Source organism: Neopsephotus bourkii, unplaced genomic scaffold, assembly GCF_033783945.1.
Source record: "Neopsephotus bourkii isolate Nb327-2 ecotype Australia unplaced genomic scaffold, CSIRO-AGI_Nbou_v1 NB_1446, whole genome shotgun sequence".
NCBI classification, from domain to species: Eukaryota; Metazoa; Chordata; class Aves; order Psittaciformes; family Psittacidae; genus Neopsephotus; species Neopsephotus bourkii.
The window spans coordinates 555,028-626,089 of NW_026901923.1; the positions used below are offsets into that span (position 1 = coordinate 555,028).

General features: G+C 44.4%; 2 protein-coding genes across 6 annotated transcripts in view; both read left to right on the forward strand.

The window, feature by feature from the left end:
• The first annotated feature begins 320 nt into the window (after positions 1 to 320).
• LOC133220563 (prostaglandin F2 receptor negative regulator-like) lies at positions 321 to 38,472 on the forward strand. The gene is made up of 4 exons (XM_061368766.1): positions 321 to 563; positions 33,710 to 34,075; positions 34,924 to 35,343; positions 38,081 to 38,472. Exons 1-4 carry the CDS (start codon positions 503 to 505, stop codon positions 38,470 to 38,472), a joined length of 1,239 nt encoding a protein of 412 aa, XP_061224750.1. The 5' UTR covers positions 321 to 502.
• A 22,449-nt stretch (positions 38,473 to 60,921) lies between these two features.
• Positions 60,922 to 71,062, forward strand: part of LOC133220579 (zinc finger SWIM domain-containing protein 6-like) — an 11,677-nt gene continuing 1,536 nt past the window's right edge. For 2 of the 5 annotated variants that reach the window (XR_009727758.1, XM_061368802.1), the window contains exon 1: positions 60,922 to 61,943. Coding sequence is in view for 2 of the 5 variants with exons in the window: in XM_061368802.1 (XP_061224786.1) it covers positions 61,105 to 61,943 (839 nt within the window). In the remaining 3 variants the exon portion in view is untranslated. Of the gene's footprint in view, positions 61,944 to 62,641; positions 62,735 to 66,049; positions 66,507 to 71,062 lie in introns of those variants that run through there. The other 3 variants (XR_009727759.1, XM_061368803.1, XR_009727760.1) reach the window with 3 other exon arrangements.

Below are 71,062 nucleotides of genomic sequence, written 5' to 3' on the forward strand. Positions count from 1 at the left end.
CGGCGGAAGAGTGCAGCAGGGCAGGAGCGGCGCCGTGGAGTCCCCGCGAGCTAGCAGGGCCCAACGGCTGGTCCCCAGCGCCGGCAGCGAGGAGCCCAGCTCCAAGACCTCTCCCCTCCCCCGCGCCCGGGGGCTGTCCCGGGCCACGTGTGCGTCGTAGCCCCAGGAGGCCGGGAGACGCGGAGCCGCTAGGTGAGGAGCTCCCCGCACCGCGGAGCCTGCTCCGCTCCGCTCCGCTCCCATCCCTTCCCATTCCTTCCCCTCTCTGGGTGTGTGGGCCAAGCCGGACCGGACCCCCGCGCCTCCCCCGGTACCTGCAGGAGGGGGCGGGCGCTGGAGAAAGTTTGTCTCTGTGGTTGGCTGCGCCGCGCGGCGCGGCCAGTCGGGGCGGGCGGGCGGCTCCGTGTGCTCGCAGGGCGGCGGGACGCGAGCTGTTGGCCGAAGAGCACGCTGCCGGCGGTCCTGCTCGCGCAGGAAGAGGCACCCGCGTAATCCTGCCAGCATGGGTCACCGCGGGCTCAAGGCGTCCTGCCTGCTTCTCTTCGTTCTCCTGCTGCTGCTCGGTGAGCCCGCAGGCTGCGCGACCGGGGCGGCGGGGGGGAGGGGCGGGTTGTGCTCGGACACCTTACCCTCAGGTAGTGGGGGAGACCCATGCCCGCGGACACGGGCCCCTTGGCGCGGGGCGGGGGATCGCCCGCCGTGCTGTGCCTGCCTGGGGCGCGGCGGAGCGCAGCCAGGCGCTGCCTTCCGAGGGGTGGCGAGGCCGGGCGAGGCCGTGCCCAGCCCCGCTGGCCGGGCCGCCGCCTTCGCCCTCTCTTGACTCCCCGGTGGCATTAACGGCCGGTGCAGCCCTAACGGCTCCGCATTCCCTCGGCTCCCGGTGCTCCTTCCAAGGCCGGGGCGCGGACTGCTGCCGCGTATTCCAGGAACTTCAAGGGGGATGGGGCGCGGGGCATGCTGCTTGCCGCTTTTCCCCGGTGAGAGGGGTTGCCACAGGCGGCCGGGGTGACGTGACGGTGTGGCCGTAGCGAGCAGCACGCGACCCGGTGCATGGGCTGTGGTGGCTGCAAGGTAAGGGCAGTGAAATTTCACCTCGCAGGGCGTGAAGTGACCGGTTTCAGGGCCGAGGGGGAGATCCTTTTCCTGTCTTTCTCCCGGCCTCGAGGGAAGCTGCAGGATGGGCCCCCACAGGTGGCAACGGGAGCCCGGGTTCTTGGGGCACCCCGGTGTTGAGGGGGGAAGAGATACTTGTGCACCCTCTCCTCCTGGCTCTTGGGGTTTGCTGCCTCTGCTGTGAAGTTCTGCGAAGAGATAGTGAGTAATTGTGTAGGTGATGCTTTATGGCGTGTTCACATAATTGTGTAGCTGTCGTTAGTTTAATGTGGTGTTATTCCTTACTGGTGTTAATGCCAGGCAGGCGGTGTGCAGAAATAAAGACACTATAGCAAGAACGACACAAAAGGGTGAATGGTGGGTTTTGTCTTTTAGCTCTTCCCCCTCCTCACACACGTACTACCCCCCTTTTTCTAACATTGACTTGTAGCATTGTTGTTAACAGTGTTACTGAAGTAGCAGTATGTTTAACTAGAGAACCAGAAGGTTGTTCAGCTAAGATAGTTATGTGTAGTACTTCAGTGGTTCCGTGTGGTCGGGAGTACTTTAGGTGCTGGTGAGCAAGCATGCCCCACAAATTACTACATGCAGTTCTCGATTCAGCACTTGCAGGTAGTAAGTGGGAGCCTTTTCCAGATTTAGGGTGAAATGGGTAACAGTGCCCCAGCCCCATGCTGCAATGCTTTTCAAAAAAAACCTGTATTTACTGACTTAGTTTCTGCTTATATAACTAATTTTTGTTTTAAAGCCTGCCAGAGCACTTTCCTCATGGTTTGGCTGTTGAGTCTTTCATAGCCAGGTCTGCAAAGCAGATAGTTACAGTTGAAAAGTCAGTTTCCTAAAGCTAGCTTACCCTAGTCTCTTTGCTGAGGCTGCTTGCAGGCATTGAGGCAATTGGGGCAGATGGGTGTCTATCTACAAGTCAAGATTCTACCACACGAAGGTGTCCCCTGTGCTTTCCTTTACTTGCAGCTACCAGTCATCTAATGTATCTGTACAATACAGGCATTTTGCCAGCTGGGGAAACAGTGAAGAACTGTAGAGAGCACCTTTAGTGTTTCTGTTCAGAAACAGAAAAGGAATACGTTTTTTTTCAAGAGAATAGTTTAGTAGGACAAGCGGAAAATCAGGGCTCTCAGGTACTCAAGGTCATGCAGCAAAAAAGTAAGAACTGTTAAAGGATGATGTACAGCAGGAAAGTTGTTACCTTGTTAATTCCAGGTAAAATAATTAGAAGAATTTAAACTGTGCATGCACAGGTATCTGAACACTGTTCATGATATGGTTTGTCTGGGTGTTCTGAGTTGCCTTTTGGAGATATATGAAACCTGTGCTGTTAAAATTGAAAATGCTTTTGTGTGCAGGAGAAAAGAAAAACAACCTAAACTTTTCAGTCTTACTTGTGGTGAGGCTATCTTTTATGATTACCATTACTTGGTAGCTTCTGTGAGGTGTTCAAAGTGTAAGAGGTTGAGAAAATAGTGTTCCTCTCACTTTGGATGTGAAAAGTATTCTTCTGTGAACATGTGTTTTCAAGGAGCTTTTTAATAGAGAGCCATGTTGGAGCTTTTTGTTAACTAATGTGCTGCAAGTGTTGAATTCTTGTATAAAGGGTGGTGGAGGGAAGGAGTTGAAGCATACAAGAGTTAGTCGCTTGTGTATACTTAAGACTTGATTGTTTTGTTCAGGTCTTTATGAAATATCCCAGCAAAAGGATGCAGATGGCTGAAGTATCTGACTGTGACAAATAAGAATATTTTCTCATCCTTTTTCCTGGATCCAGTACAGTTATAATCTGCTTGGTAAGGAGATTATGTATCCTGAGATTAAGTCTTGATCTAGACTCTTTTTTTCCCTCTGGTGTGGTTAGATCCTGAGAAGAAAGGGCAGCATCAGATCATTTGTACTGCTGTTGCTTGTTTATTATGATTTCATTCTGCAGTCAATGTATCTTATCTTGTGAAATGCTCTGGAAACCAAAACAACCCTTCTAGGACAAAACATCCAAAACCAAACAGGTATCTGGTGATTACCAAGTCTCAGGCTCTAAAGTAAAGAGTAAGCCCTACAGCTACTTGATTATCCCCCCCCCCCCCCCCCCTCTCCCGCGGTTGAAGTAAGAATTTCAGTGTATCTGAAAAAAAGCTTTTTTTGTTTAAGTGCTGTGGGGCTTGAGGAGAGCAGGCACTCAATAGATCCTGGTGGAAAACCATTGAATATGAGTTTCCCAGAGATGGCCTTTTTCTTGCTACTATTTAGACCTGTGTGACACTTGCTGTCCACTGTGATGAAAGTCAGTTCCAGCATGCCAGATCCCCAGGAGTCTTGTGTTTACATGAATAGAGTTGTTTCCTACAACTCATATCTGAAATTCTTTGTTGTTTTTGTGTTTTCTCTTTTTTTCTTGTCCCCAGAAGCTTCAACATTTAGGCCTTTGAATCAAGGTTTAATTCAGGCTCTAACATAGAGAGCTTTCAGTAATTAACATAAGTTATTGTGATCAGGAACTTCAAGGAAAAGTGTGCTTTAGTCTTTCCCTGCATTTGCAGCTGAAGTGAAAGCATTAGAGAATAGGAGATCCTCAAGGTTTAGGGCAAGGGGCTGGTAGCCCAAGGTGTGTTAGAGGGGAATCTTTTTCCTGTTCCCTTGCTGATGCTTGCTCCCTTGCCCATGAATCCAGGACTGGTGCTGGTGGCCTATGCCTTCTGTTGGAAGAAGGCAGGCTCAGTTCCACATTGGTACTCAGAGGAAAAGCTGTCAGCTAGGCCTGCCTATCTCTGTTGTAGCTTTAAAAGTGGTTGAAAAGGCTCCCAAAGGCGAAATACCAGCAAGCCTGTCCTGTTTTTAACAGCTGTGGACTGCTAAGGCACTAAAAGCATATATTGAGTGTTGGAACTGGGTTGGTGAGGCATTGAAGGGCAGGTGGTGTTGCTGAGGAGCAAGCGCTTTCCATGTTGTTTTGCTGTACTGATATATTTCTTAGCATGTTGTCTGTGGGAAGATGTGGGAACCAAAGGGAGAGCAGTGTTGGGACCTATTTTTTCCTTGCATCCTGTGTTCTTTTGGGTTGGCAAATGATAGCTTAGTCACCTTTTTAGGCTCTCTTGCGCATTTGTAGGTTCTTTTTCAAGGCTCCTTTTTAGGGAGTCCGAGTGCTTTTCCTGAAAGCCTTCTACCTCTTCTCCAGGTTTCTCAGTTCTTATGTTTCAGCACAGCAACAGCTTGCTCTCTTTAGGTAGCCTCTGTTATATTTGGCTGTAATCCCTGAACTGTGGTACAAACCTGCCTGAACAAGATCTGAAGTAAGCGGTAGGGGTCATTTAAAAATGCAGCCATATGCTTGATTGGAGGGGAATGTACTTAAGGAATAATATATGTCCATCCACCTAGCTATATAAACAAACATTCAGGGACATTTGAGGTTTCAGCTTTCACATCTAATAAGTTCATGAGTTGATTTGCTTTTGTGCAGTTTTTTTATTTGTTGTTGGGTTGTTTTTTCCAGTCTGCATAATCTTTGTCAAACACTTCCCTGCAAAACAGACCTCTATATTTAATAGGGAAAAGGTTACATATCTCAATAAGATAATTCTAGAATGTGAATATTTAAATTGTCTGGTTTTAGATGCCTTTCACTGATACATATTTTTGTGTGTGCTTCTAGATCTGTCTTTTAAAAGTAAGGAAAATGGACACATTATCTGCACATGGAAATTCTTTTTGGTTATGTATATATATATACATAGATATCAGTCACTTGAAAGTTAAGTTAGAAAGATCTTCAGGAAGACATTACTGATATGAGCTGGGTCAAAGCAGGGGTTAAGTCAGTGTCTACCAAAGTTTCTAGTAGTTTGAAAAGAAAAATATTAGGTGGTGTGTAAAGTAAGTACCTATATCATAACGCAAAGAAAAAATATTTTTAATACTTTGCTTTTGACATTTATAGGAGATGTTTAAGTTAATTGCCAGGCCCCTGCTCAACATCCTGCTTTCTTAGAAGTACTGCAGTAGTAAGCAGTAAGTTTCAGACCAAACTGCTTTTGGGATAGGATGATATGAAAAGTAGCTGCTCGAATGCCGGAAGACTTGAATAATGCCTTTCCAGAACATTGGCATTTCTGGAATAAGAATCAAGATGGAAGGTATGGAACTTTAAGAAGTTTCTTCATATTTTGAGTTTCGTATCAGAAACTGGCTTATTCATTTACATTAAAGTTTTCATAATTCTAAAACATAACTAAATTCTTCTAGCTGAGACAGAAAAAATTGATGGTCTTTTTTTTTAACTCTGGAGTTGGAAGACGTTTCAAAGCTGGGTTTCCAGTGGAAATCATTATCACTTAAACTTGGTCAGAATGCTCAGTTAAAAGTGAGCTAGATAGAAGGTAGAACCAGCATTGCTAAATACCTTTGCTGAGTCTTGTGAAGTTGTAAAGGAGTATGGTAATACCAGTAGACTTGAGTAGATATAATTGACATGGGGACTGCTTGAAACTTGTGGTAGAGTGTTGCAGTTGGTGCTCTTTTTCATTACACTATATGAGGCAAGTTGCAGGGAAAGTCTTATGTGACAGGGTCTGAAGAAACAGCCTGAAGAATAGTATATTTTGTATGTACCAAGGCAAAATACTGCTGCAGAAATACAGAGAATAGTTGAAGCAAGGTAGAGAATTTGACTGGTGTTAATCTCTGTGGGCAGCTGGAATTTGTAGGGATGTTCTACAGGACCTGAACTGTTAGCTGAGCTACAGGAAGAATAGGTAAGTAAGACACTTGAGTCCTGGATAGGATTTCCTTTAAAAAAGGATCTAAGGATGGTTTTTGGCATTAATTGACTTACGAACTTCAGGAATGAGAGCTAATTAAAGACTGGAGCTGCCAGGCAAGCTGTTGCAGCTGCTGATAGGCAGGACTGCCAGCAATGCCTGGAGTCTGTCTGCTTGATGCTCTCTGTTAGGAGGGACGTTTCTTGAATTGTTTGTTATTCAGCAAGACTTTAGGCATTCATGCTGAAATTTTCTGGGCTGTGTATCTACCACAGGTTGATTTATTTTTTTTCTCTGCCCTGAGAAGCTCCAGTATTTCCAACTGTTACACTTGGGGAAAAGCAGGAAGGTTTTTGTTTCTTCTTCTTTTTAATTATCACGTGTTCTGGCCAATTTTCCATCCTCACTCTTGAACAAATAATCATCTCAGCTGCCAAGCTGCGAAGGTCTATCGCCTCCATGCTTTAGAGAAAGAGCTGGAAATTTGACTGGAGTTAACTGTGCATCCGAAATGTGGCTTTTGCTGTTCTTATGGAAAATGTCCAAATTTGGCCACATTGTAAAACTTGGAAAAGCATTGTTTTTTAAGTGCTGGGTAGGGAATTAGTCTTGAGTGCCTAGAGGAAGCACTCTGTCATTGCTTTTAAGGTGTCAAAGGATTACAGCTGGAATTGGGGGCAGAGAAGTGGAAGCCTCCTTTTTAGTCCAGTTTCAGATTTCTGTAAATGTGAAGTCGTGCCCCACCCCACCTCCCCCCCCCCACTCCTCCCTTTATTTTTTGTTTGTTTGTTTGTTTGTTTTTTTTATTTTTTTAACCCTCGCTCGCCCTTCTGCCAAATTGGCCAGTAGTGGAGTAGCATGCTTGTCTTTTGTAGGTCACTGATCATATCTGCTGTGGGAGGCTGCTGCTTGTAGCACACGAAGTATATGTATCACCCTTTTTATATGTGGATTTAAAAGAAAAAAAAAAATCAATGTAAGTTTTATGTGTGTTTTTTAACTTGTTCTCTGGCTTCAGCTCTTCTCTGAAGCTTTTTCCCAGGTGCCCCCCATTGTCCTTTACTTCATGCTGGCTGTAAAACAACTCCTGCTGCTGTAGTTGTTGCTCACTCTCTCAAAAAAACCCAACTTATGCCACTCTTTCTGTTTAACAGGCTTGATTAGTCTGGACTTGCCTTTCTGCCGGCTTTCCTAAAGATGTGGTTTAGCTATGCTGCTTAGTGCTGGCTTAACGACTGCAATTTGCATGCTTTCATACTTTTAGAGTCACTCTTTTCTTGCCGTATCAGTAGCCATTCTAAAGAGTTTGGTGGAACCATTACTGGCCAGGGCCCAGTTCTGACAAAAGCTAGCTCTGCTTAGGTTTGCCAGTCTTAAAAAGAGTAATTATCAATGTAAAGGACTTCTTTTCCATGCAGGTTCCGCTGTTAGCGCCAACTGCGGAGATTTAGATTCATGTTGCAGCCGGTCTTCGATGCAATGTGGCTGTGGGGAATCTTTGAGAAGGCTGTAACTGCATTGTTCTCCTACAGGCATTAAAATGATTGTTGCAAGAGGCATCCACGGGGACCAATGCCAGCTTCTTATCGATGTGTTCGGTTTCATCTATTGACACACTACCCTTCATTATTACACAGTGAATCCTGTGGCAGTGGAATTTGCTATTAAATCTGCTGTGCAAAAGGGAATTGGCAGAAGCTGCTTTAAAAGCAGTGTGACCACTGTGTTTGCAAAGAATAGCTTCTAAATATGAAACAGATGCTGAGCTAATAGAGGACACTTCCTAAATTTTCAGGCACCAAACGTAATAATTTTGAGGAAAAAAAATCGGAATTCATCTCATTTGTGGATAATCATTCAAGTTTTAATGCCCTTTTCCCCAGAAACATGTGTATGCCTAATCAGTACATGTATCTATTTGTGCTTGAATACAGCAAGTAACACTAAGGTGAAGACAGGCCATTATTTGTTAATGGATACTGTTAGAATAAGGGACAAGGTGTTAGCCTTTCCATCTGTGCTCTGATCCTCTTCCCAGTGCTGGAGGGTGGGAGAGGTGGTGCATCTTCCTTTGCTTTCTGATACTGCCACAGACTATTTTGTGCTTTCAGAGCACGACCTATAATAATTACCCAGATGTTAACAACCTCCACCATCTCCCAAAAGAAGCATTGTGTCCTTTAGAAGCCCAGTGACATACTGTGTACTGGGAGGTGGTGTCAGTGGGTAGAATTTATGTCTATGCAAAGAGCTTTCATGTTGTATGTAGAGTGGGCTTGTTCATATTCGGTTCATGTGGAGATTTAAATTAATGCATAGTAGTAAGTCTGTTGCATCAGTCTTGTTCCCTTTGATCTCTGGGTTTGGCTCTAGACAAGGCATGCTGTACCTTTTGGCTTAGAAAGCTTAAGTGCTTGAAGCAGGCTTCATTAGCGAGAAAATAAAAGAGCATAACAGCATCACTCTATGTTTGTCTGGGGGTGGAATGTAGCAAGTTAGGGCTGGGTCTTTCATGTCTATCACAAAGCAGGGTTGAATGGACACTAAAGCTATTGACTAAGCCCTGGTTGCTGACAACTGTATTGATAGGCAGCTGTCAATAGCTGTAAAGCTGATGGCATCCGTAGGTTTGTGGGTTTGTTTATTAAAAATAAATAAATTGAGAAAATAACATATATAGCCTGGGGTCAATGAGCACAGAAGTGTGGCTGTTGCTAGAGGTGGGGGAAGGAGGGTGAAGAGAGAGCACTGGAGCAAGACACAATTCCCAGAGAGAAAGGGAAGTGGGTGAATAGCTTGTTTAGAATGGAAAAATGAGTGTCTGCATGAGATGGTGGTGTTGGGGCAGTTATCACCACAGATCAGCCGTGGTAAAAACCGCAAGTTACTCAAAGCTCTGCAAACAAATCTTGAAATACCCTAATTTTTCAAGCAGAGTTTTTTGCTTACCACTGGCAGATAAGTAGAATATCTAATTGAGGATCCCTGCAAGAGTTTAAAGCAAGGGCTGAAGTGAGCAAAGCAGCAGCAGGTACTGGCTGGCATCCTAGTCAACAAGATTGCTGTCTGATCTAGGCTGAGTGACTTCGGTAATCAGTTTCCCATACAAAACAGCCAGATGTGTGTTAGTTGTGGCTGACACACACATGTGGAGGCTGTTGAAGGGACAGCCCTCTTTGCTCAACCACACAAGTAAGACAGTCAAGAATTTTGGCATTCAAAGTTATTTGAGTACTTCTCAGTAATATTTAGCATCACCAGCTCCCCATCAATTGCTGGTTTTACACACATTATAAATCTGAAAGGCTTGTGAACTGATGATTGCTTTAAGTACATACAGCCAAGGAGATTTTTAACTTGGAATTAATGCTCTGCCTTTCAACCTAGGACTACAAGGAGATCTTATGCCACCAGATTATGATAGGAAATATCCTGTTGATTGCTCCTCTCTGTTTACTAAGACTCCTAAATTACTCACAGGCAATTGCGTGTACCCGCTTTCTTGTAATTTGGTCTAAAATTTGCTCCTGATTGTTACATTTATCTTGTTTAAAACAGCTCTCTAGTACTTCCTCAGAGGCAGTAATGTGTATGGCTAAGTCATGCTGGGTTTGAGCACTTATTTCTAAAGATGTGTGAAATGGAGCAAGTGTGGCTGTGCTCTTGTTTTGCTGTGTCATTCTTTGGGGATGGCAGGTTCGTACACTGAGCGTAGCTTGGGCAGTTTCTGGGAGCTTGCAGAGACCTGTGGCTCTGCTTCAGTAGTCTCTGCTGCAGGAGCCTGAGACTGTCTCCTAGCTAATCTGCCTGTACTGAGGTGGCTTTCTGAAAGGGCAGTGAATACCTGCTTGGAAATTCGAAAAGCACTCATTTAGACAGAGTTCTGCCTACCTGGTGGTATATATTGTTGGCGTTCCTAGGAGAATGGAATCTTTCTTGCCCTCTTTCAGAACATCTGTTTCTGTGTATGTAGTAATCTTTTGCGTGTCTTTTCATCCATTTGAATCCACTTCTACCTAAACAGCCTTCTCTGTATTATCAGAAGTATGAATGCTAGCAAGGGTTTTGTCAGGTCATCTCTGGTATTTTTTTTTCTGCAGGGAAATCACTATAGGTAGAAGCACGGGAGTGTATACTTCTGATAGGGCAGAATTGTGAGAGGTCATGGGACTTGAACTCAGCTGAATGTGAGTTCATTGATCAAGAATGATAGCAATGGTATAAGTGTGCATGTGAAACTTTACAGAGGTTCCTCACTGCATCTGTCTTGGAAGAAGGACCCTTATGCCATTTCTTCTGACTATCAGCTGGTCTAATGAAAGATCTCTTAAGAATATTTCCTTAGATCACGGTGGTTACGTGAATACAGCTATTAGATTATGCAGTTATTCTGTGACTTGAAGTTGTAATTCTTACAGTGATTTCTGTCACAGGCATGCTGAATTATGCGTTGCATGGAAGCTCCTGTCGCAGGTCCCAAGTAATAATAAAACTGGAATTTAAAACCAACTGAGTCAAAAAATGAAAGGTTGCAGAACATTCTTTGAATTTATGGTGACAGTCATATAGAAATTCCACTGTCCATTTCTGGATCTCCTCTCACCATCATATGACTCAGATTTTTATGCAAGGTTTTATCTTTTTTTTTAATTTTATGTTGAGATAGAAACTAATTGGAATGAGTTAAGTGTTTTCTTTCTCTGCTCTTTGACATTTCTGGCATTTAAAGAGGAAATAGGGACAAACATTTAACAGAGTGACATCCAGGCCTAGCAGGAGCTTACAAAATGAAGCTGAGGAAGTCTCTCCTTTTTAATTCCCTTTTACAGACAGAAGTTAAGGAGCTTCATTTTGAGATTTTCCTGCAGCGTGTTCTTCCAGTGCTATCTCATGGCGTTAGGCTGGCTTTGAGATCTGCAGTTCAACATTCAACTGTTGTGCATTTCCACAAAAATATATAAATTGCTGAAACAGTCCACAATAGTGATGTTAGGTATGTTGACGTTCAATGACACAGCTTTTACTTCTGTTGTTTCAGGCTCTCCGCAGATAATTTATAGCTTGGCTTGCAGTATATCTGTTTGGGTTGGTTCCACTCAAAGTCTGGGCTAAACACTGTATATAAATATGTGTCATTCCTTTGGAAAATAGAGTTCTCTCTGATTATGGTCTCAGATGAGTTCTGCTTAACAGATGATCATTTCAGATAACTGGTTGACTGACCATGCCTGTAACTTTTCCCTAACAGTCACCTATGTAACATACCCTGTCTTCAAGTGTTTATCAGCCAAGAATAAGAAGTGCTTTTGATTACAGCACCATGCCTGAGAGCTTTCTTTTTCCACAGATTTTGTAATCTAAATAATGTGATGCGATTACAGCTGTATTAGAATTGTAAACTCTCACAATGATTAGAAAGGAAGAATACACTCACCAGCAGGATTAATGAAGATGGTTCTTTTCATCAGAGAGCCGTTTTTCCATATGATCTCAGAATTCTGGGAGATCTTACTGATTGTGCTGAGCAACTGTAGGTGATGGACAGGTTGTGACTTTCTGACATTGAACTGCTAGTAGATAGAAGTGCAGTAGTGTGAATGGGGCAGGCAAAATTACAAATACCTTAAAACTTAATGCCCATGGAAGATAATTACTCAAGTGTTAAACTGGTTGTTTTCTTAAAACCAGTTTTCTCTGGTAGAGGATCTCCTTTCACAATAAATGCAAAAGAGTGCTTCTTTTGAATTTAGGGACAGGCTGTTCTTTAAGACTTCGTAGCAATGCCTTGCCCAATGCTTGCTTATTCCTTGTGAAGGGGCCAAAGGTCTTGAAAAAATCTGTTTTTCTGAGGAAAGGTAAAATCTGATCTAGCTGTATGCTTTGAACCCTGCATTTGGAGTCTTGGTAGGTTTAGGTTATAAAATTGCAAACAGTGGAGGCACTTGTAGGCTGCTCTTGCATTGCATTACTGTGGGTGCTTTTCTGCTTGAATTCTTTGAAATGTCTTAATGTTTGGATTTTAACTGATTTAAGCTCCTGGGAAATGCTCCTCACAACATTCATCTCTAAAAAACTGTTCTTATTTCTGAAAAATTAAGTGGGGAAGCAGGGGCTGAAGTAATTAGAGCTCTGTAAATGCTTCTGAACCTTCTCTTTAGGTCTTTCCTAGCACCAGGAGTGCCTTCTAGGTACTTTGCTACTTTCTGGTTCAGCAGTAGCAGTCATTTTTCTCCTTCTTAGTAGCTGGTGCAGTGCTGTGTTTTTGACTTTCACCCTGGGAACAGCGCTGATAACACCGATGTTTTTAGTTGTTGCTCAGTAATGTTTACTCTGACCAAGGACTTTCTGAGCCTCATGCTCTGCCAGAGAGGAGGGGAAGCCAGGAGGAAGTAGAGACAGGACACCTGACCCAAACTAACCAAAGGGGTATTCCATACCACAGCATGTCATGCCCAGTATGTAGAACTGGGGGGATTTACCCAGAAGGGCTAGATTTCTGCTCAGGTTGGGCTGGGTATTGGTCAGTAGGTGATGAGCGGTTGTATGCTCTTCCCTTGTTTTTTCCCTCATCATTATTATTATTGGTGGTAGCAGTAGTGGTTTGTGTTATACCTTAGTTACTGGACTGTTCTTATTTCAACCCGTGGGAGTTGCATTATTTGAATTCTCCTCCCCATCTTTCCGGGAGTAGGGGAAAGAAGAAGAAGAGTGAGCGAGTGGCTGCATGGTTCTGAGTTACCAGCTGGTCTTAAACCACTATAGTTCTTTGTGGTGCTCAGTGTGGGGCACGAAGGGTTGAGATAATGACAGATCTGCCCGGAGTGTGTCTAATCATGTTAATGAAAAGCATTCGTTATTTCAGATTAATAGTCACTCATCACATGCTGATTTAATGGCTCTCAAAGTTGTTGCTCTTGATCTCGGAGTTTCAGCATGTTGTACCTCACTTACAGCCGGTATTTGCTGTTTTAATGTTTATCATCGGGGGCTTGGGCTAAGGCTCTTCTTTCACTGTGATTTATGGTAATGACATGTAATACAATAGACTCATTGATCATGAAAACGATCTGGCTTGTGCGCCCAGTGTGGTCATCACCTCTATACTTTGGGAGGTATATAATGGAAGTGTTTAGCAATTACACATCTTTTTTTCCCTCCTCGGGTGGTCAATCTATGAAGGAGACATTCTCTTATGCTCCCACCTCCCCCACCAGGCTATTTACAGCATCATTTGAGAGCTCTGAAGGTTTTGAATGGCCTTTATGTACACTTGAGACCTGTCTGCTGACTGTGATGGGGATCACCATGTTGGTGTTTTACCCACAACCATTTTGTCTGATCTGGAAAGTTAAGCAGAGTCAGGTTTGAGTCTTGACTAGGATTAGACGATGATATAGGAGGACCAAGAAATTTTCCCCAAGGCTGGACAGTCATGAGTGGCATGGGGTGTGGGATAGTATGGGCAAGTATGTAGGCCAGTGGGCACCTCCAGTGCTTTGGAACTTCACCACTGAACAAGTGCAAAATTCGGGAAAAATTAGTAAAACACTTAAATGAGGTGTGTTGTCATCCTGGTCATACCAGAGAGGGACAAATCATGGCAATGTGCTCGGGCTTGGCCTATGCTTACAGAGCCCTGTTCAACACTATCCAGCACCTTCAAAGGGAAAAAGATGTCTCTGGATCTGATGGCAAAGCAACAGACAACATAGCTCCAAATACAGCAGCTACACCAACCCTAATGACAAGTACAGCAGCTACTCCAACTCTGACTACAAGAGATAACACAGCTACTCCAAGCACAGCAGCTACACCAACCCCAGTGACAAATACAGTAGATACTCAAACCCCAACAGCAAAATACAGCTCCTGTCTGTTTCCAAAGAGGAAAATAATCCAAATCCTACTGAAAGCCGGTTTTGCTATAAAATGGAGTAAGGTCAAGGGACCTGCACAGGAGATTCAGTTTTGGGGAATAAAATGGCAAGAAGGATGTCACCAGATCCCCACAGATGTGATCAACAAGATAACAGCAATGTCTCCACCAACTAATGAGAAAGAAACACAGCCTTTCTTGGGTGTTGTGGGGTTCTGGAGAATGCACATCCCAAATTACAGTTTGACTGTAAGCCCTCTCTATCATGTGATCCAGAACAAAAGTGATTTTAAATGGGGCCTTCACCAACAACAAGCCTTTGAACAAATTAAACAAGAGGCAGTTCATGCAGTGGCACTTGGACCAGCCTAGACTGGGCCAGATGTAAAAAACGAACTGTCAGCCGGGGAAAATGTTCCTACCTGGAGCCTCTGGCAGAAAGCTCCAGGGGAAACTCAAGATAGACCCCTTGGCTTTTGGAGTCGGGGATACAAAGGATCTGAGGCCAGCTATACCCCAGCTAAAAACGAGGTATCAGCAGCCTATGAACGGGTTCGAGCTGCTTCAGAAGTGATTGGCACTGAAGCACAGCTCCTTCTGGCACCCCAGCTGCCTGTGCTGTGCTGGATGTTCAAAGGCAGGGTCTCCTCTACACATCATGCAACCGATGCTACATGGAGTAAGTGGGCTGCACTAATTACACAATGAGCTCAAATAGGAAATCCCAGTCATCCAGGAATTCTAGAAGTCACCATGGACTGGCCAGAGGGCAAAGATCTTGGAATGTCACCAGAGGAGGAGGTGATGCTTGCTGAAGAGGCCCCAGCATATAATAAACTGTCAGAAAGTGAAAAGCAGTATGCCTTGTTTACTGATGGGTCCTGCTGTATTGTGGGAAAGCATAGGAGATGGAAGGCAGCTGTATGGAGTCCCCAACAACAAGTTGCAGAAACTGCTGAAGGTGAGGGTGCATGGAGTCAGTTTGCTGAGGTGAAAGCCATCCAGCTGGCCCTGGACATTGCCGAATGAGAAAAGTGGCCAGTACTTTATACTGACTCGTGGATGGTGGCAAATGCCCTGTGTTGGTGTTTACAGCAATGGAAGCAGAGCAACTGGCAACGTAGAGGTAAACCCATCTGGGCTGCTGCACTGTGGCAAGATGTCACTGCCTGGGTGCAAAACCTGGTGATGAAGGTATGCCATGTAGATAGATACTCACGTACCCAAGAGTCAGGCCACTGAGGACCACCAGGACAACCAACAAGTGGATAAAGCAGCTAAGATTGAAGTGGCTCAGATATTTGATTAGCAGCATAAGGGTGAATTATTTTTGGCCCGCTGGGCCCATGACACTTCAGGCCGTCAGGGCAGAGGGGCAACATACAGATGGGCTCGTGATCGAGGGGTGGACTTAACACTGAACACTATTGGCCATGTTATTTATGACTGTGAAACATGTGCTGCAATTAAGCAAGCCAAGCGGTTAAAGCCTCTTTGGTATGGAGGATGGTGGCTGAAGTACAAATGCAGGGAGGCCTGGCAGATTGATTATATCACACTGCTACCAACCCTTCAAGGCAAGCGCCATGTGCTTACTATGGTGGAAGCAACCACTGAATGGCTGGAAACATACACTGTGCCCCACGCCACTGCCCGGAACACTATCCTAGGCCTTGAGAAACAGATTTTGTGGTGACACTGCACCCCAGAGAGAACTGAGTCAGACAATGGGACTCAATTCTGTAACAAATTTATAGATATTTGGGCCAAAGTGCATGGCATTGAGTGGTATATCACATCCCCTACCATGCACCCGTCTCTGGGAAAATTGAATGGTACAATGGGATGTTAAAAACTACACTGAGAGCAATGGGTGGTGGGACTTTCAAACATTGGGATACACATTTACCAAAAGCCAGCTGGTTGGTCAACACCAGAGGCTCTGCCAACAGGGCTGGTCCAGCCCAGTCAGAGCTTTTGCATAATGTAGAAGGGGATAAAGATTCTGTGATGCACATAAAGAATTTGCTGGGGAAGACAGTCTCGGTTATTCCTGCTTCAGGTAAATGCAAACCCACTCGTGGGATTGCTTTTGCTCAGGGACCTGGATGTGCTTGATGGGTAATGTGGGAAGATGGGGAAGTCCAATGTGTACCTTAAGGGGATTTGATTTTAGGGGAAAACAGCCAATGAACTCAATTATATGGTGTTGCCTGCTATGTAGCACTTCAGTAGCCTACCAACTAGATGTCTTCAGGTCACCAGCGACTGGCTCTGACCCCTCTGACCATCATTCCAAGAAAGAATGAATTTTGACAAAACCAGATGAGCTCAGCAGTGACCAGATGAGTTCCGCAGTGTCATCAGCAGGCAACAATCCAACACTGCACACAGCCTCTCCTGCTCTGAAAGACTGTTACAAGAGATGGAGCCCAACATCATGGATTGAATGAACTCAGCTTTACAGGGATTGTTCCATGCAGTAAGGAATGATATCTGTGTGTGTGTGTTTGTATATGTGTGTGTATATATGTATATGTATGTGTATATATATGTGTGTGTATTTATATATGAGAGTGATAGTATATTGAAAAATGTGGGATCTGACCATGACATGAATAGTAAGGAATAAGGGGTGGATACTGTGCTGGGTTCATCAGTAGCAGTCATTTTTCTCCTTCTTAGTAGCTGGTGCAGTGCTGTATTTTTGATTTTCAGCCTGGGAACACAGCTGATAACACAGATGGTTTTAGTTGTTGCTAAACAGTGTTTGATCTGACCAAGGACTTTCTCAGTCTTATGCTCTGCCAGGGAGGAGGGAAGCTGGGAGGAAGCAGAGACAGTACACCTGACCCAAACTAGCCAAAGGGGTATTCCATACCACAGCATGTCATGCCCAGTGTTTAAACTGGGGGCAGTTACCCAGAAGGGCTAGATCTCTTCTCGGGTCAGGGTGGGTGTTGGTGGACAGGTGGTGAGTGGTTATATTCTCTTCCCTTGTTATTTCCCTCCTCATTATTGTTGGTGGCAGCAGCAGTGGTTTGTGTTACACGTTAGTTACTGGACTGTTCTTATCTCAACCCGTGGGAGTTACATTCTTTCCATTCTCCTCCTCATCCCTCATGGAGCTCTGGGAGGAAGAAGGAGGGAGGAGTGAGCAAGCGGCTGCATGGTTCTGAGCTACCTGCTGGGCTTAAACCACCACACTTTCTTACAACACTTACAATACTGATTCCTCTCTGCAGAACTTATTGTTATAGGATAGTGGTGTTAACACGATTTGACTGCCATACCAACAAGTGAACTAAGCCCAGGGGATTTAGTGATGCACTAAAATGAGAAGTGAATAGGGAGTTTAAATAGTACTTTGGAGCTTCAAAGTATGAATTTACAAACAATGAAGAAATTAAAAGAAGAATGAAGAGTTTTGATACATTTATGTATGAAGGGCTTGTCAGTCTTTGTTGTGGTTCTTAAATTCTAGTGTATTGCTGACACTGGGCATGGCTACATGCAGAGCTGGGAGGAGGATCCTTTATATTTAAACCATCCATTGACAATTCTGGCTACATGCACACAACATCTTTTTCTGAGTATTAATAAGGGCATGACTCTTCTTCTTCTGCCCACTGGGGCTTAGATATAACACTGACTTTTTCAAGTAATTTTATCTTCAAATATTATCATGAAGCATAAGAGCAAGGGGAATTTCCTGCTATTGCACAGCATTTAGGGCCTTTCTTGCTTATTGCTTTTTTTGTTAATGTCTGAGTTTGGATTTTTTGTAGCCCGAGTTCAAGGCATAAGTGCCAAATGAGCATCTCTTGGGTATAGGTTGATATGGTACAAGGGTATTTCGCATTTCTGTTGTTTTTCTTCTGTTTTCTTACATATGGGTACGTGGTTTGTGTCTGCATTCTGAAGGATATGTCAGTTCATATAATCTCTAGTGCTAAGGCTGGATGAACAGGACATGGCTTCCAGGATATTTTCTGGTAAAGAAAGTGAGGCTTGCTCTGGACACTTGACAGCAATGTTTAGGCCCAGAAAAATGGACCATGAATCAGAAGTACCTTTGGGGAATATTGGATCTCCTTGTGCACCAAGTATGTCACCTTTGTAACCCAAGGGCTGTTTGCCCTCAAGCAAAGAGGGCAGTTCAGGGAGACACCTGTTAGCTGGAAATCTTAAAGGTACTTAAAATGTACTACTAAGAATATTCTCTCATAGTTTAAAGGTATGGACTGCTAATCCTCGTGTCCGTGGCCAAGTCCATCTACAGCTTTCCAGGGGAGTTTTAACACCCTCGACTTTCTAACTTGGTGGTGTACTTTCCACTTCTATTCTTATGCTGCTTTATATTGTTACGTTGTTAGCTGCTGTCTTTGCAGCCAGCCATAATATATTTTCAGTTGATGTGAACACTGTTTTTCTGTGTTAATGCAGTGACTGGTAGAGACTTTGTTTGCAGTGCACTGTTGCCATTGCAGTGGGTATTTGCAACTTGCAATGTTGTCTTTAGTTCTTATGCTGCATGCATGTACCCATTCAGAATCCAGAAAATGGCTGGCATGCTCTGTTGGGATGAAGTTTGGCTGTTGAACAATGTACGATAGGACATAACTGTTCTTAGCATACCAAATGTGAGGATGCCTAGGGTGAATGCAATCTGCTGTCTGTAACAGTGTAAGTTAATTATAAGTGATAGTGAATAATTTCAGGATCACAGAATCATAGAATAGTTAGGGTTGGAAAGGACCTTAAGATCATCAAGTTCCAAACCCCCTGCCATGGGCAGGGACACCTCACACTAACCCATACCACCCAAGGCTTTGTCCAGCCTGGTCTTGAACACTGCCAGGGATGGAGCATTCACAACCTCCTTGGACAACCTATTCCAGTGCCCCACCACCCTTACAGAGGAAAGAATATCCTCCTTATACCCAATCTAAACTTCCCCTGTTTAAGTTTTAACCCTTTACCCCTTGTCCTATCACTAGGAGAGTCCCTCCCCAGCATCCCTATAGGCCCCCTTCAGATACTGGAAGACTGCTATGAGGTCTCCACGCAGCCTTCTCTTCTCCAGGCTGAACAGCCCCAACTTTCTCAGCCTATCTTCATACGGGAGGTGCTCCAGTCCCCTGATCATCCTTGTGGCCTCCTCTGGACTTGTTCCAGCAGTTCCATGTCCTTTTTCTGTTGAGGACACCAGAGCTGCACACAATACTCCAGGTGAGGTGTCACAAGAGCAGAGGGGCAGCATCACTTCCTTCGACCTGCTGGTCATGCTTCTTTCGATGCAGCCCAGGATATGGCCACCAAATTGGTCAGGCAGGATTTCCCCTTAGTGAAGCTATGCTGACTGTCACCAAGCACCTTGTTGTTTTTCATGTGCCTTAGCATGCCTTCCAGGAGAATCTGCTCTAAGATTTTGCCAGGCACAGAGGTGAGACTGACTGGTCTGTAATTCCCCGGGTCATCCATTTTCCCCTTCTTGAAAGGGGAAATATTGCCCTTTTTCCAGTTGTCGGGAACTTCACCTGACTGCCATGATTTCTCAAATATGATGGCCAGTGGCTTAGCAACTTCATTCACCAGCTCCTTCAGGACCCGCGGATGGATTTCATCAGGACCCATGGACTTGTGCACGTTCAGATTTTTAAGATGGTCTCGAACCAGATCCTCTCCTACAGTGAGCCCAAGGCCTTCATTCTCATGGTCCCTGATTCTGCCTTCCAAGACTTGGGTGGTGCGGTCAGAGCCTTTGCCAGTGAAGTTCATACAAATATTACAGCTACTTATTTTGTACATAGGTTGTCTTATTAAATAGTGTAACCTAGGGCAACTCTGCAAGGAGACAAGCAGAAAAGAAGCAGTTAAGTGTTTTCCCTCTGGGTATCTTTCAAAAACAGTTTTCTCCTCCTCCTGGTGTTTTAATGTCCTGTTGGTTCTCTACCCACCTTTCTCTTGTTTCATGCTCAAAAGGATTCCCTCTCTTCCAATTTTTAAGAGTTACTTGAAAATTCTGTGTTCTTTTATTCTTTTTTTTTGTCTCCTCACTGCTGGGCACCATGTGGTCACCAGCCTTGGTGTCACTGAGGAGCAGCAGCAGTAGTAAAAGATGTTTCTTCCAAGCTCCTACTTCTTAAAGACGTAGGAAGAGAGAGAAGGCTGACACCAAAGATCCATTCAGCCTCATGTTTTGCCTCTGAGAGTGGCCAAGAGCAGATGCCTAGGGAACAGTGAGCATACCCCATCGCTATCCTAGTGTTTTGTCTCATGATCATCCATAGCTTGGAGTTAAGTTGGTGGTAGTGTCCTTATGTTTAACCTTGGATACTTCCTCCAAGAATTAGCTGGCTCATGGGTGTTGTATTTGGCTACCTCTGAAGCTTCATCTTCTGAAATGTCCAGGGTGATGATTCATATTGGCTGATCTCCACATGTTAACTTTCCCTTCCTCTTTTATCACCTGTGGTGTTGACCTTCCTATACACAGAATGCCAGTGACAGCAGCGAAGTACAATACATATGAACTACATTTCTTAAGAGTGGGAACAACAACAAACATTTTAAGATGTGAATTTAGGTGTGCTTATCTGAAAATTAGCAGCTAATGGCTGAATGCCAAGCTCTACTTGACTCTAAGCAGTGATATGATGTGATGCAGTCTCTTATTACAGGGCTACAAGTGGGTTTTCTCACGTCTAATGGCATACATTTCCTCCAAAACTTAAATGTGTGTCACATTCTGTAGCGCTGTTACTCTGTATACCAGGGGAGGCTATTCAGTATTGTCTGTAGGGGTAAGAGTAGTTACTGCTGCAAGTGGTGTGACTTAAAGCAGGTTAACAATGAAAACTTGCTGGCATGTAATTGAAAGGGAGAAAAGACTTTCAGTTTGTGATAAGAACATGAGAAAAACTAATGGACTTCTACAGCCAGGTGCTGAATTGATGAACCTTGCTATTCTGCTACTGGAGATAACAAAATACCTGCATTGAATACAGGCAAAGTTTTCAGAGGTGATAGGCCTGAGGGCTGTGAGCCTGAAATGTTGCAAACGAGACTTGCTTCCCCAGAAGGTTAATGCACAGGGTTTTTTGAAAATGGAACCTCTTCATTTCTTGAACTATATAACTTTGGTTACAAGAGGGGAGCTTGTAACCAAATCTTACTTCTGCTTGATCTTGAAGGTGTATGTTCAGAGGAGTTTGTTTCTCTTCCAGGACTGCAGTAATTGGGAGTGGAGTTGTACCAGGCGTATGTCTTGCATGAGGTAGTTGAGTGCTCTGCTGGTTTCCGAATCTCCTCTGTGTTGCTCACATCCACTCACCTGCCCTCCTATTCCAGAAGAACTCTTCCTTTTGTGCAGTAAAATTAATCTTCTAGTAAATTAAACAGCAGCTGCATGCAGTACCACTTCTTTTCGTGTGTGAGAACTGCTTTCTGGAGGTAGAATTTAGGGGCATGGACAGGTAATTACTCAGCTAATTTGCCTTTAAGCTCCTGGCAGACAGGATTGCCAGCAAATTTTTGACTCTTGCATGCTTTTTTTACATTTTGGCTGTTAAATTTGTTGATCAGGGATAAGCAACACTGCAAAGTGTGTGAGTGGATTTCATATACTTGCCATACACTTGTTCATGGCTCAGCTTACATTTGTGATTTAGGGAAGTGTTCCCATTTCCACACTGATACTAAAGTTAAGTGTGAACAGCCCTTTAAGTATCCTTGAGGAGCATGCAGGTTGCATTTTCATTACCATATTAGTTGGGGTGACGATTGAATTTCTGAGATGAATCTCTTCACTATCCCACTTTCTGCACATTGCTGTTTACTGGGAAGCAATCTGAGTGTGTAATTAGGATTTCTTTGGATGTAAATGAACCAGACACTGGGGGAGTGTATCTTCTGTGCTTTAGGTGCCCTTGGGTCTTTAGCCTGTGGAACCAGATGTCGTCCAATGCAAACTACCAGACATGCATAGAGAGACTCTAGAGGCCTCAGAACCAGCTGCCCCCTATAGCCTTTTCTCCTTTTGGACTGTGCCAGGTGCTAAAGTAGACAGTTGTGCTAGTCTTAAATTTTTATGTGATGGGGGTTAAGGTTTTTTGCTTTTTAAACATCAGTGAAGTAAATAGGTAAGCCCTCTTCAGTTCCATCTACTGATCTAATACCTTATTCTCATTTTTCAGGATTCTTAATGCAATCAATCAGATGGATTTGAATGTTGTTTGTGAAGCTTTTTCCTGTGTTTCCATAACTGTCCATGTTAGTATTTGTTTTCTTTAAATAATGAAGAGGGCTGTGGCATGCCTGTTTTAAAGCCAGCTGTTTTGCAGACCCATGTGGGTGTAATTTTATTTAATTGTCTGTGTGTAGGTTACACTCTTTGTACCTTCTAGATGGCATTTAATGTCCTTGGCCTCTCATCATTTTCTTACCTGGACCTCTTTCCTCCTTTTTCCCCTCTGAACTGCTGATCCTCTCCTTTGCGAGAGGGAAATAAAAATGTAATGAAAAATGTCCTTTCCTGAAACAAGTAATTTCACGTGCCTTTTTTTGTTTTTGTTTTTAATGCCAGAGACCAGGCTTGCTGCCTTTTCTAGGGCAAGAGAGCTTCTTATCTTTCAGCACCATAGCAAATAATAAAAGCTCAGCAGCAACAAATACTTTTAAATACCTTGCAGTCCTGTTCTCAGTTACAGAATTAGTTATGTAAATCTTGTATTAAATGAGGAAGAGCTGTGATGTCTCCTAGGTCATATTCTGTGTGTGCATGCATGTATACAATTCCTTCTTGTCTAGGAGGAAAATATCTGTGCTCCTAACATGCAGGCTACATAGAGATCAGCATACCAAACAGTATTGCTCTGTATGACCTGAAATTGGCTTTTGAGTGCAAATTGGATTTATGGGCTTTCAGAGAAGGGGTTGGACAACTCTGGCTTCTGGTTTTCTAGGTTGCAGGTAGCAGTATGAATATAGTGGTGGTGTAGGTGCCTTGGTGAAGACCCCATGGGGGGCTCCTGAGCTACAGGGGTACCAGCTGATAGGGCTCAAGCTAAACTGTCTGCTTTGCATTTGCTTATGGCTTTTTCCTGGCTGTACCTATTTTTCTGTTTTCATCTTAATATAAAGAAACAAGTGTAATAAAGTGAAATGAGTACTACGCTTGAGAACAGGAGTGCCTGTGGTGTGTTCCTAATAGCTCTTGCTCCTACTGCATGAGTTTGGTCTAGTTGGTTAACTTGTCCAAGCTGGCAATAGGTGTGCTACTGCACTTAATCCCTGTGTGCACAGGCACTCATTTTCATGCTGTAACACCCATTCTGTGTGCATCTGTTTTTGGCATTTTTAATGTGGCTGTTTGCTTAGAGATTATTTGGTGAAATATTACACGGTGAAGGTGGGACTGTTAGATAATTAAATTACAGATGAAAAGGATTACTCTATAAACACTGAGACCCATCCCTCCACTGGCTCCTATGGCTACAAATCAATTGTCAAGCATGGAGCTAAGGTGGGCCAGTGCCATGTGCTGCTTTGTTCAGCAGTTCCAGCAGCCTTGCTGCCCAGCCATCTCCTTCCATAATCTCCTGCCACAGACAGACTGAAGCTGCCTTTCAGGATCCAAATCAGAAAGTGTGAGAGCTCAATATGTGTGTTGGGTTGTTCAGCATTGTGGCTGCTGACGTTTGTAATCAGGCTTTCCTCTGTTGCTGTTTTTGCTGAACCCTGCATGATGCCTTCGTTCATCCACTGGAATGCTTGCTGGAAAACTTGCGTCTATATACTGAGATTTGAAATGATCCCCCAAACCAGTTTTTGAGGAGGTGGAGGTTAAGATTTTAATAATATCTGGATTATGAAAGCATATGGCTTCTTTTTAAAAAATCTCATCTTCTGATCCCCTTTAGATTTAACTTGGCTTTAAACAGGGCTATGTCTGGTATGGATGGTGTGTGTTAAGTTAAACTGCAGTGGATGAGTGCTGCCAAATTTAAGCAGGTAAAAAAAAAAAACCCTAAAAAACACTGCCACCAGGAAAACAAACAAACATCCCTCCTCCCAAACAAAAAATAAAATCCCAAGCCACAACCCCTCAAAACGCCCTGCACCCCCCAAAAAACCAAGCAACCAAGAAAACCCCACCAAAACTCAAAGCAAAACAATGACCCTACAAAAACATCACACAAAACCCCCACTTGTTTTTGTTTTCTTTGCTTTTTTGTTTTAGTATAATTGTCAATAAAGAGTAAAAGACTTCATATTGAATTCAGCACTTCCTATATTTGAAAGCATTTTGAGCAATGAAAATAGTTAGTCTCTGCCCAGAGGAAATGGCAGTATAAAGTGAATGGATTTGGACAGCTCTGCAGTTCCAACTGCTTTGGAAAAGATTTAAGATAACAGATAAATGCAAGTTAATGACGTTTCAAAACAGCACTTATTTTAATTCCATATATTCCAGTTTGAGGACTTTTCCTAAATTGGTAAATGTTTTCAATCCTCTTGAGTTGGAATTAGTGTTACAGCTTTTAAACTGTGTCCTATCCTCCCCACTAAAGAAAATGTGGAGATACTTTAGATACAGCATTTCTGCAAGTATTTACAGCTTCCACCTGTGCTAGCTCTTCAGCTTTGAGTTGTGGTCCTTACTGCTTTGTCAGCTGTTTTCCTTAGAATGTAACATACTGAACATCTCCTCTGGCAGCACAAATTACTTCTGAGGCAAAAAAACCCAAAATCACCTGTCTTGCATGGAGGTCTAAATGCCACTTCTAGAGGCCCTGGACTTTTTGCGTCAGATGTCACCAGGTAACCTAATAGGCTTCTCTGCCAGAGTAGGGTAAAAATAGAGTCTTGTGAGACTATTAGAAGAGCAGTAAATGAAAGTTGTTAGCAGAGACAGGTATTCCAGGTGAGGCCCAGGAACAAGCAGCATATTGACTCTTGCATTTCATTGCTTTTTTTTCTTCTCCTTCCCTTTTTATTCTCAGCTATTTTTGGGACTTATCAAAAGTAGTTTTTTTGATACAGCCTTTTATCTTCAACTGTCAGTGGTAGGGAAGGGAAATAGAGATGGAGTTGTTTGACACTCAATCTAAAACACGATCTTTACTGTTATCTCTGTGTCTGCTAGATGTTTGTTCTGTTGGGACCAGTGGTGCCACAGTTCTCTGCCTGGCAAGGGCTGCTCTGTTTGACAAACTAGCCTTCTGCTTTGCACAGCTGGGAAAGTTTTGTATGGCTTATCCTTTCCCCTCTGTCTGCTGTATGCCTTGCTTTACCTTCCAGTAGCATACCTGTCCCCGTGACTGGGAAGAAGTGGTGCACAGTGGGATCTGTGCTGTCAACAGCTGGCAGTGGTGTTTTAAATTCTAATTAGTACTGCATAGGGAACATGGTTACTGCCTTACAAGCTCCCACTGTAGTTTATGATCTCCTCTTATTGTAGCAGGAATAATCCACAGAAACACAGTAAATTCCCATGGTTCATTTTGGCAGAGAATTGAAATGGCTTTTGTGCTTTGGTGGAAGAGGTCTTCAGAAGAGTAGGGCTGTACAATTCTTTATTCCCAATAGCCCAAGAGATGGCAAGAGAGGCAGTTCTACCTGTTGTGTTTGCCTTTAGCAGAGACATGGCAAAGGAAGAAGACCTTCCTTCTTGTGAGGCAGTTCAGTCAGGTTTTTCCAAAACAGTTATCCTTGGGCAGTGATCAGATGATCTGCTGAATATCTGCAGTGATACAGTGTTTTATATGGTAAAGTACTGTTCTCTTACTATCCTTGTCTTTTTAGATAAGGCCTTCTGTCTGCTGTTTTCAGATCTGAACTAGGCAATTACTACGTAGTTATCCACAGCAGTATGGTCCAAACACTTCTGTTGGGCAGAACAGATCAGATCGGACTTGATAGATGTTAATCTGGTCCACTTGGGCCAGATGTGGCTGGTGTGTTTTGTATATTTAGGGTAGGAGTGATGGTGGCTTTTTTTGGTGGTTTGTGTTTGTGGTTCTTTTTTTTAAAGAGTAGGGGAGAAGCATGGAAAATCTATTTAGTTTTAATGCTGAGCTCAGGTGATTGTTTCACTAGGTTTCAACTATAATCAGCAGTGGGAGAGAAGTTTTTTCAGAGAGCTTTTGTCCATTGGTGACACATAGAGCCATATAAGGTAGCAAACATCTAACAGTTGTGTACAAGAGTTCCTGGAAATGGAAGGATGCCCCATAGCATAACTGAACTGTTTGGCTAATCTAGTGGCCTTCTACGATGGAGTGACTGCTTTGGTGAATAAGAGCAACTGATGTCATCTACCTTGACTCTTGTAAGGCATTTAGCACAGCCCTTGTCACTAAATTGGAGAGAGAGGGTTTGATGGATGGACTACTTGAAGGATAAGGAGCTGGCTGCATCTAAAGAGTTGCCCTCAATGGCTCAGTGTCCAAATGGCGATGAGAAAAAGCTATGTCCCTCATGGGTCTGTATTAAGACTGATACTGTCCAGTGTCATCATTAATGACACAGGCAGTGGGGATGAATGCACAGTCAGTAAGTTTGTGGGCAACAGCATTCTGAATGGTGCAGTTGATTTGCTGAAGTGAAGGGATGCCATCCAGAGAGATCCATTGAAGAGTGGGTCCATATGAACCTCATGAGATTCAACAGGCCAAATGCTTCACCTGGATCAGGGGAATTCCCTGTATCAGTGCAGTCTGGGGGATGAAGGGATTGAGAGAAGCCCTGTGGAGAAAGACTGAGGATACTAGGGAATATAAAAATGGACTTGAGCTAGCAGTGTATGCTCACAAACCAGAAAGCCAACCGTACACTGGGCAGCATCAAAAGATGCGTGACCGGATCAAGGGATGTGATTCTGCCCCTCTGCTCTGGTGAAACCCCACCTGCGGTACTGCATCCAGCTCTGGGGCCTCCAGCATAAGAAAGGCATGGATCTGCTAGAGAGGGTCCAGAGGAGGGCTGGAACACCTCTTCAATGAGGAAGAGCTGAGAGAGTTGGTAGTGTTTAAGCCTGGAGAGAGCTGAGGAGATCATATTACGGCCTTTCAAGGCTTAAATGGATCTTACAAGAAAGATGGAAACTTTTACTAAGGCTGGTAATGACAGGACAAGGGGCAACAGTTTTAAACTGGAAGAGGATAGGTTTAGTTTGAGCATAAGGAAGAAACTCTTTACTATGTGGGTGGTGAGGCACTGGCACAGGGTGCCCAGAGGAGCTGTGGCTGCCCCATTCCTGGCACTGTTAAAGGCCAGGTTGGATGGGCTTTGAGCAACCTGGTCTAGTGGGAGGTGTCCCTGCCTGTGGCCGAGCGGTTGGCACTAGGTCCCTTCAAACCCAAACCATTCTGTGGTTCTCTGATAATTAAGAACTGTGTCCTTGTGAAAGTCTTGTGGTTTGCTTAGGTGTATTTGAAATCCCTTTTCTTAGGGATAGCGGATGAGGGGTGAATGGGGAAGACAGCAGATTGTTACTGTGCTGCAAAATATGTTGCTTTAACCTTTTAATCCACATGGTATAGATGGAGTCCAGCAGGAAAGGTGGTTGCGTTTTCACCCAGTGCTGCAGATACAGCTTTTCTGAGATATCTCAGATGGTTTTGGAGATTAGAACAATCCAGCAGCCTTGCAGTTTGATAGCATTTCTGAGGCTTCACTTAAGATGCAGGATGTGTTTCTTCATCCTGATGGAGATAATGGGTTTTAAGCAATTACACCCAGGCTAATTCCTTTTGATAAGAGCTCTACATTATCTGAAAAAAGAATCCTAGCCACCTGGGAAAGAACAATGTAAATGTCTCTCTCATGGACTGTTTCATTCGCTCTTCTCTGATATCTTCAGATGATATGCCACAGATCTTTCAAGCCTTAAAAATCTATCAGTCTTTTTTTAGGTAGGGAGTATTGCAGTCAGGGAAGTGTAATAGTACTGTTGGCTTGCAAGGTACTGCAAGCCAAGGTACTGGCTTGCAAGGTGTGGAGGGAGCTCTGCCACTTCAGGTGAATTGGGACTATGATGGGGATTACAGTTTCAACATAAGGAATCAAATTTGGTCTCTCCTAAAGGAGCACTTGTTCCTCCCTGGGCAGGCTGTCTGGTGGTAGGGTGCAGGTTGCTTCTGCTGATTAAGGAGATGTAGTTTTGTAATTTCGAAAGAATAGCAAAAGCATACCACTTCAATTAGCACAGATTCCACCCCCTACTCTGTGTTTGCACTGGAAAGAAGAATGTTATTGTTATATGTTAACCAGACATTTAAGAGATCTCATTTATTTAGATTTTTTTCCTTTTCTTTTTGAGACCAGTAAAGAAATTTCAAGTTAGCTGCATTTCTGATACTTAAATTTCTTTTATGCTGCTTAATCTGTCTGATTTTTTCCTCTCATACAGTGTAGGATAAAAAATTTAATTGATTATATTTTAAAAGGGGAGGAAATCACAAAGCAACATGCTGTTTGTGTAAATGTGCCACTTCTAGGAAGATCATGATTTATATATATATACATATATATATATATATATAAGTGTTAACATTATTGAAAGGTTTTCAAACATTGTGGGCATATTTGCTGTAACTTGCTTTTTCCCTCCTAGATAGTTGTAGATGGCATTCTTGATGTGCGGGTGCCTGATGACGATTGGAGCTGGGAGGAGAGGCAAGGGGAAAAGGGAAAGATTGGAGATCAGGATCATAATGTCCTGGGCTGATATGCTTTGGTTCTCCTTCCCCAGAGGAAAAAGCCTGTGAATGCGTGGCATGTGTCTGTCCCTTCACCTGCCTGCTGGCTAGGGAAAGTCCTTCCCAGGTGAAGCCTGATCAGTTCTTTTCCAAAGGAGGGTCTGTGTGGATGTGTGTCTGGTGGGACAAAACAAGGTGCAAAATCAAAATATTCCCCCCCTCCCCCCCCCAATGGCTTACTATGTCTTACTATGTCTCAAACCATGTAGTTAAGTAGTGCAGGACAGGAGTGGGAGATTTGGTATTTTGCTGGAAATAGGAGGCAGAGTGCACAGCTTTAATGGTGGAGAATCCATTGCTTACTCTCCTGTGTGGCAGTAGAAGGGTTGTCCCTGCACAACCCCCTCATTTACACAGTGCTGAAGCAAAGAGGTGCCTAGATTGAAAATAAATGGAGGGGTTCAGGGAGAGAAAAGTCATTACCATGACTTGCTAAGTTGGCTGCGGTATCTTTTTCCTGTCATAAACTGTTGTGAATTTGAAAGGACTGCTGTGTTTCCTTCCCAGATATGGTAAAGTTTAGTCAGCAAAGGAAACAAGCTTTTGTTCAGAACACTCTTTTTTGAGATGAAAGTCATCAACAAAGTTGTTGCCGTGTCTCCTGTGACTGCCTTTGTTGAGGAGCTGGACTGTGTGTTCTGAGTATTCCTGATGCAAACGCTGGAGTGCTTAGTCTGAGCCAATTTACTCATTCTTCAGCTCTTACATTTTGGCTTTAACTGGCTTCCTCCTGCATGTCACATTGCATTCTCCTTTGGCTAGCGGATGCAGGGAGAAAACTTGTCCCTCTGGGCTGCTAAGAGAACTTGTTTGCTTATTAGAGCTGTCTATTGCAGGATGGAGGAAGCACCTTGTACAAGAGAGTGTTGAAGCAGAAGCATGTCCTTTGCAATGATAATACCTTCTCAGCCTTGCAAGTAACTCCACAGATACTTCTCATCTTGTCCTTTCATGAATGATACATAGGTGCAAAACCTGTGTGAAGGTGAAGATCCTGAAAGACTTCTCTCATCTATAGCAATGCCCCTAATGCAAGAGGAAATCCTCACCAGCCCTTTTCTTGAGGAACTGTATCGCTTGTTGAGAGTTTAAACAGATCACTTGTTCTGTAGATCCCGCACAATTTTGCTGGCTTGTTTTCTTGATTTTCCTAAAAATGACAGGTTGCTATTTAATGTACTCAGATTGACTTCACAACCTATCTATTCAGTCATCTGCTTTCCTTGGTCTCCTTTTTGAAAGGATTTCATTTAATGACAGCAATGAGATGGTGCACATAGGTGATGAGGTAAATTAATATAAGTACTTCATGGACCATTGCTAGGGAACAAATACTAGCTCCAAAATGCCTAAGTTATGTCTTGGCTCTCTTGCCACTCTATTATTGAGATGGCAGGCCCCAGTTTATTAAGTTGAGCCTGTGTTCCTGGTAGGTTATTTCATGCATTTCCTTGGGAGAATCCTCTAATTGAGTTGCTTGACAAACAGCCATGATGGCTCTGTAGTTGCTCTACTTTTTGGGTGTTTCTGGCCTAACCCTGCAAAATGACCAGTGTTGCCTGATAGTCCTGTCACCTAATGAGCCCAAGGAACAAATCCTATCCCTTGTGTTTGTGTGCTGGCATCCCTACAGGAGCTCCGTTATCTTTTGTTTTGGAAAACAAAATTGTGATTTCATCTGGTGGTCTGGTAAAGTTTTGTATTTGGGCTTTTAAACTTGTGCTCGGGCAGGTTTGATGTCCAGCACTGCAGTTTATGATACAGAGCCAGTTATGGGGAGTTCCTGCTAAATACACATCTTTGATGGTCTCAGTGATACTGAAAAATACTGAATTGTCAAAGTTCTGTTGTTTTCTGTCACTAGTGTGTACACTGTTCTGTGCTGCTCCATGTGTTTCTACCATTAAATGGGATTTAAATGGAATCACTAAGAACATGTCACCTTCTATTAACAGTGAAATGTATTAGGTGTCATGGAAAATAAATGTTTCCAACAAATTTACAGCATTTGTAGCTCTTGAATCATGAATGCTGAACCTGGATCACTTTGGGAGGATTTAGAGAGTGTATGTGAGTAACATGGAGCACTGCAAGAATAAAACATTTGTAAAAGCTTCTCATTTTTTTGCCAGGTAATATGGAGCTCAGATCTTGCCAAGATCAGTGTTTGTAACTGTGTGCTTTCTGCTACAGTTACATGAAATGTTAATCCCTGATGCACAGCAAAGAACATAACACCCTGTTCAGTACCTAGGGATGCTCTTGCTGTTCACTGTTGCAGCACAAAAGACAGAACCCTGGATTCAAGCTTGCTAGATACTGAGTGTCCTGGGTTGCCTAGAACCACAGCACACCCTTTGGAGTGTCTGCCCTGCACATGCTCCTCCTTACCCGTAGGCATGGCACAGGAGGTGCTCTGTAGTTAAGTTCTCATTCTCTTACATTGTGATACTGACTCTGCTCCTGCCTTAGAAGAATCCTGATTAATCTTCTCAGCAACAAATGTTATTGCTTGCAAAGAATAAAAGTATAAATGCTACAAGATGTCCCTCTTCTCTTCTGCAGCCTGTGCCTCTACCCTCCTTCCAACTTTGTGTTAAACTGGAATTGCTTGTGCGATTGTGCTATGAGAAGGGGGATAGTCATTGCTTCACAGCAATAGGCTACGTTCTCTAAACAGATCCATTGAGGAGTCCCTGTGCCCCCATCTTTCCCTTTGGCCTGCCTTCTCTTATGAAGGTGCTAATTACCCCTTACCTTCGTTCACTGTCAGGTAGTCTTTAGTGACATTGGAAGAAGAGAAACTATGCTGTCGGTGCTAATCTCAAACACAAATGTGCAACTCTTGCCACATTAGTCATGCCTTTGTGACCTCTAGGTTGGATTAGTGCAATGGTGGTAAGTAGGTGGTAGGCGGCATGTGGGTCTACAGCTGAAGACGCATGCCGAACAGTGTTGTCTACTTGTTTTAGTGTAACAGGAGAGTATTTTCTAGAGAGATGTCAGTGTTTGAGGGGTGCCCTCAGTCAGGATCCTGAGCTGACTTCTCACAGTGGTCTGCTGGAAGCTGGTTTGGCTGTCAGGCAGCACCTTAAAGCTTACCTGCTGCTCAAAGAGGGTAAGTTGAAAGACTGAATAGGGCTGCAACTTAAGACCTAGTAAGGAAATACATCAAGAGTCCTGCAGCTTTATTTTTTGCTAGTTATTTTTATGTACCAATGATTTTATTATATGGTGCTTGTGTTTAGAGAGATGGCCTTAAAGACAACTGCTTACATAGTGGAGGTCTTCTGCTCTGATCTACATATGAATGGTGCCGAGAAGTCCGGCTTCCTTATTAGGACTAGTCAATCATTTGGTCAGGTACATAATAACCATTTTCTGTGAAGTATATAAGGGCTAAGACATTAACCCCAGTCTGCATTACAGATTTCATGAAGTATTCAGGTTGAATACAGAAGGTCATGGCAAGGACGAAATTGGAATGTTATGACTGTTATGTTATGGTGTCCCTGCCCATGGCAGGGGGGTTGGAACTTGATGATATTAAGGTCCTTTCCAACCCTAACTATTCTATGATTCTGTGATTCTATGACTGAGCCTGTACATGTGAACAGCCTGCAAAGCAAAGAGGAACCAGGGAAGTAAAGCCAGTGTCAGCCCTTGGTTCAGCTGTTTGCTGAGCAGTAACTGGGGATAAAAATACACTTTTTAGTTTTGCTTCATAACAGGTTCCCCTGTTATGAAGTGGTTTCTGTCCTTGAAACTAACTTCTTTCACACACCTGGATACCTATTGGTGTGATGGTCCTAAGCCTGTGAGTGGGGTCTTAATCTGCAGCAAGAAGACATACAGAGTGATAGGAAGGGAAAGGCTCAGCAAGTATATTGGTGTTCATGTCCCAGTGTAGCTGATGAATTAGAACAGTTGTGGGTTGCTGGACTTAGTGTGTTTTGTTTGTTTAATTTGGCTTTGCCTCTGTGGTATCAGCTCAGCCTTTTGGTCTGCTTTTGATGTTGTTATGGCCACTGTCTTGGTTTTAGCAAGATTTGTCCTTCAGCGTTCTGACTTCTGCTGTTCTACCTGGCTGCTAAAATACTTTGCTATGGATATGGAGGTGGTGGGATGCAGTAGGCTGTTCATTTTGGAGACTGAGTTTAAGTGATAACCCTCTCATTCTGAAAAGAGTTCTCTGGTTTGAACTATGAATCAAATTGGTTTGCTCTTTTGGGAAGTAAGAACCTGCTAAAATCCATGCACATCTGCTGCAGTTATACTTTGGGATACAGAGCCAAATCAACCAGAAAAGTCTCCTGCTGCATCTTTGCCAGGTCCTCTAGCTACTTGAAGTGGATCACACTTCAAGTAACATGCTGTTCTGCCAGCTTTCTGCAGAAAACTGCTCTTGTCCTTCTAGCACTGTAGCAAGACAAGGTCCATCCTGACAGGTTCAGACATGGTCTGAACACTGTGTGTTCCTCTGATCTGTAGGGAGCCTCCTCTGCTCATGCTGCCCTGTTCCGGGACTTCCACCAAAAGAGGAAATGTGTGCTAGAAACAGATGTGGTTGCACAAATCTGTTCAAGCAAACTGTGTTGAAATCTGTTCTTACAAATCAATTAGGAAGGTGAGGAACCCCCCCCGTGTTAGAGAAGCCACAGTTCTTCAGGGCAGAAATGACTATGCTCATTTTTGGAGGAAGTCAGCTTATTGTGCTTATGGCCCTCAAGCTAGAGAAGTATTAGTTTCCTACTCTGAATACTGATGTCAGGAGAAGTCTTATAAAAATGTCTGGCTAAGTTATGCCCTCAATTTAGTAATGAAAACCACTTATCAGTGGTGTTTAAGCATCTTGACTAGCACTTGGCGTGTAGTAGAGAAACTGGTACACACTGGATCTATGGCTACTTCTCTCACTTTTTTTTTTTATTTTTTATTTTTCTTCCTTCTCCTTATAGTTTTTTCTCTTGCAGTATTTTGTTATTCATGTGTTAAGTAATGAAACAAAGATTGTATTCTCTAAAAATAGTGCATTTAAGGGCTCCTGCTCCAATGAGATTACAAGTTACTGGGAAATAGTGTTTTTGCTACTTCTAGCTTTATGCAGTGAGATGCCCAGTCTTATTCTGTGCTGTCCTGGTAATTCCTCTGTTAACTCTGTGTTCTCTCTCTATCCTCCTGCCTAGCTGTCTGCAGAGGGCGTGTTGTGAGGGTTCCCAAAGGTCCTCTTATTCGAGTGGTGGGAACGGAGGTGGAGATCCCTTGCAGTGTTAGTGACTACGATGGACCCAGTGAACAGAACTTTGACTGGGAATTCTCCCAGGAGACTGACTTCGTAAGGATAGTGAGTACCTGGGATTCTACATTCACCTCTGAGGAGTACCAAAACCGCGTAGGCTACGGGGATATCAAACTGAGACGGAGCAGCAATGATGCTGTGGAACTTGTGATTAGAAACATCCAGCCAACTGACCAAGGGAGATACAAATGCTCCACGCCCAGCACTGATGCCACCGTTCAGGGAAATTATGATGCAGAGGTCCAAGTGAAAGGTATTTCTGAAGAGTGAGGTGTGCTCTAAATTTGTTTTTGATATTGATTATAGATGTACTCTTAAGAATGTTGAACTTCTGTTGCTTATGAGCATTGTGATTATTTTTTTCCTCTTCTTCTTGTTTCTGCTTAATCCTTCTAAAGCCAGCATCAAAAGTTGGGAAGTGTGATAGCAAAGGCAAGTCAGGTGAAGAAACAAAAAGAGGCTGTTTACTACAAACACCACTTTACTTTTTTTCTGTCTAGTAAATATGTAAATAAAAATGGGAAAACTAAGCAGAAGGATTTCTGAAGATGTCTGCAAATATTTAATATCCCTAAGCCTCTGGGTAGAGAGGCTAACTTCAGGTAGAAAACAGCCTGTCTTCTCATTTATAGTGTCATTTAGGGATCCTTCTGAATGAAAGAGGTAATCTTTCTTTTCTTCTTTAGCATGGTGATACTGCAGTCATACCCTAACTTTGCTCTCTCATTTAGGGCTCTTCAGTAATTAACTTAGGAGGGTATTTTTTTCAAGTGTCTTATCTTTTACTCCCATGAAAATCAAGATGGTTTTCTGGATGCGAATAGTCAAAATGATAGTGTTTGGATGAGAAACTAAAGCCGAGGGGAAAAATAAATGAATTTGAATGCTTGTCTTGGCTTGTTTAAAATGGAGCACTTCCTTTAATTGATTTTCAGCTGAATTTCCTTGTTTCTTGAATATATTTATGTGTGGAAGAAGGAATGATTGGCCAAGTGTTACTCTGTGGTAGTTTTATTGCCTTATATCTGGACAGGCCAGTATGAGTTTTCTTTTTTGGATTCTGTTTTATGATGCTTGTGTCTTTGATTTTTCTTTTTATAGTGATTTCCGATGGCTTATCCGTGAGTGGTTCAAAAGCACGTTCCTCAGTGTCTCTCAGGCTGTCTGAGGGTGACTCCTTCAAGCTGCGCTGCTCAGCAATTACCACCTCACCAGAGCACACTCACCTGCATATGACTTGGCAGAGCAAAAATGGATCAACTTGGTGTGATATCCTGTCTTTGACTCATGAGGGCAAATTCCAGCCGGGCCCTGGCTACGAAGAGCGCTACCAAAATGGAGATATTCGCTTGGACACGGGGGCAGATGACACGTATTGGTTGTCTGTGTCCCAGGCCTCGTCGGTGGATGAGGGTGCCTACAGGTGTCTTGTGAGTGAGTGGGTAAGAGGGGCAGATAGCTCATGGCAGAAGATCCAGGAGAAGAGTGTGGAGATAGCAAATGTGACAATCCAGCGCACTGGTGAGTGTTACTTATGGGCCAGGGGCACACCTTGTAGCTACAGCAGTGCTATGTCCATACTGTGATACTTTGAGAGCAGAAACTGGGTGAGCTGAACTAAATGAGGATGTGTTCCAGGAGAACCTAGAGTACTGTTTGGAGAGCTGGCCTGTTTACATCTCAGCTGATAGAAAATGCTTGACATATTTTTTTTCTAGCTTCTGTTTTGGGGAGAAGGGGGATGATGGCATGGAAGCATTGACTTGGACTTCTTAGATGCCTAGATCAAGATTTTATCTCATGCTTAGTTCACTTCAGATTTTTTTCTGTGTTTTTTTTTTTTTTTTTTTTTTTAATATTTCTTATTGTATTTAACCCCTGAGCACCCCAAACCTTCCATCTGCTCTCTCACTGCACAGGGCTGTCTCATGGCACTAAACAGCTGCACTTCCCCTGTAGAAGTGGCTTGTGATTCAGTGACAGATATGAAGCTTTTCTGTATGTTGTTTATTAAAATATCATAAAAAGAACAAGATAAGCAGTGATAATTTAACATGACAAATTATCCAGTGATTTTTATCACCAGCACTGGATCACTGGTCTGATTGCTCCATTGTGTTGGCAGGGGTCTAGGACAGTAATGGTTCTGTTAAACACATCATTGCATGCTTGACTAAGGAGACAAAAATATATATAGTGCTGTGCAGAAGATATCCAGATATCCCTGCCCATACTGGTGTCAGCAGTAGATGCACCTAAGCACTTAATTGTATTAGCATTACCACTGCTAGTTGGAGGAGGGAAAGTGAGGGGTGATGCATCTTGACACTCAAGAGGTGGAAAAACAGGCAGTGAACGTACATCAGAAATGTGAGATTATGATGCTATTTTAGAAGTGTTCAGACAGTAAGGGTATCTTCTCAGTTTTGTAATCCTTTAATCACTATAGGAAGAATCCAAAACTGCTGGGTTTTTCTTGGTAGCTCATCTGGATGTAGTTTTAGTACCCTGGTGATACTTAGACTGTGAAATCTGACAGGATCAATCTGTGTCCTCGTTTTCAGGGTGCCTGTTACGCAGTAAAGCTTGCAGGTGCTTTCTGCTGAGGCAGGACTTGCTTAATCAAGAGCTGTAATTCTCCATTTTGTCACACTTTTGAAGAGCTTGGTTTAAGTAGGTGGGGTTTAATCAATGGCTAAAACCAGGAAGATAGCCAGGACCAGTGCAGTTTTTTAATGTGGTTTGGATGTGTGGTTTTCTTTGTGTTTGTTTTTTGTTTGTTAGTGAAGTATTTGTTTGCCTTCATTTTTAGTTCAATCACTGGCAGCACTGGCACTTTGTTGGGGCATGAAGGCTTTTTTTAAAGTTATGCTAAATGGATAGGTTACGCTCCAGCAAAATGTTGTGGGGAATTTTTACCCATGCATCCTGTAGTAAGACTTGAAGTTGTAAATGCAACTTGAAGTTTTAAATGCAACAGTCAGCTATGCCTGACAGTTTCACTTCCCTCATTCTCACCTGCTGTAACCTGTAGAGTTAAATCTGTAGAAACAAAATTAAAAACCCCAAACTAAAAGATGAATTAACATATCTAACGAAGTCATGCACAGGTTACTTGTGTAACTGTGTATAAGGTTTTTTTTCTATTGCTCTTCTATCTACTTGCTCATCACTTCCATCTAAAATCATGATGTCTTTGGGCCCAACTTTGTTCTTGTATGTCTTTTTTTAATAGTGCTTTGCACAATAGATGTATAACTGAGGCCTTTAGCCGTGTCTGTAACAACAACAAAAAAGCATTTGAGAATATATGTTTGGGTAAACTCTTTTTTAGAGTTCTTCTGTATGCATACACTGCCAGATTCTGAATTCCTGTCACTGTTTCATGAAGACAGAAGTTGTCTCCCATTCCTGATGATAATCCTAGAAAGCTTTTACAGAAGGGTACCTATTATGTAATAGAACATGAGTTTACATAGAAGTCACTGATTTGCACCAGAGTCATGACTGCCTGTTTAAGGTAGCAATCTGTATTCTTGCTTTTGGTCTTCGTCATAGATCTTCTGGGAAGAGCCACTGCTCTAGCAGCCCTGTCTACTGACCTCAGTTGAGACTTCAAGAGCAGCTGCATTACAAACTGTGGAATTGGTGCTGCGCTCAGATCCAAATCTAATCTTTAGGCAATGTAGAATGAGGGAATGAGCAAGTGAAAACATGTGGTAACCTGGTGAATGATTTGCATTGAGGTTTACAAACAACACATACAGCATCCCTGTTTCACCTCTAACCAGTAACTAAGGCCAGCTTTTCTACTCCTGGTCTTGAAACTTTTATTCCTTGGGTTTCTTTTAAAAAGCTGTGGCTAGCCTGGTAACCTGCAGAATGCAGAAGGTTCCATTTGAATGCTGGCTAATGACCATATGTGCTGGCCATAAAAATACTGGCCAGTGGAGGAGATTAAATGTATTTTAAGTAGCTATTGGCATTGCTTTAAAGTCTACAGTGAATGTTGGTCAGAGCAGTGAGTGAAGGAGTTGGCAGTATAAAGAGTTATTGCTGCCCTCTGTTTGCTTTGTTTCATGTCTCTGCAACACACCTGAGATCATGTAGCTCAATATACTGCAGACATTTGAAGGTAGGGCTACTGAGCAGTTTCAAAAGCTTCTGTAATAGAATATGAAGTCCTGAATAAGTTACAGTGGGCTTTAAAAACAAAGTAATTTTTTTTTGTTTGAATTTTTATCTCTTCATTTCTAAGCTCTAGATGTGGTCATCTCAACAAGCAATGTGTCTGTGACTGAAAGAGATTCCCTGGATCTTATGTGCAGCATCACAACAGACCGGAGTGGTATTTTCCAAGCAGAGGTGATGTGGTATTTTTCTGCATCACCTGATGCTACCTTGTCAGATGCTCAGGTTTTGCTGAGCATGGACCATGATTCTGTTGTGAGTGATTCAACTCTAATCAGCCTGAGCCATGTCGATAGGAACTCCTATCGCCTGTTGGTACGTGATGTGGATGTGGGAGACTCTGGCTACTACTTCTGCCAAGCAGCTGTTTGGGTGCCACTGCATAACGGAAGTTGGCATAAGGTGGTGGAGAGAACATCTGCACCTGTCAGTGTGGTGGTGACAGTATTAGGTGAGTGATTCTGTTTTCAGAGTTCATGGGTAATGTATTGCTCATTCCTTGGTCCCATCTTGATCCTGCAAGAGAGGATCTTGCAGAAACTCTTCTGCATAAGTTTCTCTCTTGTTTGCACCTATTATCTATGTAAAGTATCTCTCTCACATATAAAAATACTGATGCTATAGTGTTTTGGATTTGTACATTATAGGTCTTACGGCATGTGTCACTTACACATTCCACTTTCTGCTGTCAACAGTCTGCAGCTGGGAAATAGAACTTAAAGCCTGCCTTGTTTTTTAGGGCCTGAAGCTGCCCTTGTCATGTTGTCCCCTTCCACTTCCCTCATACCATTAGCAGGGCTCTGATCCAGCAACATTCTTTCTGAGCTCTGAACGCAGTGGTATCAGATGCTTTCTCTGATTTTCACAAGTCATATTATAAAAACTATAGAAACTTGATAATGACAGCTTTGAAAGTTGCTGGGTTTTGTTTTGTTGTTTTAATTGCTAGAGAGACATACATCCTGTTGGTGGATTTAGAATGGAACATGACTTTATACTGTTTTATTCTCCTTCCTCGATAAACAAGTACATTTTTTGAGACCATGTCACAAAGCTGTTGAGTAGTGTGACTGAGTGAGAGAGACCTGGCTGGTGGCTAACTTAATGCTAGTGGTATTGATTAGCATAGTGGCCACTAACACAGATCTTCCTGTGGTATTTAATGTCCTACTCAGTGTGGTGCTGTCGTGGTTTAACCCCAACCAAGACAGCTTGTGCACTTACTCCCAGTGAGTGGTGCCAGGCTGGAAGCAATCGAGGCCCACGTTAGTCCATCCCGTCCCCCCCCTTTCCCCAGAGGGATGGGGAGGAGAATCGAAGGATTGCAACTCCCACGGGCTGAGATAAGAACAGTCTAGCAACTAATGTACAATACGAATCACCACCAGTACCACCAACGACAACAATGATATGAGAAAATAGCAAAGGAAAGGAGTACAATACCACGCGCCGAACCACCAGTCCGACCCAGCTGACCCCCTGTCCTTCCGGGTACCTCCCAGTTCCCCCCTGGGCATGATGTGCTGTGGTATGGAATACCTCTTTGGTCAGATTGGGTCAGGTGTCCTGTCTCTGCTTCCTCCCGGCTTCCCCTCCTCCCTGGCAGAGCATGAGAATCACAAAGTCCTTGGCCAAACCAAAACATCATTTTTATCAGCTTTGTTCCCAGCCCGAAAGTCAAAACACAGCATTGCACCAGCTACCAAGAAGGAGAAAAATGACTGCTACTGCTAAACCCAGGACAGTATCCACCCCTTATTCCATACCATTCACGTCATGCTCAGATCCCACATTTTCAATATACCATCACTCTTATCTAAGTGCACTCTAATCCTAGTGCATGGGCCAGTCCCTATAAAGCTGCTGAGTCCATCTGGTCCATGATGTCAGGCTCCATCTCTTGTAACAGTCTTTCAGAACAGGAGAGGCCGCGTGCAGTATTGGGTCGTTGCCTGCTGATGCTGATCATTCCCTTACTGTAGAACTTGTCTGGTTCCGTCAAAGTTCACTCTCTGTTGGGATGGTGGTTGAAGGGAAGTCAGGGCTAGTTGCTGGTGGCCTGAAGACGTCTGGTTGACGGGCTATTAAAGTATTACACAGCAGGCAATACAATTAAGTTCATTGGCTGTTTTCCCCTAAAATTAAATCCCCTTGAGGTACATATCGGACTTCCCATCATCCCGCATTACCCACCAAGTGTATCCAGGTCCCAGAGCAAAAGCAATCCCACGAGTGGGTTTGCCTTTACTTGAAGCAGGAATAACCCAGGCTGTCTTCCCCAGCAAATTTTTCATATGCACCACAGGAACTTTGTCCCCCTCTACAATATGTAAAAGTTCCGATTGGGCTGGGCCAGCTCTGTTGGCAGATCCTCTGGTGTTGACCAACCAGGTGGCCTTTGGTAAGTGTGTATCCCAATGCTTGAAAGTTCCCCCACCCATTGCTCTCAGTGTAGTTTTTAACAGCCCATTGTACCTTTCGATTTTCCCAGAGGCTGGTGCATGGTAGGGGATGTGATATACCCACTCAATGCCATGCTCTTTGGCCCAAGTGTCTATAAGGTTATTCTGGAAATGAGCCCCATTGTCTTGACTCAATTCTCTCTGGGGTGCCGTGTCGCCACAAAATCTGTTTCTTAAGGCCCAGGATAGTGTTCCGGGCAGTGGCGTGGGGCACAGCGTACGTTTCCAGCCATCCGGTGGTTGCTTCCACCATGGTAAGCACATGGCGCTTACCTTGGCGGGTTGGTGGCAGTGTGATATAGTCAATCTGCCAGGCCTCCCCATATTTATACTTCAGCCATCGTCCTCCATACCAAAGAGGTTTTAACAGTTTGGCTTGTTTAATGGCAGCACATGTTTCACACTCATGAATAACCTGGGCAATAGTGTCCATTGTTAAGTCCACCCCTCGATCACGGGCCCATCTGTATGTTGCATCTCTGCCCTGATGGCCTGAAGCGTCATGGGCCCACCGGGCCAAAAATAATTCACTTTTATGTTGCCAATCTAAGTCCATCTGAGACACTTCAATCTTAGCAGCTTTATTCACCTGTTGATTGTTCTGGTGTTCCTCAGTGGCCCGACTCTTGGGTACATGGGCATCTACATGACGTACCTTCACCACCAGGTTTTGCACCCGGGCAGCAATATCGCTCCACAGTGCAGCAGCCCAGATAGGTTTACCTCTGCGTTGCCAGTTGCTCTGCTTCCATTGCTGCAACCACCCCCACAGGGCATTTGCCACCATCCATGAGTCAGTATAGAGATAAAGTACTGGCCACTTTTCTCGTTCAGCAATGTCCAGGGCCAGCTGGATGGCTTTCACCTCAGCAAACTGACTCGATTCACCCTCTCCTTCAGCAGTTTCTGCAACTTGTCGTCGAGGATTCCATACAGCTGCCTTCCATCTTCGATGTTTTCCCACAATACGGCAGGACCCATCAGTAAACAAGGCATACTGCTTTTCACTTTCTGACAGCTGATTATATGGTGGGGCCTCTTCAGCAAGCATCACCTCCTCCTCTGGTGACATTCCGAAATCTTTGCCCTCTGGCCAGTCCATGATGAATTCTAGAATGCCTGGACGACTGGGATTTCCTATTCGAGCTCGTTGTGTAATTAGTGCAGCCCATTTACTCCATGTAGCATCAGTTGCATGATGCGTAGAGGAGACCCTGCCTTTGAACATCCAGCCCAGCACGGGCAACCAGGGTGCCAGGAGGAGCTGTGCTTCGGTGCCAATCACTTCCGAAGCAGCTCGAACCCTTTCGTAGGCTGCCGGTATCTCTTTCTCAGTTGGGGTATAGCTTGCCTCGGATCCTTTGTATCCCCAACTCCAAAAACCAAGGGGTCGACCTCGAGTCTCTCCTGGAGCTTTCTGCCAGAGGCTCCAGGTAGGGCCATTCTCCCCAGCTGCGGTGTACAATACATTTTTTACATCTGGCCCAGTCCGAACTGGTCCAAGGGCCACTGCATGAACTATCTCGCGTTTAATTTGCTCAAAGGCTTGTTGTTGCTCAGGTCCCCATTTAAAATCATTCTTCTTACGGGTCACATAATAGAGAGGGCTTACAATCAAACTGTAATTTGGGATGTGCAGTCTCCAGAACCCCACTGCACCCAAGAAAGCTTGTGTTTCTTTCTTATTAGTTGGTGGAGACATTGCTGTTATCTTGTTGATTACATCTGTGGGGATCTGTCTACGTCCATCTTGCCATTTTATTCCCAGAAATTGAATCTCCTGTGCAGGTCCCTTGACCTTACTTCATTTTATGGCAAAACCGGCTTTCAGCAGGATTTGGATTATTTTCCTCCCTTTCTCAAAGACTTCTTCTGCTGTATCGCCCCACACAATAATGTCATCAATGTATTGCAGGTGTTCTGGAGCTTGCCCCTGTTCCAGTGCAGTCTGAATCAGTCCATGGCAAATGGTAGGGCTGTGTTTCCAGCCCTGGGGCAGTCGGTTCCAAGTGAACTGGACACCCCTCCAAGTAAAAGCAAACTGTGGCCTGCACTCTGCTGCCAAAGGAATTGAGAAAAACGCATTGGCAATATCAGTCGTGGCATACCACTTGGATGCCTTTGACTCCAGTTCATACTGAAGTTCTAGCATGTCTGGTACGGCAGCACTCAAGGGTGGTGTGACTTCATTCAGGCCACGATAGTCTATTGTTAGTCTCCACTCTCCGTTAGACTTTCGCACTGGCCATATGGGGCTATTAAAGGGCGAGCGGGTCCTGCTGATCACTCCCTGACTCTCCAGTCTATGGATCAGCTGATGGATCGGAATCAGGGAGTCTTCGTTGGTGCGATATTGCCGCCGGTGCACTGTTGTGGTCGCAATTTCTCACTTGTTGTTCTTCGACTTTCAGCAGCCCCACAACAGAAGGATCCTCTGAGAGACCAGGCAAGGTGGACAGCTGTTCAATTTCCTCAGTCTCCAAAGCAGCAATACCAAAAGCCCATCGGTACCCTTTTGGGTCTTTGAAATACCCTCTCTTGAGGTAGTCTATGCCAAGGATGCATGGAGCCTCTGGGCCAGTCACAATACGGTGCTTTTGCCATTCTCTCCCAGTCAGGCTGATTTCAGCCTCCAGTACAGTCAACTCTTGGGATCCTCCTGTCACTCCAGAAATATAGATGGGTTCCACCCCTTGACAGCTCGATGGCATCAGGGTACACTGTGCACCGGTATCTACTAGAGCCTTATACTTCTGTGGGACTGATGTGCCAGGCCATCTGATCCACACAGTCCAGTAAATCCGATTGTCCCCTACCTCCACCTGGCTGGAGGCAGGGCCCCTCTAATAGTCATCACAGGATTGGACGCTTAAGTCATGTTGAAAGGGATTATTCTTCTTTATCACAGGAGCTGGAGTAAAATCAGCTCTTCCACTCCACCTGGGAAACTGCTCACCAGAGACTGAAGCCGTAGCTCTCATGGGACGATCAGTCTTGGCCTTTGCTCCTCTTTTCAATTCACTCACCCGTTCCTCCAAAACTGAAGTAGGTTTTCCATCCCATTTTGTCATGTCTTCACCGTGATCCCGCAGGTAAAACCATAGGGTAGACCGTGGCGTATACCTCTTGTATCTCCTTTCTCGAACAGTGGGACGCCTTTTGTTAATAGCTGAAACGTGTGTTGGTACATGCGAGGAGTTGGATAAGTCAGATATATTGTCCCTTAATTGTTTGAGATCCTGGGACAGTTTTTCCACAGCTGAGATGATGGAAGGGGTGAGATTGTCTTTGAACTCGCGGAGTTTATGAACCATTTCATCCACTGTTAGTGGTACTATGTCATTCCAGGTTACTGTTGCCAATGAATGGGCGTATGATGATGGTGCATTCCGTGTAAGTTTTTGCCACATGGGTCGTGTACATTCGACTTCATCTGGATCTATGGGTATATTCCCGTTATTCGGCTTGATGTGATAGATCATCTCTATGATGGCTGATTCTCTCAGAGACTGGATGCCTTTGTCTATAGTAGTCCACTTGGCCGAACGACTCATAACATCGTCCTTGTATGGAAACCTTTCTTTGACAGCTGCCAAGAGCCGCCTCCAAAGACTGAGGGACTTTTTCTCTCTTGCAATTGCTTTGTCAGTTCCCCCTTCTCTAGCAAGTGATCCCAACTGCTTGGCTTCTGTACTTTCTAGTTCGTGACCATCGGCCCCATTGTCCCAGCATCGGAGCAACCAGGTGATGATGTGCTCCCCTGGTTGATGGGTAAAATCTTTTCACATATTCCGTAGCTCGGTTGAGGTCTGAAGTCGAGAAGTCACCTCTCCTTCTTCTTCTTCATCATGTGATGATGACTCCTGATCATGTTCTGGATTGAGTAGTGAACACATTGTTTCTTCATCTTGCTTTAACCTTCCTGTCTCCTTTTTGCTTTTTCTCTTGGGTACAGGGGCAACTGATATTGGTACGAATTGGTCCTCTGGTTTAGTTGCAGTGGTTATCACTGTGGTTTGAGTAGCGACTGTACTTGTTGCTGGGGGTGATGTGGCTGCTGTACTTGGAGCTGGGATAGCTGCGCTGTCTGTTGCAGTCGAAGTTTGAGTAGCTGCTGTACTTGTTGCTGGGGGTGGTGTAGTTGGTGTGACTTCATTCAGGCCACGATAGTCTGAGAAGGATGCTTGCTGAAGAATTCTGTTATTAAATCGTGCATTCACTTGTGTGAATTGTGAGGCTTGATATGAGGGTAGGTGTAAATGACCAACTGGAAGGTTAAACTGGGTTTTACCAGTGAAAGTTGCTGCTGGACACTGATGTACCTCTTGATCGAAGCATAAAGTGTCCAAATATATTATTCATTTCAATGTTAAACTGAGCAAAGAGGGGTTAAAAACAAAATACAAAAGAAGTGAAAAAGGTATGAAGGGAGCACTAACAAGTGATATTTTGTTCTTTTGTTCAAGGGCTGCCGTGGCAGGTGTGGCTTTGGAAGAGGACACTTGACATGGTCCAAGGAGAGGAAAACTTGCTGGAGAGCCAGACTGCTCCAAACACATTTACTGTCCACCTCAGTTCTGCTCCCAGATCTGTTTCTCTAAGCTACACCTGCCCATACAGAAAGGATCTCTGGTGCCTGTACTGCACCTTTCAGCAGCCTCTCCACCATTTAGGGGGGAATTGGGAGGGTAAAAGAATGCCTCCTTCACAGGTTGACCACCCAAGAAGGAGAAAGAATATGTGTAATTGCTAAGCACTTCTATTATATACCTCCCAAAGTATAAAGGTGGTGACCATACTGGGAACATAAGCCAGATGAGTTTCATGATCAATAATTCTATTGTGTTACAAGTCATTATCATAAAGTACACTGAGACAAGAACTTTAGCCCAAGCCCCACACTTGAAAAACACTAATACAGCACATACAAGATCTAAGTAAGTTACAACATTCTGAAGCTGTGAGATCAAGAGGAACAACTTTGAGAGCCAATAAATCAGCATTGTGACGAGTGACTATTAATCCGGTCAGATCTGTTGTTATCTCAACCCCTTCGTGCCCCACATTGGGCGCCAAAAAGAACTGTCGTGGTTTAACCCCAACCAAGACAGCTTGTGCACTTACTCCCAGTGAGTGGTGCCAGGCTGGAAGCAATCGAGGCCCACGTTAGTCCGTCCCCTCCCCTTTCCCAGGGGCTGCCCCCCCCCTTTCCCCGCTCCCAGAGGGATGGGGAGGAGAATCGAAGGAATGCAACTCCCACGGGCTGAGATAAGAACAGTCTAGCAACTAATGTACAATACGAATCACCACCGCTACCACCAACGACAACAATAAGAGAAAATAGCAAAGGAAAGGAGTACAATACCACGCGCCGAACCACCAGTCCGACCCGGCCGACCCCCTGTCCTTCCGGGTACCTCCCAGTTACATCCTGGGCATGACGTGCTGTGGTATGGAATACCTCTTTGGTCAGTTTGGGTCAGGTGTCCTGTCTCTGCTTCCTCCCGGCTTCCCCTCCTCCCTGGCAGAGCATGAGACTCACAAAGTCCTTGGACAAACCAAAACATCATTTTTATCAGCTTTGTTCCCAGCCTGAAAGTCAAAACACAACACTGCACCAGCTACCAAGGAGGAGAAAAAATGACTGCTGCTGCTAAACCCAGGACACCTACCTACCTTCCTTCCTTCCTTCCTTCCTTCCTTCCTTCCTTCCTTCCTTCTCTGACTGCTGGCTTCTACTACCAGGCATTTCTTCCTTCCTTCGTTTCTTTCTTCCTACCTTCCTTCTTTCTCTGAATGCTGACCTCCACTACCATGCCTGCCTGCCTGCCTGCCTTCCTTCCTTCCTTCACTCCTTCTTTTTTTCCTTCCATCCTTCTCTGAATGCTGGCCTGCACTACCAGGCCTTCCTGCCTTCCTTCCTCCCTTCTCCCTCCATCCCTCCGTCCCTCCCTGCCTTCCTTCCTTGCTTCCTTCCTTCTCTGAATGCTGACCTCCAATACCAGGCCTGCCTTTATAACTTCCATCCTTCCCTCTCTGAATGAAGCTTCCACTACCATGCCTGACTTCTTCCTTCTTTCCTTCTTTGCTTCCTTCTTTAGTTCTTTGCTTCCTTTTTTCCTTCCTTCCTTCCTTCCTTCCTTCCTTCCTTCCTTCCGTGACTGCTGGACTCCACTACCATGCCTGACTTCTTCCTTCTTTCCTTCTTTACTTCCTTCCTTCCTCCCATCCGTCCTTCCTTTTTTTTCTAACTGCTGGCCTCCACTACCAGGCTACTTGTCTGCCTGCCTTCCTTCCTTCCTTCCTTGCTTCTTTTCTTCCTGCCTTCCTTCCTCCCTCTCTAATTCCCTCCTCCCTTCCTTCCTTCCTTCCTTCCTTCCTTCCTTCCTTCCTTCCTTCCTTCTTTGACTTCTGGCCTGCACTACGAGGCCTTCCTGCTTTCCTTCCTCCTTTTCCCTCCGTCCCTCCATCCCTCCCTGCCTTTCTTCCGTGCTTCCTTCTTTCTCTGAATGCTGGCCTCCAATACAAGGCCTTCCTTCCTTCCTTCCATCATTCCTTCTCTGAATGAAGCTTCCACTACCATGCCTGACTTCTTCCTTCTTTCCTTCCTTCCTTCCTTTTTTCCTTCCTTTCTTCCTTCCTTCTTTTCTTTCCCCCCTCCCTCCCTCACCCCCCACCCTGCCTCCTTCTTTCCTTCCTTATTCCCTCCCTCACTCCCTCCTTCCTCCATCCTTCCCTCCCTCACTCCCAGATATTACTTCCTTCCTTCCTTCCTAACTTCATTCCTTCCTTCTTTCCTTCCTTCCCTCCCTCCCTCCCTCCCTTTTTCCTTCCTTCATTCCATCTCTGACTGTGAGCCTCCCCTTCCTTCCTTCCTTCCTTCCATCCTTCCTTCTCTGACTGCTGGACTCCATTAAAAGGCCGTCCTTCCTTCCTTCCTTCCTTCCTTCCTTCCTTCCTTCCTTCCTTCCTTCCTTCCTTCTTTCCTTCCTTCTCTGACTGCTGGTCTCCACTACCATGCCTGCCTGCCTTCCTTCCTTCCTTTTTTCTTTCCAACTTCCTTCCTTCCTTCTCTGACTGCTGGCCTCCACTACCAGGCCAACCTTCCTTCCTTCCTTCCTTCCTTCCTTCCTTCCTTCCTTCCTTCCTTCCTTCCTTCTCTAACTGCTGGCCTCCACTACCAGCCCTTCCTTCTTTCCTTCCTTCCTTCCTTACTTCCTTCCTTCCTTCCTTCCTCCCTCTCTAATTCCCTCCCTCCCTTCCTTCCTTACTTCATTCTCTGACTCCTGGCCTCCACAAACATGCCTGCCTGCCTTCATTCCTTCCTTCATTCCTTCCCTCCTTCCTTCTTTCTTTCCTTCTTGCCTTCCTTCTTTCCTTCCTGCCTTCCTTCCTTCCTTCCTTCCTTCCTTCCTTCCTTCCTTCCTTCCTTCCTTCTCTGACTGCTGGCCTCCACTACCAGGCCTTCTTTCCTTCCTTCCTTCCTTCCTTCCTTCCTTCCTTCCTTCTCTGAATGAGTCTTCCTCTACCACGCCTGCCTTCTTTCCTTTTTTCCTTCTCTCCTTCCTTCCTTCCTTCTTTCCTTCCTTCCTTCCTTCTCTTACGCTGGCCTCACTACAGGCCTTCCTTCCTTCCTTCCTCTCCTTCCTTCCTTCCTTCCTTCCTTCCTTCCTTCCTTCCTTCCTTCCTTCCTTCCTTCCTTCCTTCCTTCCTTCCTTCCTTCCTTCTCTCACTGCTGGCCTCCACTTCCAGGCCTTTCTTCCTTCCTTCCTTCCTTCCTTCCTTCTTTCCTTCCTTCCTTCCTTCCTTCCTTCCTTCCTTCCTTCCTTCTTTCCTTTCTTCCTTCCTTCCTTCATTCTTCCTTCCTTCCTTCCTTCCTTCCTTCCTTCTTGAATGCTGGCCTTCACTACAATCCTGCTTTCCTTCCTTTCCTCCTCCTTCTTTCCCTCCTCCTTCTTCCTCTTCCTTCTTTCTCTGAATGCTGGCCTCCACTATCAGGCCTTCCTTCCTTCCTTCCTTCTCTGAATACTGGCCTGCACTACCAGGCCTTCCTTCCTTCCTTGCTTCCTTCCTTCCTTCCTTCCTTCCTTCCTTCCTTCCTCCTTCCTTCCTTCCTTCCTTCTTCCTTCCTTCCTTCCTTCCTTCCTTCCTTCCTTCTCTGACTGCTGGCCTCCACTACCAGGCCTGACTGCCTCCTTCCTTCCTTCCTTCCTTCCTTCCTTCTCTGACTGCTGGCCTCCACTACCAGGCCTGCCTTCCTTCCTTCTTTCCTTCCTTCCTTCCTTCCTTCCTTCCTTCCTTCCTTCCTTCCTTCCTTCCTTCCTTCCTTCCTTCTCTGACTGCTGGCCTCCACTACCAGGCCTTCCTTCCTTCCTTCCTTCCTTTTTCTTCCTTCCTTCCTTCCTTCCTTCCTTCTTTCCTTCCTTTTCTGACTGCTGGCCTCCACTACCAGGCCTGCCTTCCTTCCTTCCTTCCTTCCTTCCTTCCTTCCTTCTCTGACTGCTGGCCTCCACTATCAGTCCTTCCTTCCTTCCTTCCTTCCTTCCTTCCTCCCTCTCTAATTCCCTCCCTCCTTCTGTGACTGACAGTCTGCCTAACCAGGTATTCCTTCCTTCCTTCCTTCCTTCCTTCCTTCCTTCCTTCCTTCCTTCCTTCCTTCCTTCCTTCCTTCCTTCTCTTACTGCTGGCCTCCACTGCCAGGCCTGTCTGCATCAATCCTTCCTTCCTTCCTTCATTTTTCCTTTCTTCCTTCCATCCTTCCTTCCTTCCTTCCTTACTCCTTTCTTCCTTCCATCCTTCCTTCCTTCCTTCCTTACTCCTTCCTTCCTTCCTTCCTTCCTTCCTTCCTTCCTTCCTTCTTCTCTGACTGCTGGCCTCCACTACCAGGCCTGCCTTCCTTCCTTCCTTCCTTCTTCCTTCCTTCCTTCCTTCCTTCCTTCCTTCCTTCTCTGACTGCTGGCCTCCACTACCAGGCCTGCCTGCCTGCCTTCCTTCCTTCCTTCCTTCCTTTCTTCCTTCCTTCCTTCTCTGACTGCTGGCCTCCACTACCAGGCCTGCCTGCCTTCCTTCTTTCCTTCCTTCCTCCCTCCCTTCCTTCCTTCCTTCCTTCCTTCCTTCCTTCCTTCCTTCCTTCCTTCCTTCCTTCTCTGACTGCTGGCCTCCACTACCAGTCCTTCCTTCCTTCCTTCCTTCCTTCCTTCCTCTCTAATTCCCTCCCTCCTTCTGTGACTGACAGTCTGCCTAACCAGGTATTCATTCCTTCCTTCCTTCCTTCCTTCCTTCCTTTCTTCCTTCCTTCCTTCCTTTCTTCCTCACTAATTCCCTCCCTCCTTCTGTGACTGACAGTCTACCTAAAAAGGCATTCTTTCCTTCCTTCCTTCCTTCCTTCCTTCCTTCCTTCCTTCCTTCTTTCCTTCCTTTTCTAACTGCTGGCCTCCACTACCAGGCTACTTGTCTGCCTGCCTGCCTTCCTTCCTTCCTTATTTCCTTCCTTCCTTTCTTCCTGCCTTCCTTCCGCCCTCTCTAATTCCCTCCCTTCCTTCCTTCCTTCATTCGCTGACTGCTGGCCTCCACTAACATGCTTGCCTTCCTTCATTCCTTCCTTCCTTCCTTCCTTCCTTCCTTCCTTCCTTCTTTCTCTGACTGCTGGCCTCCACTACAAGGCCATCCTTCCTTCCTTCCTTCCTTCCTTCCTTCCTTCCTTCCTTCCTTCTCGTACTGCTGGCCTCCACTGCCAGGCCTGTCTGCATCCATCCTCCCTTTCTTCCTTCTTTCCTTCCTTCCTTCCTATTTCCTTCCTTCCTTCCTTCCTTCCTTCCTTCCTTCCTTCCTTCCTTCCTTCCTTCTCTTACTGCTGGCCTCCACTGCCAGGCCTGCCTGCTTTCCCTCCTTCCTTCCTTCCTTCCTTCCTTCCTTCCTTCCTTCCTTCCTTCCTTCCTTCCTTCCTTCCTTCTCTGACTGCTGGCCTCCACTACAAGGCCATCCTTCCTTCCTTCCTTCCTTCCTTCCTTCCTTCCTTCCTTCCTTCTCTTACTGCTGGCCTCCACTGCCAGGCCTGTCTGCATCCATCCTTCCTTCCTTCCTTCCTTCTTTCCTTCCTTCCTTCCTATTTCCTTCCTTCCTTCCTTCCTTCCTTCCTTCCTTCCTTCCTTCCTTCCTTCCTTCTCTTACTGCTGGCCTCCACTGCCAGGCCTGCCTGCTTTCCCTCCTTCCTTCCTTCCTTCCTTCCTTCATTCCTTCCGCATTTCCGTCCTTCCTTCCTTCCTTCCTTCTTTCTCTGACTGCTGGCCTCCACTACCAGGCCATCCTTCCTTCCTTCCTTCCTTCCTTCCTTCCTTCCTTCCTTCCTTCTCTTACTGCTGGCCTCCACTGCCAGGCCTGTCTGCATCCATCCTTCCTTCCTTCCTTCCTTCTTTCATTCCTTCCTTCCTATTTCCTTCCTTCCTTCCTTCCTTCCTTCCTTCCTTCCTTCCTTCCTTCCTTCCTTCTCTGACTGCTGGCCTCCACTACCAGGCCTGCCTGTCTTCCTTCCTTCCTTCCTTCCTTCCTTCCTTCCTTCCGTCCTTCCTTCCTTCCTTCCTTCCTTCCTTCCTTCCTTCCTTCCTTCCGCCCTTCCGTCCTTCCATCCTTCCGTCCTTCCTTTTTTCCTTCCTTCTCTTACTGCTGGCCTACACTGCCAGGCCTGTCTTCTTTCCCTCCTTCCTTCCTTCCTGACTTCCTTCCGTCATTCCTTCTTTCTCTGACTTCTGTCCTCCATTACCAGGCCTGACTGCCTGCCTTCCTTCATTCCTTATCTCCTTCCTTCATTTCTCCTTCCTTCCTTCCTTCCGCCTTTCCTTCCTTCCTTCCTTCCTTCCTTCCTTCCTTCCTTCCTTCCTTCTCTGACTGCTTGCCTCCACTAACATGCTTCCTTCCTTCCTTCCTTCCTTCCTTCCTTCCTTTTCTAACTGCTCCCACCCACTACCAGGCTACTTGCCTTCCTTTATTCCTTCCTTCCATCCTTCCTCACTCTGTAATTCCCTCTTTCCCTCCCTTCTTTCCTTCCTTTATTCTCTGACTCCTGGCCTCCACTACCAGGCTACTTGCCTTAATTCCTTCCTTCCTTCCTTCCTTCCTTCCTTCCTTCCTTCCTTCCTTCCTTTTTACATCACAGATCCCAATTAAGTCCTATCATCTAGTCCAACATCCTCTAACTGCTGGCCTCCATTACCAGGTCTGCCTGCCTTCCCTCCTTCCCTCCTTCCTTCCTTCCTTCCTTCCTTCCTTCCTTCCTTCCTTTTCTAACTGCTGGCCTCCACTACCAGGCTACTTGTCTGCCTGCCTTCCTTCCTTCCTTCCTTTCTTCCTGCCTTCCTTCCTCCCTCTCTAATTCCCTCCCTCCCTTCCTTCCTTACTTCATTCTCTGACTCCTGGCCTCCACTAACATGCCTGCCTTCCTTCCTTCCTTCCTTCCTTACTTCCTTCCTTCCTTCTTTCCTTCCTTCCTTCCTTCCTTCCTTCCTTCCTTCCTTCCTTCCTTCTCTTACTGCTGGCCTCCACTCCCAGGCCTGCTTTCCTTCCTTCCTTCTCTGACTGCTGGCCTTCACTACCAGGCCTGCCTGACTGCCTGCCTGCCTTCCTTCCTTCCTTCCTTCCTTTTCCAACTGCTGGCCTCCACTACCAGGTTACTAGCCTTCATTTATTCCTTCCTTCCTTCCTTCCTTCCATCCTTCCTCCCTCTCTAATTTCGTCTCTCCTTCCCTTCCTTCCTTCTTTTATTCTCTGGCTCCTGGCCTCTACTAGCAGGCCTGCCTTCCTTCATTCCTTCCTTGTCGATGCAGGAGTCACGGACAACGCAGGAACGATCAATGTGATCAGCGAATGCCAATTTATTACAAAGCTTTAACTTTTTATATGCCATTTCTTACAGGCACTTACAGTGATTTGGCATATTATGATTGGATACATGTCTTGAAGACCCTTAGTGACTAACACACAACTGGTTAAGCACAGGTGTGAAAACTTGACCTCAAAAGCTTGCCAACAGTCCACAGTTATCATTAACTCAGTGAATTACAGCTTCTTCTTATCTTGCTTGCTTAAGCTTCCTTGGGCCTCTCACGGGCTTGCTGTATCTTTGAGGATCATTCAGTTTTTGCACCAGTTATTAAGAGGGGTGTCAGGCCATTGTTGAAATACTGCAATAACAGCACTCAACTCTAGTGTTTGTAGTGAACTGGAAAAATGACCAAATATCTTCTGCTCTTTCCAACCATCATCTGTTTGCCAAACATATCTGCCTGTGTGATTGATTTTGCTTGCATCTGTAAAGACAGCTAATCCTAAAAGAGGTTTACTAGGATAAAAGGTAACATCTTCAAACAGATTATTCTTTAGCATTGTAAACATATTATGAGGTGGAAAGTGTATATTAAGAGGACCAACAAAACCTATCAGAGCAAACTGAAAAGCAGAGCTTGATTGTTGTACCCAGTCTAACCATACCCTGGTAAGTGGCAAACAAATTTGTGATGGATCACAGCCCATAATTTCCTGACAACGTGAACGACCTCGTACAATCAAAAGAGCAAATACTTCTAACCGAGTAGTTACAATTTTATGTAGGAGAATCCATTCTAAAATGCATAAAGGGTCAGTCTTTTGAAGATCCCACTGTGCTAGTAGCCTAAATGGATAATACTGTTGACAACAAACAGCATAACCTGCAAATCTGGATTCCATTGAGCAGCATAAGAGGTAGTGATTTTAGTCATGATGTGATCTAAGGCCTCATTCTGAGCTTTTAATAGAATTTTTTTTTTTTCCTTTGTCTCACCCTTTAAAAGGGGCATGAGATCAGTCAGATCATCATTTGTTATTCCACACAAAGGGCGGATCCATTGAATACCACCCATCAATTTCTTCACGTCAGACAAGGATTTTATCTGTGTGGTAATTTTAACTTTTTGAGGCCTAATTTCAGTTCCGGAAATGATCCACCCGAGATATTTCTAAGGGTTTCACACTGCTCTCTGTCTGGTCCAATTACCAGTCCTGCTTTCGCTAATTCTGACTGTAGCAGGTAGAGCAGATGGTCCTTCTTTAAATCTTTGCCTGCAATTAGGATATCATACATATAGTGATAGATAACACATTTTTGCAGTTTTTGTCAGATCGGTTGCAATACCCAGGCAACATACAGTTGACAAAGAACAGGAGAATTTTTCATACCTTGAAGTAAAACAACCCATTCATATCTCTTAGCAGGCTCTCCTTTGCTAATTGCTTGGACAGAGAAAGCAAAGTTTTCACAATCGCTTGGGTGTAGAGGAATTGTGAAAAAACAGTCTTTTAAATCAATTACTATTAAATCCCAACCCTGAGGTATCATTGAAGGGCTAGGCAAGCTAGGTTGCAAAGCAACGACATTCAGTTGTCTTGTGTCCAAATTTGTCACATCTAATACATTTATCTGCAAAACCAGTAACCCCATGGGGGGGGGGGGGTGCTGAACTAATTTTCTTTACAGTACACTGTTTCTTTTTAAAATGTCCCATCCATCCACCATTATAACATCTCATACCTTTAGTACCCCCACGATCGCCCTATCCTTATTGTAGAAGGGGTTTAACAGCAGCAGCAAAGGCAGTAGATATGTATCCAGCCTTTTCCTCTGCTGTGCCCCCTTTAAACCATACCTGAAGGTAGGGAGTAAGCAACAATTGAGCTATCATACGGATATCATATGGTGCTAAGATATATGCAGTAATTGCCTGAGTATACGATGATTTTAACCCGTAGGATGTTACTGGTTGAGGTGCCTCCTTTACTACCATTAAATCCAATGCCTCCCACTCCTTTCTCCCCTGTGGAGTGTTAAACACTGGGAATGCTGAGGGACCCATAGCCGAAAATTCCCCCATAACAATTGCATCTTTGATCATCCCATGCCAACGTTTAGCAGGGTTATTACCATAATCTCCTACCCCATGCCCAACACCCCCCTCCCACTCCCCTTTCTTTACTACTGGATTGTAGGAGGGTAGGGCAGAGGGTTCAGAGGTTTCTTTTGTCTCCAATACTTTAATTTCTTCAGCAGCTGTCGCAGTTGACCATCACTGAGGCTGGTTCGCATCTGCTGACGAGCTGAACTGCCTGAACCGTCTGAGTCTGAGTCTGGATCAGGAAGGGGAGGGTGCAAGTCCGGTTCTGCCGGAGACTCTGGGTCTGGTTCCAATTCCGATTCGGGGTCTCCTTCCTTTAGGTCGGAGGTGACCGTGTTTGCACTCTCTGCCTGTACTTTCAGGCGCAAGCGCCATTTCACTTTATCTTTCCCCTTATGCCGAGGAGGCTTCTGTGATGCCGTGCCAGGCACAGCGGTGGGGGGCAAATACCATAGACGTAGTACTCTACCTCTGACTGACTTTGTGAAGGAGCAGCGGCCAGGAAAACAGATGCCACTGCTGCCTGTTCCGATTTCATTTCCTTTATATTCTCAATTATCAGTCTCCATAACCAATACTTCAGGGCTTCCTTTGTCCCTTTACTAATCTCATCCCACAATGCCAGGCCTATACGTTCCCATTCAGAAACCTCAAAGGTAGCTTGCGCTGTGTGGCCCACTTTAACAGCCTCTGTGAGGTGGCACTATCATGTTGCAGTCCTCTCTTAGACAGAATATGTTGGAGGAGCTCTATCACTGCCTGTTCATGTTTGGATAGCAAGTGACCCTTCTCCTTCCCGGCCGCTCACCTGATCAGGGCAAGATCCCATTGTTTGCAGACGTCTGACTTCACAGCGCCGGGGCAGCGCCAAATTTCGGCCGGCTCTCCGCCCCCTCTTCTTTGATCGGACCTTCAAACTTGCATGCCACAAGTTACCGATCTGAGGGTCCCTGTTCGTGAGACATTTGTCGACGCAGGAGTCATGGACAACACAGGGACGATCAATGTGGTCAGCGAATGCCAATTTATTACAAAGATTTAACTCCTTATATAGCATTTCTTACAGGCACTTACAGTGATTTGGTATATTATGATTGGATGCATGTCTTGAAGACCCTTAGCGAGTAACACATAATTGGTTAAGCACAGGTGTGAGAACTCGACTTTGAAAGCTTGCCAACAGTCCACAGTTATCATTAACTCAGTGAATTACAGCTTCTTCTTATCTTGCTTGCTTAAGCTTCCTGGGCCTCTCACAGCCTTGCTGTATCTTTCAGGATTATTCAGTTTATGTACCAATTATGCGTTCTCCCGTGAGAACACTATCGCCACAGAAACCTTAAGAGATGATATTTCATGGATAAATCCGAAAAACTGGTTTTCAGGGTAAAATTTATGATCTTGGGTATTTCTAGGTATCAGATTATTGTTTACAGTAATTTTTATAGTACTTTTGGGAATAGCTATTAACATAACACATGCCATCAAAATTAAGCACAAGCAGATCATGTTTATGATGTTGTTAAAAACAAAAAATGGGAACTGTGGGAATATAGGTGACCTGCCAAAAATGACAGGCAGTCAAAGATGTGAAGGATGTAACCAGAACAGCCATAAAACATCAGAGATGTGTATAACAAACATTGGTATGCAGCATATCCTGCACGGGAGGACACAAGCTAATAAACAAAGACAATGTGAATTTCAGTGTTGGAACTGATCTAAGCTTAGCTAGTACAAAAACAAGGATAACAGCTGAATAGTTAAGCTCTAAAAATAGCTTGTGTGATTTTGTATAAATATGGCAAGATGCTCAGTAAAAGTTGATTCAGTCTGCACACACATTCTGTCTCATACTTCGCTGCAGAACGTGACCATCTCATGATTGCTACAACCAAGGCTGCCCTGGAGTGTCACATTTCCAATGGGTGATTCTCTGTTGGTGAGCACAAGGTCAAGCATGGGACCTCTCCTTGTCGGCTCCTCTATTGCAGAAGGAAGTTGTCTTCCACACAATCGAGGAACCTCCTGGATTGCTTGTGCTGGGCCGTACCATTCCTCCAACAGATATCAGAGTGGCTGAAGTCCTCCATGAGGACAAGGGTCTGTGAGCGTGAGGTTTTTCCTATTTATCTATAGAGTGCTTCATCCACAGAGTCCTCTTGATCAGGTGGTCTGTAACAGATCTCCACAGTAATGTCTCCCAAAGCAATAAAAAAAGTAATCCTTATACCAAGACTTTGAAATTCTGAATCTTCTAAACAAGTTCAATATGTTAAATTTTAAGAAGGCACTTTCATATTATCCTTTTACTTGTAACAGTGATGCTTTTATCCCTAGTAACTTAGTAGTGAGCTAAACTGTCTCAACAGATATCCCAATGCAAGGCATCTTATGAGGAAGAAATAATTCATTCTTGGGGTATGTTTTCAATAAATGTAAACTGAATGTGTTCATTCCTTGAGGAGATACAGAGCAGCATTATTTCACAGAGCTCTGGGACTTTGGCACGCACAATGCCCTCCGCTTCAGTCTGTCTCAGAATGACTTCATACATCAAATATCAAGCCACAAAAAGGCAGAGGACACAGAAATGAATGCTAAGAGGATTTAGATCAAATGAGGATGTTTGTATCTTTTCATTACTATATAATACTGGTAAATCACACTTAGTATTTTAATTTCCTAAATGCTTTTAGAGTGTAGCCTCTAAGTCCAGTTTTGGTATCATCATGGAATTTAATTAGAATAAAAAGCTGTACTTTGAAAGGTCTTATCCAGTGTTGCTGGTTCACTTTAATAGAGAGACTTCAAAGAGCTGTCAATATTTACCCTAGAGTACTTGATTTAAAAGGCTACTAAAAAAGCAAATGTTCTATTTTAAACTCCTTATATTAAAAAGTTTCTGAAGGTAATGAAAGAAACAATTTAAGGAAATGTTGTAAACCCAAAGATATTGATCAAGCACATTACTTTATTGACCAATCTTAAGATGATAAAATTCATCAACACTCATCACTACTTTTCATTTTTTTCTGTATTTGAATTTCCACAGTCATTACACTGCAAAGTGTAGTGATATTCACTACCTTTACCTACAGCAGTGTTTTTCAAGCTTTAAAATGGTAAACGATAGAGTACATTTAAAATCCATAAAACCTATAGGTTTCTTATGAGAACTGAAGTGCTCAGTTATTTAAAAAGCTTAAAGAAACATGTTAAAAAAGCCTTGTCTTAGCATTTTAAATCCAGCTGTTTCAGGAGGCTCATCAGTCATTTTCTATTTGACCTCTCTAGTCTCTTTTCCTGAGATTTTTCCTCTTCATCTCTGACCTCCTACCCTCCGAGGGCATCAATCTGGACTCCTGTTCAGTTTAAATGCTATGACTCCTCTCAATGGTTGTTGGGTTTGTTCTCATCTTTCCAGATAAGTTTTAACCACCAGGGTGACTTGCATTGGCCAGTATCAGTTTATCTACAATCCATTTTTCTACATTTAGACCATTGTTTGCTTCATACAAACACAACTGTGCATCTGTATGTGATCTTTTAAATTACCACAACTGGTAAAATGCTCAATCCCTGGTATAACTGGAATGAGCAAAAATTACTGCAAGTAGCCTAATGCTTTGAAACATTGTTAAGAATGAATTTCACTGAGTGATGGCCAAGGGTATTTTTCCAAGTAGCTCATTGAATAGGCTTTGATCATGAGGAAGAAGTTAACCAAGTCAAGGTTGTTGTTTTGCAGCCATTCTTTCCTCTCTGGGTAGGTCTGGAATACAGACCTCCTAAAACCATGAGGCAGAAAAGGAGGAAATGAATGCTCAGCTCAGCAAGGTCTTCCCACAAGAACATTCACTGAAATAAAAAAATAACTATAAAGCTAAATATAGTTCAGGTATGGCTTTAACACATTTTAATTTCTTCCCTGGAATTAACACATCTCACTTGCTTTGGGAAAGCTAATGGAACTCAAAGGACAATAGTAGCAGGACAAAGGATTTTCAGACTCCGATTATAATTTGGAAGCTATTATGGAGCTACACCAATGCAGAGGGAGCCCAAGGAGAAGCATACCTGGTGCTTACGGCAGAATTTCAAGAGCAGAGATGACATCACCTCTTCATGTACTCCCTAGCCCAGAAATGAATAAAAGCCTTCAACAGCATCCTGTGTAGTTATTAATTTTCATAGACTGAATGGAAAGTAGTTATTCCTGCTGAGTAATAGATCGATTAAAAAAGGTGGATCTATAAGTTTTTCCATCTGCTTATCTCTGGGATTTCTTAAGTGAATTTGATAATTTCTGGCTATATCTGAAGCAACAGAAGAATGAGTAAGTTGAGATAACTGACACATGGGCTACTTCTGATTATTATAGAAGTTCTTTTTCTTCCCCCCCCCCCATAGGCATAGCTCTCATTCTTCTTATTTCTCAATTTTTATTGAGAAATATTCTTTACTATGACAGTAAGAATTCTTTTATTGGCACTAGTGTTATTTTTATTGCAGCAGGTGGTTAACAGCTGGTAAAGAACAGACATTACCCAGTTTAGAAGAGTATTTTTACTGACTTGCTAGACACTTGCTTAAAACAGAAATAGCTCTATATGAACAAAGAAGAAAAATTGCTTCGGGATGTGAGCAATTATTAACACAGCATAAGTGGTGGTGTGAAAGTTAAAAATAATTTCCCTCTGCTCTTGTACACATGCAGTCATGAAGTTCTTCATTTTTTACCTTCTATGTATTCCCTTTCTCTGCTCTCAGAAATACTGAAATCAATACCATATTAATAGCAAAAGAAAGTACTACATCCTCATCTCTTGCTTGCAGCATTCAGGCTCCCAAATACCTCAAATTTAGTTGAAGTATATAAATCCAGTTGTCATGGTTTAAACCCAGCTGGTAACTCAGAACTACATATCTGCTCATTCACCCCCCGCCCCCTTCCCCCCTCTGGGGAGGATGGGGAGGAGAATCAAAAGAATGTAAACCCCCCAGGTTGAGATAAGTATAATTTAATAACTAAAGTACAACATAATACAACACTACTGGCAGAGCATGAGAGACTGAAAAGTCCTTGATAAGGGTAAGCACTATTTAGCAACAATTAAAACACTGGTGTATTACCAGCACTGTTCTCAGACTGAAGCCAAAACACAGCACTGCACCAGCTACTAGGAAGGAGAAAAAAAAACCGTTACAGCTGAAACCAAGACACCAGTAGATCACTTGTAAAATATATGCATAAAAGTGAAGAAGTTAATATCCCAGCAAGGTATCTGTGAATTTATGAAACTGGCATCTCAAGAGTAACATATTTGCTCTGTGGCAACAGCGAGCATTACACACCACACTCCTTGCTAAAAATTAACTGGGACAGATGGCCAACATCAGCTGTTTTACAGACCCTTCTGACACAAAGATAAACGCAACATGTTAATTGTGTTCAGTTTACTCACTGTGGGTCATGGCACAGAGCCCTTCACCTTGGGCTACTGGAGCAGTTCCAAGCCAGACCACCTGCAAAGTGAGCTGGTCATGTGGAGCTCACACTGGACTGCAACTCACGCTTCCAGGGACCAGCCCATGTGCAAACATATAACATGAACTTTCTCTGGTTTAGTTTGAGCCCATCCCCCCTTGTCCTATCACTACAGTCCCTAATGAAGAGTCCCTCCCCAGCATCACTGTAGGCCCCCTTCAGATACTGTAAGGCTGCTCTGAGGTCCCCACTCAGCCTTCTCCAGGCTGAACAGCCCCAACTTTCTTATCCTGTCTTCATACAGGAGGTGCTTAAACCCCCTTATAATCCTCGTGACCCTCCTCTGGACTTGCTCTAACAGCTCCATGTCCTTATGTTGTGGACACCAGAACTGCACATAGTACTCCAAGTGGGGTCTCACAAGAGCAAAGCAGAGGGGCAGGATCACCTCCTGCTGGTCATGCTCCTTTTGACTCAGTCCAGTATATAGCTGGCTTTCAGGGCAGCAAGTACATGCTGTTGTTAAGTTTCTCATTGGCCAACACCCCCAAGTCCTTCTCCACAGGGCTACTCTGAATCACTTCTCTGCCCAACCTGTAGCTGTGCCTGGGATTGCCCCAACAATGCACTTTGCATTGTTGAACATCCTGCAGCCCAATGACCATAGCTATTACAGTGCCTCTAATAGAACGGAAAGTTTAGGGCACGCCTCACTGAGCCTCCTCAAGGGTTTGTTGCTGGGATACGTGAGGTCAGCCATCCCAGTTCCTGCCCCAGAGGAGAAGTATGCCAATAACACTCCAGCTTCACCCATTTCAGCTCGTCTGTTAAGGCAGAAGCCCAGGCCAGTCCAGACCACCCCACCCCGTGAGGGACCGCCTGCAGGCGCCTCCTACCTACTCTCTAAAGCTTCTGTGCCACCTCCAAGCAACTCTCTCGGAACTCTGGCGAAAGGCTGGCATCGCTTTACTTCCCCAGGCAAGGCGCTATAAGCGGATATTTCCACGGATGAGAATGACTACCTCATCTGCGAGCGCTGTTCTACTCAGCCACCCACCGACTTTTATAGCAAATATGACCGAGTCGAAGACTATGCGGCTCCACCCCCACATTCCATTCTTTACATGGTGTCAGAGACGAGCGCAGCTAGCCACATACCCCTTTTTCCACCAGGAGCGCAAAACAGTCTCAGGCTTGCGCTCGTGATATCAGCAGGATGGGAGTAAAGGCGACACATCGATATGGCATCGCGCGCCAGAAGCGGGCGCACTATTTCCTACCATCACAGACCAAACCTTTCTTGAGCTATTCTATTTATGTTTGTGGTACCGATTTGCATAAGGTTCCGCCCCCCATCGTGAGAAAGGTGGCTGGTACCGCCTCCTGCTGCCATGTAAGAGAAGAGGGGGCGGAAGCCAGGAGTGTCTTTCTGGTGTCGTTTATAGGGTACAGTCACTTCCGCTATCCACTTAGAAGTGGCGTGATCATGGCGGAGCGTGGTCATCTCCCTCCCCCCACCAAGCACCTCTGCTGCAGACCCGGCTATGGCTCAGGGTGCAGGCCAGGCCAGCGGGTGACCAGCACTGGACTCAGTAGTGGGGCGCTCTGCGCCGGATCCTCCTCTGCAGCTGCGGCTGCTGCAGCTGCTGCTGCTGCGGCTGCTGCAGCAGCCGCAGCAGCAGCAGCCGCTGCCGCCCTGGGGCTGCTGCCTCTCGGCAAAACCCAGAGTCCCGACTCCCTACTGGACATTGCGGCTCGCAAGGTGGCGGAGAAGTGGCCCTTCCAGCGGGTGGAGGAGCGCTTCGAGAGGATTCCAGAGCCGGTACAGCGTAGGATCGTTTACTGGTCCTTCCCCCGCAGCGAGAGGGAGATCTGCATGTACTCCTCCTTCAACACCGGTGCCGAGGACCCCGCCATCACCCCCGGAGTGGCTACCGCCGGCACTGCGCCCGGTGGGGGCGCGGACAACGCCGCCGCCGAGAACCGCCTGCCCTTCCGTAGGGGTATCGCTCTGCTAGACGGCGGCTTTGTCGATAACGTCTTGCAAGTCGGTGAGTCACCGGCCAGGACCGCACTGCGGAGCTGTGCCGCTGCTACATGGGCAGGGCGCCACTGGCCTCCTCAGCCGCGAATCTCTCCCTGCACGTTACCCGTCTGCCCTCCGGGGAGCTGCCTCCCTTCCTGCGCCCCCCCCGGTGGTCGGAGCTCCCCCGCGTACTTCCTGCCCCCCCCCCCCCCCCGGGACTGCCCCACTCTCTCGGCCCGGCCTGCACGAACCGTAATTCAGGACGGACAACTTCCTCTGCCAGTATGCTCCTGGCATCCAGAATACGAAATAAACCTTTCGCCCCGCTCCGTGACACATCCACGGCTCCCGCCGCTAGCACCCGGCCTAGTATCCGACAAGTGGGCTGAATACGCTGCTCTCCGCCTGTCCCTTGAGCTCCACCGATGTGTCGTGCCACTTCCCTGTAATCCCGTTTGGCTCTGCTCCTTCACACCACCCACTCTTGATAATTCAAATCATAATAGTGAGGAGATACCACCACACTTCCCCCAGGACCGCCGGTGGGGGAAGAGGGTGGGATGTACCGTGGTTCAAAATAAAAGAGGGTGCGGGAGCCCAGGAACGGTTGCGCAGTGATAGGGGAAATGAAAGAGAGCGAGCCACAACAAAGGCATTTCTGGGGCAGCGGCGATGAGCCAGAGGGTGGGGGTGTGGTCCGCCTAAACCCCGCCACCGCGGGGTGGATGGCGCGCGCTTCGGAAAGACCCCGGATTAGGGGTGACGGCATAGAGGGGCCCACGAGTTATTTTGGGACGAGCCCTTGCATGACAACGGCGAGGTAAGGAGGGAGGTGCTGTTTTCCCTCCTCCTGGAACAATCCTTTCCTCCTTCCACCACTACCCCCACGATCGGCGGCCGCCTCCGCTCTTCACCCGTTGTGAGCTGGTGCTCCCGGTTAGCTCTTCCCTGCTTCCGTTTAAAGGGTATTGGAGGTTGGTGTTCTCTTCCGCGATGGAAGGTCTGCTTGGGGGGGGGAGAGGGGGCTGCATTCCCCGGCCGCAAGTACCTCCCAGTCTGGGCGGTGATGGCCCCGTGGGAAAGGGTTTACAGCTTCTGCAGAAAACTTCCGCTGAGTGGTGTGTTTGCACTTCATGCGGTCTGGGTGTACAGAGAGTATCGCCGTGCGGCGGTGCCTCGAAGACGAGGCGGAGGCAACGACGACGATGACTGGACACTTTGTTCTCATTTTCATGTTTGTGTTCTTTTCGGTTTTTCGTTTCCCCCTCCCCCGAAAGGGGAAACCAGACAAAAGAGACTGAAAATATCGCTTCTTATAGTAGGCTCGACAGTCGTTGGGCAGGGCAGTACGCCCCTATGCTGGGCCGGACCGTCCCCTGGTGGTGACTCAGCTGTGGCTGCTGCTCGTCTTTTGTTCTCAGCGCCGTATGGGGCTGAGCCGGCCTGAGTTGTGGAGGCTGCGGCACCGGTACTGCTGCTCGAGGTCTGAGTGTGTTAGGTTCCTCCTCGGCCTTGCCTGCAGCGGCTTTCACTTAGCAGGCAGTCTGCAAACGTGCCTTCTATTTTCCGAGGGGAGTCTCTGTTGTTCTTCGGTTAAGCGCCCTTCTGCCTCGGTGGAATTCAGCTTTAGCCTTTAAGGGTTTAAGAAAGGTGGTGTTTTGTTTATTGTTGTTGTTCTTTTTTTAATTAGCTTTCTTATAAATTTAATCCTTTGTTTTTCTCCCCTTTTCTCTCGTTCTGAGGTGCATCTGTGCTTCCTCAGGACTGGCAAAACCAGAAGTAGGGTGCTTTTAATTTTGTTGACAATGCTGAGGTTTTTTTTTTTTTTTATTCCCTTTTGCTTGCACTTGATTCTGTTTGTAAGTAATGAAGAATGACAGGATTGTACATACTGAGGGTCTCTTGGCTGATTAAATTTAAGCTAAGAATTCACTGTGGAAAGGAAATGAAGGGGTGGTAAAGAAAAGATATGTAGTTTTTTTATAGGATGCCCAGTGTGAGCTTGGCTTTGCTTGCTTTCAGCCTCAATGAGTAGTTGTGAAAGAAAAACTGAAGGTATCTTTTTGCATAGCTTCAAAAGGAATAATGTTGGCAAGGGTTAATGTGAAGAAAGAAAATATGTATAAATACAACTTAAGTGTTGACTGCTGCTTTTGGACCCCTTAACTGCATTCCAACCAAATGCTGTGCCTACTGCTGAAAATACATGTTTGTTTTTAACCTTATGCTAGCCTTCTTTGAAAGGCTATGCAAAAATAGTAGTGGAAGCTGGTGATATGAAACATGTCAATTGTATTAAGGGCATTGTCCAAATGCCTCTTAAACACTCACAAGCATGTCCTGTTGCATTTGACATTGCTGCTGCTTCACCTTGAATACTGTGTGTAGTTCTGGGCCCCAACAATTTAGGAAGGACGTTCAGGTCCTTGAATGCTTTTGGAGGAGAGCAACAAAGCTGGTGAAAAGGTTGGAAGGCATGTCCTCTGAGGAGTGGCTAAGGACTCAGGGTTTGTCTGGTTAGAAGAAAAGGAGGCTGAGGGGTGACCTCATTGCTCTTTACAGCTTCCTGAAGTGGAGAAGTGGAGATGGAAGTGCTGATCTCCCTGGTATCCAGTGACAGGACACTTGGGAATAGTTCAAAGCTGTGCCAGGGGAGGTTTAGACTGGATATTAGGAAGCATTTCTTTGCAAAGGGGATGGCCAAACACTGGAATAGGCTTCCTAGAGTGGTGGTTGATGCCCCAAGCCTGTCAGCATTTAAAGGTATTTGGACAATGCCCTTAATAATATGCTTTAACTTTTAGTCAGTCAGGCAGTTGGACTAGATTTATTTTTTTATTATTTTTTTTAAATGAGAAAATGTATTGTAAATCACTTCCCATCAGTTTTTAAAGCAAGGAATCTTATTTTCTGTAGAAACTTTATATTGGGTTGACCTAACAAGTTTTCATAATTTCTTTTGTGTTAGTTTTCCTGTTTCTCACGTTTAATTTTTCCTCTAATTTTAGGGCTCTCCTTGCTCCTAAGTAAGCTCTGAAAATTGACTTATTTCAGTTTAGGAAAGCAATTCTATCTTTGCATATGATCAGATGTTTTGGTATGTAGCAATTCCTGAATTTGAGCCAGTTGTCATGCTAGCAATTGATGCCTGTGCACATGCACTCTCTCTGCACTCCAACTTTTAGATGAACAGTTAACTAAAACAAAATCTGTTTGTGATGGTAGGCTGAAAGAATTTAAAAGTTAGCATTGGACAATTATTTTTTTCCTTAAAAACAATTGATTGTAGTTTTTTCCATATTATTTGCCTTTTTTTTTAATGAACCTATTAAAATTGAACCCTTACATAAGACAGGTAAAGTTATAATAAAAACAAACAAACAAACCCAACACAGAATGTTGCCACTAAAAATAACCACAAAAACCCCCCACCAAACCCCCCACCCTACTTAGGGTGAGAAGTATATGATTATGAACAGCAGGTTTTACTGATGAAGGATAAAGTATATTATGTGGTGCACTATAAGATGTGTAAGCATGGGTTCAATTTTAATGTCCTCTGCTCTCCGGGTAATCTAGTTGTTATGTTAAGGCAAATCCTGAAGTTTTGTAGTAGTTTGAGTGCAAAGTTATGGTAGTATAAGAACGCAGCTGACACCCTTTAACTCACTTTCTCTTTAGATTTTCTTTGTTGATTAGGTAGGAGAATTTAATTCATTGTTTTTTAAAAAAAACCCAAACCAACAAAACAAACCCCCAGAACTCCCACACTATTTTAATTGACAAATGCTATTCAAATTTATGAATATGCTGTGACAGGAACTAATTTTAAATTTTAAAAAGCTTTCATGTTCAGCAAGGGTACAGATTTAATGCAAATTTTAATTGCCTGGAATGCAATCAACCTGACAGCATATGAATGCTTGAGTACTGTCCAATAACTGCATTTGATCTGGGACATCTGTTTCTTTGGATTTTTTACTTTTTTTCTTTTGGCTTACTATTTAAAACTATATAAAATGCCTTTCTTTTATGGATATGTATGCAGCTCTTGACATGGCTTCATAATCTTCTGTGACCTGTATCATTAGAGATGTTGGCTGGTACTGTACACTGGTTTGCATTTTCCTTCTAGCTATGTGCCAGTTATGATTTGTGATGCCCTTGAGATGCATTACCATGCTGTTCTCTGATGAGGTAGCAATATGCATCCAGTCTTTGTTGCTTTGCCCCCACTATTGAAGACCAGGATGTCTAGAAAACTTGTGATGTAAGTCACTACTTTTTTTTTTTTTCTGACTTAATTCTGCAAATGTGTAAGCAGACCAGAGGAGCATAGACTTCTAATAGTAACTGAAGTGTAGAGAATTCCTTTGTGGTAAAGTCAGAACTCATAAAAGGCCAGCTGTAAGAGATGATCAATTGTACAAAATAATTTCATGAATTGTGTCAAATTAGGAAGACCGAAGTGTCTCCTAATGTGTGCTTTTTACCAATGCTTTATTAAACCCTCCTGAAAATTTAAAAATAAAGTGTGAAAGATAGGAATCTTTAGCTGCATTTAAAGTATATTTTAAGATAATTGTGATGTGCACCATCATGGCTTGACTTCGCGAACGAAGATTTAGGAAGGGCTTTGCCCACGCTTACTACAGGCGCGCTGATGGCTAAGAAGGCCGATGTAGGATAGGCAAATCCGGCTACAAAAAGCACAGCAGAAGGTCTCCTTGGGTGGTACAGGTGGGGCGCGATTCTTTCTGCGTTGTCTTTTCTCCTCGAGGCTAGTTCTTTGTAAACTCTCAAAGGAGTCAACAGCATTATGTATGGTGTGCCTCCAAGTCTCCTGATTGGAAGCCAAGGCGGACCACTGATGATAGTCGATTTGGCCAAGGCTAAGATATTGTTTCAGGGAGTCCTTATATCTCTTCTTTGGGGCACCTCTCTTGCGGCTACCGGTGGCAAGTTCACCGTAAAACACGAACTTGGGGAGGCGGTGATCCTTCATCCTAGAGACGTGTCCTGCCCAGCGCAGCTGCAATTTCAGCAGTGTGGCCTCGATGCTGGTGACCCCTGCTTGTTCGAGGACTGTGACATTACACACAGTCAGTCCATTGGATGTTTAGAATTGCGCAGAGGCAGCGCTGATGAAAGCGTTCGAGGAGCCGCAGGTGACGACGGTAGATGACCCATGATTCAGACCCATATAAAAGAGTAGACAATACAATGGCTCTATAAACACTGATCTTTGTACTTTTCTTCAGGTGTTTGTTACACCAGACTCTTTTAGAGTTTTCTGAAGGCTCTGTATGCCTTTGCTATTCTGTTGTCTATCTCTTTGTCGATCGTGGCATCTGAGGAAATGATGCTTCTCAGATAGCTGAACTTCTGAACTGTCTTAAGCTCTGACTCACCGATGGTAATATGGGGATGGCGATGATCTTCTCGCGGTGCAGGTTGGTAGAGGACTACTGTTTTCTTCAAGCTGACTTCCAGCCCAAAAACCTCGGCTGCCTCCGCAAAGCAAGATGTTAAACGCTGCAGAGCTGCTTCTGTATGAGCAACAAGGGCGGCATCATCAGCAAAAGCAATTCACGGACAAGATGATTTAGGGTCTTAGTGTGGGCCTTCAGTCGCCTTAGATTGAATAGGCTACCATCGGTATGATATTGAATATAAATGCCGTTTTGTTCGTCAAGGTCTGCTGTAGCCCTTTCATGTGCACCATTGCATGCATAAAAAAAGGGAGCTTAATCTTTTTATTTTTTTTTTTTTTAATTCTAACAATCTACTCTATGTTGCAAGTGACTGCATTTGATAGTCTTGAAATATCTGGATTTTTTTGCTTTGGAAATGCATGGGAAATGGCTGCGAAGGTCTGACTTTATTGGAAGGGTGCAGTAAAACTTGTCGGTAAGCTTAAATTCACACTAGTAGAACTAGCTGATTAGATAAATCAGAAGCTCATTTACTGAATTAATGTGCTGAAAATTCAGGTGATTTAGCTTTTGTCCTGCTTTATTTAACAATCTGCCTGTTAATCTTTCACTGTTAATTGGTGTCAGACCTTTAATATGTGATTATTGGAAAAATGGGGGGAAGGGCATTATAGGCAGAAATTTCACAGTAGTGGGGATTAATTTTTTTTTTTTTTGGGGGGGGGGGAGAGAGGTTATTGACATTCAAATGATCATTTTAAAGGCTGAGACAATCAAATGTTGCATAGTTGTCTGACTTGTGAGAAGTGAGACCTTTGTATGCATGCCAAGTTTAGCTCCTGACTTGTTACTGACAGCTCCGTAATAATGCAGATGCAGTATAGAAATTGTGCAGCTGACTACAATATTTAATTTATACTGACTACTGAAATAAAGAGCACTTGAACACTGAGGCACTTAATATTGGATAAACTTTTATAAAGTGTGTGACAAATTTTCAGTCTGTAATACAGTAGAGGATCAAGTTTGCATGTATTATTTTTGTATTTGTAAACTTGTGTTAAAAGCAGGGGTTTGGGTTGAAGGCTTTTGTCATCACTGTCTCTCTTGGGTTTGTTTTGTTATTCTTAAAGTTTGACTCTTTCCTATTTTATAGTAGTGGATTTTTAAGAGTTCAGGAACAGGGAAAAATCAGTGTTCTAAACTAATTGTTTAATATATTACCTCAAGGAAAGAAACCTGGAATGCATTTATTCTGAAATACTGTTCTGAACAATGACAACTGGCTGTATTGCTGCTGTTGTACATGTAAAATGAGTCTTGGTTCCCCCACTGATTTAGGTTGTAAACTGAAACCTTGCAAACTGACTACAGTTGGTGTCTTGGGGATAAAATATCAGTCCATTATATTCTGTATCTGGATCTAGTGTAGCTATATTACATAGAAGCATGAAACTTCAATTTTGCTTCTTCTAGAGCAGAAGGGTGAGTATGACATAAAACTCTTTTTTAAATCTTTGTTATTGCAAACCATGATATGTGAGAGAGTTGTCATGCAGTTTTCTTGATCAAATCTAAATGCATGAATTTATAGAGATGAATTCAGCTAAATGTGCCGCTAATGTATGAATGGTAGGCAGTGACTAGGGATGGGATTTGATGTAACAGCTACCTTATCAGTCTGATAGGATAAGGAAGTTGAGAATGACTTGGTTGGTGCTACCTTTAGAAGCAGCATGCTACTTAATTTTACTGACAGTTTTTGGTGATCAAATTTTACATTGTCATGTATCTTGTCAATAATTTACAGGCTTAATATAGGGATGCTGGGGATGGACTCTTCATTAGGGACTGTAGTGGTAGGACAAGGGGTAATGGGTTAAAACTTAAACAGGGGAAGTTTAGACTGGATATAAGGAGGAAATTCTTTCCTGTTAGGGTAGTGAGGCACTGGAATAGGTTGTCCAGGGAGGTTGTGAATGCTTCATCCCTGGCAGTGTTCAAGGCTAGGTTGGACGAGGCCTTGGGTAATATGGTTTAGAGAGAGGTGTCCCTGCCCATGGCAGGGGGGTTGGAACTTGATGATCTTAAGGTCCTTTCCAACCCTAACTATTCTATGATTCTATGATAAATGTAAGTGGCTGTTTGCCTGGAGTGAACAAGTGCTTAGTAGTAAACAGGAATTTGGCTCATTGAATAAGATGTACTTAAAGAGAAGAAAGGCAGTAAAATACTGAGTTGCCCTTTATAGATGAGAGTCTAGGAAGAGAAGTGGGCAAGTGGCATGCCTGAGATGAGGTAAAGGTCAAAGAACTTAATAAATCCCTGAAGAGGTGTGTTTAAGGAGGATGTAGTCTGAATGACTGCTCCCTCTACATGGTCTACTTTCAACGGGTGAAGGAATGGAAGCTGATTGATTCTTTCCTACAAAATGAAACAAAGCTTTGAAAATGGAAAGCAGGTTAGCAAACAGTAACTTAGCTGTCCTGTAGCTTTTGAAATTGTAAAATATGTTTAAAGTTATGAAGTGGGTGTACTTTTGTTCATTTTAAACCTTACATCCCAATTTAAATTTTATAAATAAGATGTTTCCTTTGTGTGTCAGATATACTCTGTTTTGGCAGAAAGTGTTGACTTATCTATTTGAAGGGTGTTTGTCACACTGTACTTTATCAAAAGTAGAAGCTATTTCTGTTAGGTCATGGCGGGAGCTCCATCATTACAGTGGTAAAACAATAATTGGCTTCATTTTGTACAACTGTTTGAAACAGATTTATTCATAGAGTTAAATATGCATTAGTAAGATCATAGAATATAACTGAATTTTACTATAAGGTATAGCCAAATTCTGTCTTAATTCTCAACAGGCAATAAATGGCTTAACTTTAAAGCATTCTGTATTACAAAAAGAGCAGGTATGTGTGGCTTTGGGTTTTGAGTTTTTTTGGTTTTTTTTTTTTTTTTTTTTTTTGGTGGGCTTTTTTAAATTTTATTTTGTTTTGTTTTTTCCCCTCCATAGTAGTGAATGTGGTACCCAGATGTCCTGGGTTCAGCAGTAGCAGTCATTTTTCTCCTTCTTGGTAGCTGGTGCAGTGCTATGTTTTGACTTTCGGGCTGGGAACAGAGCTGATAAGAATGATGTTTTGGTTTGGCCAAGGACTTTGTGAGCCTCATGCTCTGCCAGGGAGGAGGAGAAGCTGGGAGGAAGCAGAGACAGGCCACCTGACCCAAACTGACCAAAGAGGTATTCCATACCACAGCACGTCATGCTCAGGATGTAACTGGGAGTTACCTGGAAGGGCTAGGTGGACTGCAGGGTTGGGTGAGGTATCTGTCTGTGCTTGGTCAGGCTGGGGGGGTGAGTTATCGGTCACCTGGTGATGAGGTGTTGTATTCTCTTCCCTTGTTATTTCCTTTATCATTAGCATTATTGGTGGTAGCAGTAGTGATTTGTGTTATACCTTAGTTACTAAATTGTTCTTATCTCAACCCGTGGGAGTTGCATTCTTTTCGGTTCTCCTCTCTGTCCCTCCAGGAGTAGGGGGAGGGCAAGAAGGGGGGGGGAGTGAGTGCACAAGCTGTCTGGCTGGGGTTAAACCAGGACACCAGACTTGAGAAGAACTGAGAGGGTTTTTTTTTTTTTTTGTTTTTGTTTTGTTTGGTTTTTTTTGTTGTTTAGGCTATATGTTGTGCTGACCTGTGAATAAGGATGG

Excerpts from the sequence above, each read along its gene's own strand:
- LOC133220563 (XM_061368766.1), top strand. The coding sequence starts at position 503 with ATGGGTCACCGCGGGCTCAAGGCGTCCTGCCTGCTTCTCTTCGTTCTC. Across the intron at positions 564-33,709 it reads CGTTCTCCTGCTGCTGCTCG|CTGTCTGCAGAGGGCGTGTT; the intron begins GTGAGCCCGCAG and ends CCTCCTGCCTAG. Across the intron at positions 35,344-38,080 it reads TGTGACAATCCAGCGCACTG|CTCTAGATGTGGTCATCTCA; the intron begins GTGAGTGTTACT and ends TTCATTTCTAAG.